The 60,948-nt window shown below is 40.1% G+C and overlaps 2 protein-coding genes and 1 long non-coding RNA gene across 4 annotated transcripts in view; 2 read left to right on the forward strand and 1 right to left on the reverse strand.

Annotated features, from left to right (window-relative positions):
* The window catches only part of LOC125788844 (H-2 class I histocompatibility antigen, alpha chain-like), a 181,791-nt gene extending 177,764 nt beyond the window's left edge, over positions 1 to 4,027 (forward strand). The window contains exons 3-5 of the mRNA XM_049472721.1: positions 1,287 to 1,658; positions 3,302 to 3,586; positions 3,900 to 4,027. Of these exons, the coding sequence (XP_049328678.1) occupies positions 1,287 to 1,658; positions 3,302 to 3,586; positions 3,900 to 4,027 (785 nt within the window). The remainder of the gene's footprint in view (positions 1 to 1,286; positions 1,659 to 3,301; positions 3,587 to 3,899) is intronic.
* A 16,097-nt stretch (positions 4,028 to 20,124) lies between these two features.
* On the forward strand, positions 20,125 to 43,541 carry LOC111197025 (zinc-alpha-2-glycoprotein-like). Of its 2 annotated transcripts, XM_049472813.1 has the most exons (10): positions 20,126 to 20,267; positions 24,643 to 24,915; positions 25,004 to 25,291; positions 27,185 to 27,469; positions 38,232 to 38,351; positions 40,763 to 40,819; positions 42,010 to 42,096; positions 42,385 to 42,417; positions 42,532 to 42,588; positions 43,235 to 43,539. In XM_049472813.1, the coding sequence occupies exons 1-10, from the start codon at positions 20,204 to 20,206 to the stop codon at positions 43,255 to 43,257; spliced, it is 1,287 nt and encodes a 428-aa protein (XP_049328770.1). In that variant the 5' UTR covers positions 20,126 to 20,203; the 3' UTR covers positions 43,258 to 43,539. The 2 variants fall into 2 exon arrangements, with proteins under 2 accessions (XP_049328771.1, XP_049328770.1); XM_049472814.1 differs by lacking the exon at positions 27,185 to 27,469 and having other exon boundaries at positions 20,125 to 20,267; positions 43,235 to 43,541.
* Positions 43,542 to 56,781: 13,240 nt separating this feature from the next.
* LOC103043180 (uncharacterized) lies at positions 56,782 to 58,927 on the reverse strand. The gene is made up of 3 exons (XR_007429858.1): positions 58,865 to 58,927; positions 57,931 to 57,984; positions 56,782 to 57,183 (listed from the first exon to the last, which is right to left on the reverse strand). It is a non-coding gene; the product is annotated as an uncharacterized LOC103043180 (long non-coding RNA).
* Positions 58,928 to 60,948: the final 2,021 nt, after the last annotated feature.

Here is a 60,948-nt window from a genome sequence, read left to right on the forward strand (position 1 = left end):
ATATTTTGCCCACAAACAGTTTTGTAATACTAGATAATCTTAGAAATACAACGATGGATGATACTCTGTCAGAAAGAGATCAAGAGTCATGTTATTATTTAAACCCAATTAAATCACTTAAAAGATAATACCTGGTTAAACCACTGATAACCAAATAAAGCTAAATTATCACATGCTAGTTAAACCTTGTTGATTCAGACTTGAATGTGTAGAAAAATTGAATCAGGACACCTCCAAACACATATACCATATACCAGACACATATACCATTATCTAGTAAACATTCTATAAAACACATTTTTTATATAGTCAATATAGATGTATTTTAAGCAAAATCTTCTGAGTGAGAAATTCCTCCCCTCTGCTGAGTTTAGATAAGCGGCTGGCATCGGAATTTACGATGGTGGGGGAAGGAGTTCTTTCTGCACCCCACAGAATTTGAGCCTGCACTGTTGAAAATGGAATCCCAAGCTTAGAACATTTCTCTTAATTTCATTAATCTTATTTCTAAGTGATTGCAGAAATAACTAGGCACAACCCCTAAATTGGTACAACATTTGGTGAATTAACAATTTCCAAGGCATTAATTAAGTTTTGACACTCTCTTAAGTCCGCAGTCCCGTCCTAGTGATGGTGTTGCAAATGTTCCAAATGTTTACATTAACTCTGAGGTTTACGACTTGGAGGAATGTCAACAGAAATGTAAACTCGCATTTAGGGCTCTTGAGCGAGGCTGAGTGAAGAAATAGTCAGGAAATGTCATTTTGAAATTTAAGGATGTTTGAAAAAGATTACTCCAAGGTTTTTTTAGAGTGTTCTGGGTTCGAAGTTTCCTTATAGGCCGTAAAGTGGGGTAGTGTGTGTGTGTGTGCAAGCAATGAAGAAATCCTCTGGTTAATCCACTACATATGTTAAGTTACGCATGTGACATCACTACGAAGCCTTATTAGATTAGCAAAAGTATTTCTACCCTTTAAACTATTTCACTTTTTGTCACCTTACAACGATAGACCAACACAAAGTAGCACATAATTCAAGTGAAATGAAACTGAAAAGCACTGTTCCATCAATCCATCATCCAAAAATGAAGTAAGGAAAAAGTATTCTACACCTGTTTCTTCTAACCTACCAAACATGGCCATGATCCCCCCAAACTAAAAGATCCAGCAAGAAGAGCACTGATCAGAGAAGCAGCCATGTAGCCATGTGTCATTTTCATTCCACTTAACAGCTATGTGCTACTTTGTGTTGGTTGTAATTTTCTAATGTGTTCTTCTGTTCTTCAGACGGTCATGTTCTTCAGTGGAGGCACGGCTGTGAGGGTGAACAGAGTTCTGATGGATCTCTGACTGTATTAAACAGTATTAATGAATTCGGTTATGATGGAGAAGATCTGATTCAGTTTAACTGCACCTCTAAAACCTGGATAACCCCGGAGGAGAAGAAGAACAGAGAGAGGGAGGAGAAGAAGAACAGAGAGAGGGAGGAGGAGAAGAACAGAGAGAGGGAGGAGGAGAAGAACAGAGAGAGGGAGGAGAAGTGGAGTAAAATCTTTAATGCTGTTTGGAAATGTGAGCAGTGTGTGGAGATGCTGAAGATTTATTTACGGAACAATATTACTGAACAGTACATAACTACTGACATCACACCAAGTCAAAGTGAGTATCTGGATGCTTTTTATAATTATAGTTTTATCACCATTACTCCATTACCATTACTTTATCAATATTTGAACACCATTACTGTTCAAAGAAGAATCTGATTCAGATTTCTTCTTTATCTTTTTCTTCTTCTTCTCATTGTTATTGTTCATATTATTATCATTACTATTACTGCAAAAATAAGATGAGATAAGATTAGATAATCCTTTATTAATCCTACAGTGTGGAAATTTGCAAAGTTACTGAATCATAAAGGAAAAAAGTGTCAGGAAATATAAAACAATATAAATTATAACAATAATAATAACAATACAAATTTATATATACAAAACATATGAGAGAAAAACAGCAATACTCTAAAATATAGATCTAAAAACATTAAGATTAGTGGAAGTGTCAGGATTTACCCAGGCAGGGAGATGAGGAAACGACGATATAAGTGCTAAGACCTGCAAAATCAACCAAAAACTGCACTTACGGACGATCTTTGAGCGGAGCTACGCGCGCTAGGCCTGCTAAGATCCACGGCGTTTCCTGAGCCTGCTAGCCAGAGGAGGGCTCACAGCAAGCGGTGCGTGAGAAGCGGGAAGCACGGTAAGAGAGCCGGAGTCTTTGAGAAGCTGGTCATGAGGCACATCAAAAACCAAACAAATCAACAGACGATGCCATCTCAACTGCGCTCCACCTGGCTCTCACCCACCTGGACAACAAAGACTGCTGCAAGACTATGCAAACTGCAGTAGGTCCAGTGAGGACGGGAGCTGGCTTTTGATGTGCCTCATGACCAGCTTCTCAAAGCACTTCATGATGATGGGAGTAAGTGCAATGGGACGGTAGTCACTAAGGCAGGACACTCGAGACTTCTTTGGCACAGGGACGATGGTGGTCATCTGCAGTCTGTGGCATGACCGCAGTGCTCAGAGAGATGTTGAAAATGTTCGTGAGAACATCCGTGAGTTGGTCTGCACATCCTCTGAGCACTTACAGACCATCCGTAAGTACAGTTTTTGGTTGATTTTGCAGGTCTAGGAGGGCCTGTCGGTCGTAAATGTGGGTGCCAGTTGTCCTCATAGCAAACTCTTGCATGGTTGCGAGTTCAGATCAGATTATTAACAACAAAACAAACCAAAAAAAGCAAAGTGTTTTGCTTCCGGAGTAGCCGTTGCGACTGCTCGCGCCGCCGACAGGAAGTGTCGCAGTGTTGCAGTGAACTAGTCAGTCTCCTGACCATAACCCAATTGAAGACTAATGGAAAGTGCTCAAGATTAAAGTCCACATGAGACACCCAAATAACCTAGACAACTTGGAGAAGATCTGCATGGAGGAGTGGGCCAAGATTACTCCAGAGACCTGTGCCAGCCTGATCAGGTCTTATAAAAACTGATTAATAGCTGTAATTGCAAACAAGGATTTTTCTACAAAATATTAAACCTAGGGGTTGAATAATAATTGACCCAAATGTTTATGTTTAAAATGTATTATAATTTAACTGAGCAACTTATATTTTTTCTTTGTAATATTTAGGCATCTGTTAATAAGTTCTGCTCTTGTTCAAAGTTTGAAGGCTCTAACTTATTTGCAACTTGTTAAATTTCATATATTTTTAACTGAAATATTGCTCCATTTCTTTCTCTCTTTAGCTACACCTGCTGTTCATATTTTTGCAAAGAAATCTATAAGAGACTTGAGTACACTAAACCTGACCTGCATGGCCACGGGATTCTACCCCAAAGACGTGAAGATGAGTGTGAGGAAGTTCGGTACTTCATTTCCTGATCATCTGATCACATCTTCTGCAGTCAGACCCAATGATGATGAAACCTACCAGCTGAGGAAGAGTGTGGAGATACAGGAAGATGATTCAGCAGATTACAACTGTTACGTTTCCCACAGCTCCCTCACAGAACCAGTGATTAAAAAATGGGGTAAATATAATCATACATTACTGATAATATTATGCTTTTATATGATAAATATACTGAGATTCTGTACATTACAGTGGAGTAAATAATCAGTGATAGATGTCTTATGTTGATGACGCTGTCACTATGACCTGAGGATTAGTGGTTCAAATCACTGGTCATTCTGCTTCTCCATCAGCAGCCGGAGTCCGAGAGAGAGAGTACAGTAGATCATGCTGTTTAAAGTTAGTCTAAAGTCTCTAGTGTGTATGCGTATAATATCAGTATATTGTCAGTCCGTTTTACTGGTGCTTTGTTTTTGTTTGTGTTCTTTTAGCTGGAAACTCTGAGGCCCCTGTTACTAAAGCTTTGGTCGCAGTGCTTGTAGTGGTCACAGTGGTTATAATGGTCCTGTGTTCTGTGATCTTCTGTGTTCTGATAAAGAAAAGAAGAAAATGTGAGTAGTTCTGCTTTATTTCAAATTTTAGTCTCATAATCTGTTGTTTCTTTAAGCAAAATATAAGGTGTGTTTTACACTGTTCCTTTAAAGAGGCACTAAACCCTAAATCATATATTTTTTATAGCTAAAATATTTTCCTCTGAAGTTAGAAAACATACCCATTCTGCTTACATTTTTATAAACATTTCTTAATCTTTAAATATGTATTTGTTGTGGTAATTTCTGCCTCTACAGCACCTTCTAAGATTTAGCTGTGCTATAGGTGAGGATGATGTTTCCATGTATTTTGTATGCTGACAAATCACAATATGCAAATCAGTAAATAAATAATGTCGCCCCTCCTGATGTCTAATCATCTTGTGTTTCACATCTTGCTATCAGAGGCGCACTGCTGCTGCTGCAGCTCAGCCAATCATGCCCCACCCTTAAACCCATACATCACCCAGTGCCCCTCCCAAACTATCCCTCCCATTTTTAAGCCTTTTTCAAATTTAAGCTAAGGGTGTAGTCAGTTAAAATCAGGGGGTTTAGTTACCCTGTAAACACTACTATAAGCCTCCTACACTACCTTCCTGTGATGTCAGTTGATGTTTACAACAGGATACATGACTGTAATTATGAGATGGTGTATTAATACTTGAATATTGTCTGGTTTAACAGGTAAGGGGAGTGATAGTGCATCACATTCAGCCAGCAGGGACAGTGACAGTGTGCTTAATGGTAGGTGGGTTTGTATTTCTGGATTCTGTGAAATGAGTGATTATTGTTTGGGAACATTTTTTCTGACACTTGAGAAACCAATGTACAATATCTCACAAAAGTACAACAGAAATTAAACGTTGTTATATCTTAGAGTCTTCAGTGTACAGCTTGTATATACAGCTTGTAAATACCTGACAGTGACATGATCAATTTGTTCCCAAAGTGTTAATATCTTTTGTTGGCTTAATCCTCTTGGGCATGGAGTTCACCAAAGCTGCAAAGGTTTCTACTAGATTCTTCTACTCTGTCTCTGTGTATTGAAGAGTCTGACTGCCTGGTGTCATGCAGGAGGGAGGGATGGACGTAAGTGCAAATATATATATATATATATATATATATATATATATATATATATATATATATATACTTTATTAAACAAACAAGATAAAATAAAACAGTAAACAAAACTCGGGTAACGCACAGAACTACAAAAAAAAACAAGGCAAGGATAAACTAGAACTAGGAACATAAAACCAGAGTGCACGGAAGACAAGGATTCAAACGAACGGCAAGGATACAATCGAACGGCAAGGATACAATCGAACGGCAAGGATACAACGAACGGCAAGGATACAATCGAACGGCAAGGATACAACGAACGGCAAGGATACAAAGATACAAAAGATACAAAAGACTCGACACTGAACATTCTAACAGAGGGGCTTAAATACAAGAGGAGAGTGAGAAACACCTGGGCTTGGATGACGAGGGGGCGGGGTTACAGACAGGACACAGGTGAGAACACTAATTGCTATAGGGCAGGGCTGGGGCGGAGCTAGGGTGGAGACAGGTACAAAACACAACAATAGCACATGGCTGGGAAACATGACAGGTAAACAGAGGGGCAGGAGCACAAGAGACAAAATAAGGGAGAAACAGAAGACAGACATGGGCTAAGGTGTTACACCTGGTGGAAGAAGCTGTTGCAGAGTCTGGTAGTGGAGGCTCTGTGTATTGAAGAGTCTGACTGCCTGGTGGAAGAAGCTGTTGCAGAGTCTGGTAGTGGAGGCTCTGTTTATTGAAGAGTCTGACTGCCTGGTGGAAGAAGCTGTTGCAGAGTCTGGTAGTGGAGGCTCTGTGTGTTGAGGAGTCTGACTGCCTGGTGGAAGAAGCTGTTGCAGAGTCTGGTAGTGGAGGCTCTGTGTATTGAAGAGTCTGACTGCCTGGTGGACGAAGCTGTTGCAGAGTCTGGTAGTGGAGGCTCTGTGTATTGAAGAGTCTGACTGCCTGGTGGAAGAAGCTGTTGCAGAGTCTGGTAGTGGAGGCTCTGTTTATTGAAGAGTCTGACTGCCTGGTGGAAGAAGCTGTTGCAGAGTCTGGTAGTGGAGGCTCTGTGTGTTGAAGAGTCTGACTGCCTGGTGGAAGAAGCTGTTGCAGAGTCTGGTAGTGGAGGCTCTGTGTATTGAAGAGTCTGACTGCCTGGTGGAAGAAGCTGTTGCAGAGTCTGGTAGTGAAGGCTCTGTGTGTTGAGGAGTCTGACTGCCTGGTGGAAGAAGCTGTTGCAGAGTCTGGTAGTGGAGGCTCTGTGTTGAGGAGTCTGACTGCCTGGTGGATGAAGCTGTTGCAGAGTCTGGTAGTGGAGGCTCTGTGTGTTGAGGAGTCTGACTGCCTGGTGGAAGAAGCTGTTGCAGAGTCTGGTAGTGGAGGCTCTGTTTATTGAAGAGTCTGACTGCCTGGTGGAAGAAGCTGTTGCAGAGTCTGGTAGTGGAGGCTCTGTGTGTTGAGGAGTCTGACTGCCTGGTGGAAGAAGCTGTTGCAGAGTCTGGTAGTGGAGGCTCTGTGTGTTGAAGAGTCTGACTGCCTGGTGGAAGAAGCTGTTGCAGAGTCTGGTAGTGGAGGCTCTGTGTGTTGAAGAGTCTGACTGCCTGGTGGAAGAAGCTGTTGCAGAGTCTGGTAGTGAAGGCTCTGTGTGTTGAGGAGTCTGACTGCCTGGTGGAAGAAGCTGTTGCAGAGTCTGGTAGTGGAGGCTCTGTGTGTTGAAGAGTCTGACTGCCTGGTGGAAGAAGCTGTTGCAGAGTCTGGTAGTGGAGGCTCTGTGTGTTGAAGAGTCTGACTGCCTGGTGGAAGAAGCTGTTGCAGAGTCTGGCAGTGGAGGCCCTGTATGTTGAGGAGTCTGAATGCCTGCTGAATGAAGCTGTTGCAGAGTCTGGTAGGGAAGGCTCTGTGTTTTAAGGAGTCTGACTGACTGGTGGATGAAGATGTTGCAGAGTCTGGTAGTGGAGGCTTTGTGAGTTAAGGAGTCTGACTGACTGGTGGATGAAGATGTTGCAGAGTCTGGTAGTGGAGGCTCTGTGTGTTAAGGAGTCTGACTGACTGCTGAATGAAGCTGTTGCAGAGTCTGGTAGTGGAGGCTCTGTGTGTTAAGGAGTCTGACTGACTGGTGGATGAAGATGTTGCAGAGTCTGGTAGTGGAGGCTCTGTGAGTTGAGGAGTCTGACTGACTGGTGGATGAAGCTGTTGCAGAGTCTGGTAGTGGAGGCTCTGTGTGTTAAGGAGTCTGACTGCCTCGTGGAAGAAGCTGTTGGCCACAATTTGTTAACTTTTACTGTGTGGTGTACTCACTTGTGTTGCCAGATATTTCAATATTAATGTCTGTGTGTTGAGTTATTTGCAGAGGACAGAAAATTTATACTCCAAACAAGCTGTACACTGACTGCTGTTAGGTATATCAAAGTTTAATTTCTATAGTGTTTCCTATAAAAATTATATGATACAATACATTTTTACTTTAGTTGGATATTGTAGTAAAGCCAACAATATAATAATTTATAATTTATGCTATGCCCGGAACATGCTATGTAATGTCTGGCATCTTGAAAGCCAAAATTTCTGAAATGAAAGAGTGTCCTGAGACTGTGAGACTGTCTCACTGTGTATATTGTAAATGTAAAATCCTAAACTATATTTCTGTCTGGTTTAACAGGTGAGGGCAGTGGTAAAGTATTACAGGTAGGTGGGATTGTATATGATGATTCTTTATGCCATTTAAATGAGATTTGAAGTGAAACACATATTTCATATACAGTATAACAAATAGTTATATCTTTTTTCCTGACAACTAAAAACTGATGTGTAAGAGATACTGAGAAGTAAGAACTTGCCACATATGATACAGATCATAATAATGCAATACACTGTACTGTTATATGTTCTTTCCATATGCTAAAGCTTTTCAGGTTGGTTATCAACTAATTAACCCATTACCTATCCAAACACAGATTTGTCTTTATTTAATTCTGCACCAGAGACTTTCTTATACAAACTAAAATTTCCAAAAATGGCTGTTGCAAAGGGTCTGAATACTTATGACCAAGTGATATTTCAGTTTTTCTTTTTTTAATAAATTTGCAAAAAAATCAACATTTCTGTTTTTTTGTGCACATTTATGATAAATAAAATTAACTTTTTTATTTTATTAAATGGCTGCAATAAATAAGTAATGAGTAATGTGTCACGTGGTCCCTGTCTGTTCTCGTGTTTCTGTGCTTTATTAGCCTGTTATGGTTGCGTCTCTGTTCCCCGTGTTTCTTGTTTTCAGTTTCGTTCCAGTGTGTTTGTTTATTTTTGTTTATTGTTTAATAAATTTACTTGCGTTTATAGTCCGTGCTCCCTTTCCCTCGTGTCGGTTCTTCTGTCAGGATGCGGGAAGGAAGGACGAGGAGAGCGGACGCAAACGCAAGTAAATTTATTAAACAATAAACAAAAATAAACAAACACACTGGAACGAAACTAAAAACAAGAAACACGGGGAACAGAGACGCAACCATAACAGGCTAATAAAGCACAGAAACACGAGAACAGACAGGGACCACGTGACATAATGAGTTTAGTACAGAAAATTTAGTTTGTGTGTGTTTAAAACAGGATGAATGAGTGTAAATGTAATTTAGTGTATTTATACTGTAATATTATGCAGATTCAGCAGTTTCTCTGTGTTTATTTGCCCTCTGCATGTGCCCTGTATGTATCCTGTGTCTCCTCCCCTACATCTGTTTGGTTTTTGGTTTTCCGAGTATTCCTTGTTTCTATGTTTTTGTTTATTTCTGGTTCTTAGTTTGTTTTCTTGTTTATCTTGTTTATTAATACATTTTCGCATTTCGCTCTCCACATCCTCTTTATGCTCCTGCTACACAATCCTGACACGGTGAGTTTTTAGTGAAGTTTATAAGTTTACTTTTACAACAGGTTTGACTGTCCTGCTCCTGCTGCCCCCTCCTTCTACCCCCCTGCAGCTTTACCATCATCTCCATCTCCACCGCCACCACCATCATCATCTCCATCTCCACCATCTTCATCATCATTATCATCACCACCATTACCCTCACCTCCATCTTCACCACCACCACCACCACCACCCTCATCACCTCCATCATCATCTTCATCACCCTCACCTCCACCATCTTCATCACCACCATCACCCTCACCCCAACCATCTTCTTCATCATCATCATCACCACCATCAACACTATCAGCTAGCAGACAAATCAGCTCCTCCAGTCCACCAACCTTTACTGCTGACCAGGTCAGGAGACAGCTGAGGAGACTTCACCCCAGGAAGGCAGCTGGCCCGGACAGAGTGTGCCCCAGAATGCTCAAGGCATGTGCTGTTCAACTGGGTGAGCCCCTCCAACATGTTTTTAACCTGAGTCTGCGTATAGGGAGAGTTCCTGCCACGTGGAAGACAACCTGTCTCATTCCTGTTCCCAAGAAGGCACACCCGAAGGAGCTGAATGACTACAGGCCGGTTGCTTTGACATCTCACGTGATGAAGACCATGGAGCGACTGCTGCTGGACCACCTCAGACCTCAGGTCCACCATGCTGAGGACCCACTGCAGTTTGCTTACCGTGAAAAGGTGGGAGTGGAAGATGCCATCCTCTATCTTCTGCACAGAGCTCACTCTCATCTGGACAAGGGGGGAAGGTGCTGTGAGGGTCATGTTCTTCGACTTCTCCAGTGCCTTCAACACCATCCAGCCCCTACTACTGAGAGACAAGCTGATGGAGATGGAGGTGGATATGCACCTGGTCACCTGGATCACTGACTACCTTACTGGGAGACCACAACATGTCAGGATCAGGGACTGCTCCTCTGACACAGTGATCAGCAGCACAGGAGCACCACAGGGGACTGTTCTCTCTCCAGTCCTGTTCACACTGTACACATCAGACTTCAAATACCACTCGGAGTCATGCCACATGCAGAAGTTCTCTGACGACACTGCAATCGTGGGGTGGTTGAGGAGTTTGTGGTGTGGTGCAAAATGAACCATCTACAGCTGAACATCTCCAAAACCAAGGAGATGTGCATAGACTTCAGAAGGTCCAGGCCCTCTGCTCAGCAGCCAATATCCATCGAGGGGGTCAATGTGGAAGTGGTCAAATCCTACAAATACCTTGGTGTGCACCTGGACGATAGGCTGGACTGGTCAGTGAACACTGACTCCCTCTACAGGAAGGCCCAGAGCAGACTGTACTTCCTCAGAAGGCTTGGGTCCTTTAACATCTGCCAGAAACTCCTCCTGATGTTCTACCAGTCTGTGGTAGCCAGCGTCCTCTTTTACACTGTTGTGTGTTGGGGAGGCAGCATCAGCAAGAGGGATGCTGGACGACTGGACAGGCTGGTGAGGAAAGCTGGTTCTGTGCTGGGATTAGAGCTGGAGTCCTTAACACCACTGGCAGAGAGGAGAGCCCTCAGCAAGCTGCTGAACATCATGGACAATGTTCACCACCCTCTGCACAGCACCATCACCAGGCAGAGGAGCTCATTCAGCGGCAGACTGCTGTCCCAGTCCTGCTCCACAGACAGACTTCGAAAGTCTTTTGTCCCTCAGGCCATAAGACTTTTCAACTCATCTCAGCACAGCAAACTGAAGACTCTGTGACACCTTTTCTTTCCAGAAATTCTGGCCACACCATGGACATACCCCCATCTATGGTCACACTATCTTGCTGATGCCCATAACACTATTCTTATAGTTCTACCCTATTTTGCACTAGTAGTTCATTCACTAGTTCATTCATCTACTGTTTACGTATCATTTGCACTGCTAAATTTAATGATTATATAACTGTGTTTGCACTTTCTGTATGGCGGACATTAGTTATCCTTATCCTACTTTATGCACATCAACTGGAGTTCGCTGTCTATTGTGTTCAACTGCACACACTAAAGACTGTACTTTTATAATTTCATTTTATTTTTTATTTTGTTGTATTTATATGTATCATTTATATATATAAATATATTTTTTTATCTTTTTGTAACTTTGTGTACTATACACACCTGCTGCTGGATGTCAAGAATTTCCCCTCGGGGATCAATAAAGTATCTATCTATCTATCTAATCATACATATTTGCAGTCAGTCAGCTTGTCTGTTTAAGGAATTGTAGAAATGTAATTCACAAGTTAATGGTGATGCTAACACTTTTAGGTTTGTGTTATTCTAAACAAATTAAACTTCTTCTCTTTGAACAAATGAGTGAATAAGTGCGTCATTTTATATTTTCTGCTGTTTTTCAGATGCCGGAGAAAGTGTAATGTGGCAGATCTCAAACCAGTTAAGAAACTTGTTGTGCCCTACATAGTGATGATCACTCTTAAGGACTCTCAGAATCGGGTAAGATCATTCTGTTGCGCAGTCCTGATCTACAGACCTCACCATATAACTCACTCTAAAACCTTCAGTTCTGGGTGAAATGAATATGGACTTGTTCTCGTTGTGGTCTTTTTTAAGCACACGCATCTGTGTATTGTATTAACGTTGTACTGAATTATTCACAATACTTGAGTGTATGAGCTTATGTTATTAGAAGTTTTGACTTCAGTTTATTTTATTACTAAGCTTCTTTAGATCGCATTGAAGGCTGATGTGTATATTTTATATGTTTTAGTGCTAATGCATTGAATGCAGATAAAAGGGAAATTAAGGCCCTATCGTACACCCTCCATAAGGGGCGTTAGGATGCTCATTGCTATCTTACACCCCACAAACAATCGATTTCATGTCTTGCGCCCACGCTGTTAAATAAGCGTCCGAGTTTAGGAATAAAATATATATGATATACTGTAGTACAAAAAAAATTTGGGCCCCCCTGAAAATTTTTTTATGACTGAGATCAGCAATTTTAGTTAAATAAATCATATGGCATATACATATCAAAAAAATGGATTATCTTTGAAAAGTTACTTTATTTCAGTAATTCAGTTTAAAATGTTTTAACCACAGAGTGATCTATTTTAACTGTTTATTTATTTTATAATTGATAATTATAAAGCTTCCAGCCAATGAAAACCCAAAAAAATCAGTGTATCAGAAAATTTAAATATTATATAAGATCAATTGGTACTTTTGGCAGTGTGGGCAGTGTGCCAAATCCTGCTGGAAAATGAAATCCGCATCTCCATAAAAGTTGTTCTCAGCAGAGGGAAGCTGTAAGATATGAAGTGCTGTAAGATTTTGTGGGAAAACAAAACTGCACTGACTTTAGACTTGATAATAAAACACAGTGGATCAACACCAGCAGATGACAGACATGACTCTCCAAACCATCACTGATCATCAGTACATTTTACATTTCATTTAAAGTAAATCAAGGGATCAGAGTGTGGAGGAAGAGTGGAGAGACACACAGTCCAAACTGCTCGAGGTCTAGTGTGAAGTTTCCACCAATCAGTGATGGTTTGGAGAGTCATGTCTGTCATCTGCTGGTGTTGATCCACTGTGTTTTATTATCAAGTCTAAAGTCAGTGCAGTTTTGTTTTCCCACCAAATCTTACAGCACTTCATGCTGAACCTCTGCTTCCTCTGCTTTCCCCATGATTAATTAAGAGAATAAGTACATGACTTTTGGGTTTCGAGCTGTGCAAGGTGTACTTTTCCTGTCATTACAATAGCAAAGACACACCCTAAATCAAGCTGCACGATGCATGATTAACATCTTGCCTATAGATAAGTGCTAAATGTCGCTAAGTGTTTTATTACAACATTTCTTTTTTATTATCTGCACAGTATTATTTTATTTGAAATTTCACATATGCTGGATGACCAGAATATAGCTAGTTTACGAAAGTCTTTTGCACTTTTTTGACAGATTTTGTTTTTATTTTTGTTTTACACTGTATTTCGTGTTTAAAATGCATTGTGGACTTAACGTTCCAAAAATGTGTCACGCCTGGCCCTGTTTCCTGTCTGTCCTCGTGCCTGTGTTGTCCCACGTGACCCGTGCCCCTGTGTTCTGCCTGTGATTTTCCATTACCTCATGTCTCATTTGTAGCTCCACCCCTTCCCCAGGTGTTTCCACTCCCAGTGTGTTTCCTGTTTAGTTAAATAGACTTCCTCTGTCACGTGTCCTGGTCGGTCTTTGCACTGTCTCCTGTTGTTTGTCTCTTTCTCTGCGTTTCGTAGTTTCTCAGTGTTTCCTTGTTCCTCGTAGCCTTTAACTCTCTTCCCTTGTTATTTTGTTCCTAGTTTAGTAGTTATTCCCTGTTTAAGTTCTTAGCTCTGTTTAGTTTCTTGTCTACTCCCTTGCCCTGTCTAGCTTTAGTTATTAGTTTATTTCTGTGTTCAATAGTCCCCTAGTGTTTAGTCTTTTAGTAGTTTATTCCCTATATTTATACAGCTCTGCCTTGTTTAGTTTTGTATTTATTCAGTTCCTCGTTTATTTCTTTGTTTATCTACTCCCGCTTTGTTTGTTAGTTATTATCTATCTAGTTTAGTTCCTTATTGTTTTCCTCGTTTGTTTTTGTCAGCCTCCCTATTTGTTTGTAGTTTATATTTATCTTCCTGTTTATTCTGTTATTTTCTAGTTCCCTGTGTTTTCCCTAGTTTATTCCCTTGCCCTGTTTTAGTTTATCCTGCCTAGTTTTATAGTCTCCCCGTTTGTTTATCTTTAGTACCTCTTATTTGTTTGTTAGTTTTAGCTCGCCTCTGTTTCTTGTTTATTTATTTGTTTCTTGTTTACTTGTTTATTTGTTTATATTTATTTAATAAATTCGCCCAACCTGTGAATACGTCCGCCTCCTCGTCTCTCTGCCTGGGTCAATCCTGACAAAATGTTAATTTTATGCAGGATTTATGTGGTTTTCAACCGTTTTATATGCTGTTATTGCGTATTTTGTATTTCAGTTTTAATAAGCTAGCATTTTTAATAAGCTGTGGCATTACTCTTCTTTTTCCAGAGACTGTAAGAACAGTACAGTGGAAAAATACATCCAAACCAACCTGCAACTGTGTAAAAAAGTGTGTTACCCTTAAACTTAATAACTTGGTTGTTCCACTCTTGGTGTTTTACTGATAACGAGTGTTTCTCATCTCTGTGGAGGAATTTAGTTTCACTCTTGTTTACAAAATTATTTTAATTCAGACACATTGAAGGATTTTCCAGCATAAACGTCCTGTTTAAGATCATCCACAGCATCTCAATCAATCAGGCTTGAACTGATTAATCCTATCCGCACGGGATTAGTTTCTCAGGGGGATGTCTGTAAAAATATATTTCACACTTCTACTCAGTAATAAAACTCCTGCATCTGGACTGCAATTAAAAAAAACAGAAGGACCAGTGAGTTTTTAGGATTTTTTTCTCAGTCACATGACACCATCACGTTCAGTAGCTCCTCCATTTCCATTCGCTGTTGTGTTTTTACGTGGATCTCTGTGGAAACGCTCAAGCGCCCAAAGTGTACAGTAATTATTATTTTATTAAAGGCGAGGAGACGAAACTCAAGAGCTGTGCGTCCGGACGGGACTAAAATTAGCGGAGGAGCACGGAGTTCAGAGAAAAACAGTAGATAATTCAGCCTGTAATTTTCTGAGAGGACGTCTGAGAAAAACACCTACATGATCGTTCTATATCGTGATATATCCAAACAGGTATATAAAAAGTTTTTTGACGTTTGGTAAGGTTGGTAACTTTTGAAATGATGATGTTATCTTACCTGATGCATGCGTTTCATCTGTCACATATAAATAAAAGCCTTTATATTTCCTTTTTCATGTGTCCTTAAATTAATATGATTTGGGGTTATAAATGGGGCTGCATAGAAAATGGCTTCTACTGGTACGATTGTTGATATTGTTCACTGACTGTATAAAACCAAGGACACCATGTCTCAAATGTGATAAGAGAAAGCCACCACCTACAATACCCATCCCCTCGCTCCCCAGCCTCATTCTCTGCATGCTTCCCCCCGTGCCATGCAAGACGGGAATGATGATGGTGAGATACTGTAACATGGACTATATCTGGTTTGTATTAAGAGTTGCAATCACTTCAGGGATCGGGTCAGGATATCAATTATAATGTTCAGGTGAGGTGAGATGAAAGAACATTCAGATCCAGCTCCAGAATACAACTTGACTTTAATAATGCATGAGCATTATCCTGGCTGTACATGTGTGTATGTGTGTGGTTTATCTATAAAAAGAAATATAAGAAAAGCTTGAAATAGTAGAGAATACATTTAATAAACAGCTTGCACAATGCTTAACCTAGCAATTCACAGATAAAATGTACAACATAAATACATAGAAACTAAACATTAATACTTCCAGTATTTTACTCAACAAAGTATACATAACTAATAAGAAGGCATTTTAGTGAGAAGTATTAGCCACAGACTATATTTTATGTCACGTACAGGCCTACAGGCCTCGATTAGCTAATGCTAATTGGCTAGTAGCTCAATCTTCCAAAATAACTCAAATAAGCATTAAACTTGAGAAAGAATCATTGTACTTAACAATATTAATAATAATATAGCTTTAGATCTTAGATAAAACAAAGAAAACAGGCAAAAACAATCTTACTCACTTTCAACGGACGCACACAGTAAGAGGCACACGGTGAGACTGATTAGATGAAAGGCTGTGTCATACTAATACCTCTCTGAACCACGTTGTGTAGGATTGCACTAGTGCAACAGGGTCCACCTACTGGCGAAAATAAGAACTACATGCAAAACACTAAACACTAAACTACAGACCTACTGAACTAGAGGGATGCAACCTGGTCAAATAACAATCTTTTGTACAGATACCTCACTCGTATTATCAGAGTACCGAGGTTACAAAAGTAACCGGACGTTCTCTTTCAACACTCGCTCGGTATCTCACTATAGGAGTGATAGAGCCAACTCCCGTATTGCATGCCTCCCGAATCCGTGCTGCCGGCCTAGATATGGTTAAATAATGTAATTCTGGCTCATACAGAATGCATGATCTTTAATCTACCTCGTTACATTGAGCACAGAGTGTGACACTGGTGCTGCAGTGACGAAAATCGGTAGAATCTGACAAAAGTGTGCGGCGAAGCCCAGCTGGCAGCTGCACAAATGTCCACATATTAGCCTGTGTCTGTCTTGTGTTTTTCATCTTTTGGTTCTATGTGTTTCTGCTCTCTGTTGTCCTGTCTGTGCTTTTTTAAGCACATGGCATTGTTTTGTTACTGTTCTGTCTCCACCCTAGCCTGGCCCTAACCATTGGTGATCTCACCTGGTGTCTTGTTTGTAACCCCGCCCCCTCATTATCCTGGCCCAGGTGTTCCTCACTCTCCTTGTGTATTTAAGCCCCTCTGTTTCAGTGTTCCTCGTGGAGTCCTTTGTGTGCTGCCTTGCTGTTTATATGTCAGGTTGGTTTTTGATTCTAAAATTACTGTTTTTTTGTTTTGATTATACTTTTATCTCTTCTTTGTTATTTTAGTTATTTCAGTCTTGTATTCTTGTTTTGCATTTTCTTGTGTTTGCTTTCTGTTTTATTTGCTATAGTTTACTGTTTTTATTATTAAAGTTAGAATCTGCAGTTAGCGTCCATTCTCTCCACCCTCATTCGTGACAGACACCTTTAAAAAGGGCCCAAAAAGCAGCCATGCCCCTGGTGGAGTGGGCACTCAGGCCTGATGGGGCCTGCTGGCCTAAGGCTAAAACTATGAACACTTTTGACCAGCTCTGACAGGAAACAGACAACGAAGTTGCTGATGGCTGAAGGCTTTGAACTCCAGGGTGGTGCAAAAGCTGGATTGGGTCGCAACACCACCTTAGAGCCACCTGTACTGAAATTTACGCAGACTGGATGGACTGACAGCGCTTGGAGCTCACACACTCGTTTATCTGAAACTAAAGCGAGTAATAAAACATCTTAAATGTCTTAAATGAGAGGAGTTTCATATTAATCTTCTTGAAAGGTTCAAAGAGTGAAATGGAAAGAGCCTCTAGAACCAAGGACAGATCCCAAGATGGAACCAAGGGTTTAGAGGTCGTACGTAGGCAACATGCACGCTTCATTAAACGGCTTATTATTACCAATAGACACTTTGTCAAACCCCATATGACAGGCTGAAATAGCAGCCAAATAAACCTTCATACTAGAAAAGAACTTGCCCTTGCCCAGCATGTACTGTAAAAAACACAGTATATCTGGAACAGAGCACTGAAAGGAAGAAAGGAAATAATCCTTAATACAATAAGCGTGTGGTTGGGGCTCTGTAAATAATAGGCGTGTATCGGTACATGTATTCTTTATGAACCATCACGGTACGGGGTCACAGTTCAGTTCGTGCAAACGCACCCAGAATGCATGGTACACAGGCTGTCTGACTGGAGAAGGTGCACGCCGGAGCACACAAGCAGAGAACGCACGCACAAACGCAGATAATTCACTTGTACTCTCGCTTGCTTTCTCTCTCTCTCACTCATGCCATCTCTCTCTCTCTCTCTCTCTCTCTGTCTCACTCACGCCATCTGTCTCTCGCTCTCACTCACGCCGTATGTCTCTCTCTCACTCACGCCATCAGTCTCTCTCTCTCTCTCTCTCACTCACGCCATCTGTCTCTCGCTCTCACTCACACCGTATGTCTCTCTCTCTCTCACTCACGCCGTATGTGTCTCTCTCTCACTCACGCCATCTGTCTCTCGCTCGCTCTCTCTCTCTCTCACTCACGCCATATGTCTCTCTCTCTCTCTCTCGCTCACGCCGTATGTCTCTCTCTCTCTCTCTCTCTCTCTCTCTCTCACTCACGCCATCTGTCTGTCTCTCATTCTCACTCTCTCTTTCTCACTCACGCCTCCTTCTCTTGCTCTTTCTCACTCACTCACACCATCTTTCTCTCTCTCTCATGCTGTCTCTCACTCACACCATCTGTCTCTCTCTCACTCACGTCATCAAAAAATGAATTGTGATTTTAATTCGTTTTTAAGTCACTGACACCACTAATATAATTTAATTTTAGCAATCTAATGCTGATATTTCTTAAAAAACTCAAACACTGAAATGCATCCAGTAATATGTTTAGGAAAAGATATTTGTAGTTTAATCAGTTAAAGTAGTGCTGTTGTTTTTGTTGCTCATCGTTTCTTTGTTCCAACAAGATCTAAAATATGGATCCTCTCATGATGACAGCTTGAGCCCCGTTACAACATTCAATCCCAAAAAACTAAACATGATTATAATGAAGATTCATTCTTATTATGAAGTTAATAAAGGTGAGACTATACAGAATAACCAGCATCTTTATTTTTTACATCAACCAACCGTACCAAAAACGTACCGAAAATGTACCGAACCGTGGGGTTTATACTGACTTACCAAAAAAATACAGACAATTACTGTACCTTAATTAACAATTACTACCTGTAAAATTACAGCCTTTTCTTGTATATGTTCTCTGTAATTTTACAGTAAAATTATTGTAAATTACATTTGAAGTCTGTTATCTGAAAGTTGACATAATTTAAATAACGGTGTAATTATGTTACTTGATAGAATTATTCAAGCAATGTTCAGCATGAAAATGTAAATAAAAGTTATTTTACTGTCATTTAAATCATGCAATCTGCCAATAGGTGTCTTTATTCTTTAAATTTACATATACATTATAAAGTATAGGTTTTTGCTATCTTATATCTCTTGAGCTTTACAAGCCACACATTTAAAGTGTATCTTACTCAACATACACAGTGCTAGTCAACAAGAAGATGCCATGGTATCCTGCATGATCATTGTCATAAACTCTTTATTAACAGTGGTACTACTTATTTACAGCACTGAGAAGTGCTCAGAGAGTGAAACCAGTTATATTCCCACAGCCTAAAACCCAGCCAGGTGAATAAAACTGTTTTGTAACTAAAAGAAGGGGAAATTTTACGCCCCCACCTGTCCCACATTGCCCTTGTCTCATCCAGCATAACTGACACTGTCAACGGCAGCGGGGAGAATAAGTTGCTCAGCTGATAGGCTTATCGTTAGCGTGAGTTTGGATGTGGGATCTCCAAGTGTCTGTGCAGTTTATTAGGTCCCATACTGTCTGCTGCCATTTGTCTAAAACACAGAACACACATCCCACCTCAGCTACAGTAAATCCAAAAGCAAGAAATACTTCATTGTACTTTCTTTTTGGCAAAACAGAGCGGACTAAACAGACATGTTCATTTCTTCTGATTCCTTGCACCCCACCTGCCATACCCACGATGCAATATCCAATAGAAACTCTGCTCTAAACTGAACATCTAATTAATATAGCCACTCCCCATAGACAGCTGCAGTACATCCCATTCATTTCAGTGGAGAGCCGCGGTGCATACTGGGTTGTGTTGAATGCGAAAAAGTTCAGCAGAGCTCAACTTTATTCAAATGAATCCGGCGGCCGTGCTGCGTCCAACCAATCAGGGAACAGCAGACTGCGACTTCATACACAGACGAGCCTCACACACACACACAACACAGCAGCTCCCTTTTAACCACAAAAGAGAAGCTGAAAATAGCGAAATAAGGATTTACAGAACTATAGATTACAGCGAGATTTATTGAAATTTTAAAATCTTAAACCTATAATTGTTTAACTTCTGTTTCTTCATTTGAATTACAAAACCTGATGGACACGCCCACACAGGAATGCCCACACTTCAGCGAGCCAAAAGATCCGGCATGGTGACAGAAGTTAAAGAATAGTACCAGTGGACTAGAGCTTAGATCGGGCCCAAATAATCCGACCCGGCACGAGCCCGTGCACGCTCTGCCCGACCCAACCCGACCCAATTTTACTATTAAAAGTTGTCATTGCATCATAGGAATTACATTCAACACCAACAGAAATAAAACCTACAGCTTGAGTCTGAGTGTTGTAATGTAACTCTGTGAAGGTAGATTAGACGATATATATTTAGAATGTTAGTAAACAGCTGTAGAGCTTTACTTCACTATATCTCCTTCAGTATTAATATAGTATGTGATCTCCTCTCCAGATTCTATTTTTATTCTGAAATGGGCTGGTTGCCTGTATATATAAATAGCCCTCGACCATCCCGGGTCCACATTCCTGTGTCCTCCGATTACAGAAACACTGCAGATCTGCTCTGCTGGATTTTAGTTACTGAAATCTGATTTTAATGAATTTAAACTGAATTAAAGATCAGAAGGAGGAGATGGGGGTCTCTACAGCAGTGTGTGTTCTTCTACTGAACACAGTATTCATCTCTACACTCGCAGGTAAGAGTGTATAAATACTGTGTGTGTGTGTCTCTGAATCTGCGTCATTAGAGAAATTGAAAGTAAATGTTTTAGTAGGTTATATAATATTAGTACAGTAATAAATCACTCTGAACTATAGAGCAGACTGTAATATATTATTACATAGTAATAACAGCAGTAATCTGCTATTCCAGCATCAGAACTGCTTTATAAACTGTGTAAACTAATGGTAAAGTAAATAATCCACAGGTGGCCATTTTAAAAACAAGTCCCTGACCTTCAGATCACAGCCCATCTGAAAAATCTTTATTAACTGCACCAGTAAGAGCGTGAAGAGTGTGAAGGTTTATTTAGCAGGGTAAGAGCACAGTTCTGCTCTAAATATTGCAATGCACACAACATTATGGGAGACATACCAGAGTTCAATAGAGGACAAATTGTTGGTGCACGTCTTGCTGGAGCATCTGTGACCAAGACAAGTCTTTGTGATGCATCAAGAGCCACGGTATCCAGGGTAATGTCAGCATACCACCAAGAAGCACCAACCACATCCAACAGGATTAACTGTGGACGCTGTAAGAGGAATCTGTCTGAAAGGGATGTTCGGGTGCTAACCCGGATTGTATCCAAAAAACATAAAACCACGGCTGATCAAATCACGCAGAATTCAATGTGCACCTCAACTCTCCTGTTTCCACCAGAACTGTCCGTCACCACAATCAATTATTGTGGCCTATATACATACAATAAACAGGACATGCAGATATTGTCAGAGTAAGAAATATTGATTTAATGAAAATGATGACTGAGTACTTCGAATTTCGCCTTCATCAAAGAAGCAATTGCAATTTGCAGCAATTACAGCCAGGCAGACTCTAGGTATTCTAGCTGTCAACTTTTGGAGGTAATCTCCCACAACCTGGATGATGCAATCTTCCTCTGTACCGTACGGTCAAGCTGCTCCACAACATGTCAATAGGTTCAGATCTGGAGACTGTGCTGCCTCTCCATTACAGTCAATCAGGTGTTGCAAAATCTTGTGGTAGCCTTCTTTCTTTAAGATCCCTTTCACACTGTATAAATCTTCTATTTTACCACCTCCAAAGCATCCCAGACCATCATGCTGCCTCCACCATGCTTCACAGATGGCATTTCGCATTGGTCATGTGCCTCATAAATGTTCTGAAACTTGGATGTAACGCTGTGTGAAGGACTGGACGAGGAGAGCGGACGCTAACGCAAGTATCATTTATTAAAGAACAGAAAACAAAACATAAAACAAACAGAAACAGGAGAAACAGGAGACCAACTGACAGACGGGATTTAACACAGCCGTGACAGACGTATAAACGCACAAGAACCGACAAAAACACTAATGACAGAGACGCTTAAATATACACACAAGGCGGGAAGGAGAACAGGTAACACCTGGGGACTGACTAATGAGGGGCGGAGCTACAAATGGACACAGGTGAGTGGAAAAACACTGACAGAACACAGGGGCACGGGTCACGTGGGACAACACAGGCACGAGGACAGACAGGAAACAGGACCAGGCGTGACAGAAGCCTCCCCCTAAACGCGCAGCTCCCGAGGCGCGTAAAAACGAACCCCGGGGGCTGGCGGCGGGGAGAGGCCGGGGAAAACACGAGACGAAACCGGGGACTGAAACGGAGACAGGACAGAGGACAGAGACTGGACGAAAGACTGAGACTGGACGGGGAACTGGACGGGTGACAGAGACTGGACGGGGAACTGGACAGGAGACTGAGACTGGACGGGGAACTGGACAGGAGACTGAGACTGGACAGGGTTCTGGACACTAGACAGGGATGCAGACAGGACAGGACTGGACAGGGGAACAGGGACAAAAACATTAACTGGGACAGAAACTAGCACAGTGACGGGGACAGGAACTGAGACACTACTGGAAACGAGTACTGGGACGCAGACAGAAACTGGAACTAAAACAGGAACAGACACAGGTACAAACACAAACATAGACGGAAGCCCAGGGCTGGGAAAAGTCAATGTCTGAGGGGCCAGCCTGGGCAGAGTTCGAGGGGCTGGAGCAGGAGACCTCGCTGGCTTAGGGACACAGGGCCTAGGGCCAAACTTTGGTCTTGAAGCAGGTACAGAGTCAGAGGCGGACGGAGCCACGGGTACAGGGTCAGGGACAGTGGGTACCACATTGGTGGCAGGCACTGCTGGTGCTGAAGCAGACACGGAGGCTTGAACAGCTGGAGCAGACACGGAGACTGGAGCAGCTTCAGCAGACACGGAGACTGGAGCAGCTTCAGCAGACACGGAGACTGGAGCAGCTTGAGCAGACACGGAGACTGGAGCAGCTTCAGCAGACACGGAGGCTGGTGCAGCTTGAGCAGGCGCGGCGGCTGGTGCAGCTTGAGCAGGCGCGGCGGCTGGTGCAGCTTGAGCAGGCGCGGCGGCTGGTGCAGCTTGAGCAGGCGCGGCGGCTGGTGCAGCTTGAGCAGGCGCGGCGGGTGCAGCTTGAGCAGGCGCGGCGGGTGCAGCTTGAGCAGGCGCGGTGGCCGCTAACACCAGGACTGGAGCAGTAGGCGAGGCTGTAAAGACCGGACCGGAGCTTGCTTCTGGATCAGGAGTCGCAGAGCTGGAATCCGGCCGGGCTGGAGAGCTGGAAGTAGGTGGGGCTTGAGAGCGCGGTGGAGCTAGCAGGCTAGCTAGCTTAGCCGGAGCTTCAGAGAGCGGCTTCTCGGAGCGCGGATGAGCCACGGGAATCACACAGCGTAGCGTCCCATCCGCTGGCTTCACGGAGTACGCCGTCTCAGCCGGGAGAGTCGAGGAGCGCGGATGAGCCACGGGAGTCACGGAGCGTGGCGTCCCATCCACGGGCCTCACGGAGCGCGGCGTGGAAACAGGAGGCGGCCAGTAAACAGGTGCGGGATCAGGCAGCGGAAGGCGGGTTGGTGCGGGGAAAGGCTCCTCGTCCTCGGAGCTGCTGGGAGCACAGCCAAGAAAGTCCCACGGCTCCCGGGTAGCCTGGCCTCCTCTGTAAAGAGTACCGAGGCTAACCGCACCAACCCGTATCGCCCCCCCAAAATTTTCTCCGCTCCGGAAATCTTCCACCGGAGAAAGGGAGCGCTGAGAGCGCCGCCGCCCACCTCTTCTCCTCCGGCGCCGGGAAGTGGAGGAGTTTTCAGCCGCATACTCCTCCTGAACGCCGCGAGAGAAGGGAGTGGGTCGGATAGCCAGCCTGGATCCAAAAAAAGGATTACTTGCAGCGTCCATATTTTTGGTCGGTTCTTCTGTAACGCTGTGTGAAGGACTGGACGAGGAGAGCGGACGCTAACGCAAGTATCATTTATTAAAGAACAGAAAACAAAACATAAAACAAACAGAAACAGGAGAAACAGGAGACCAACTGACAGACGGGATTTAACACAGCCGTGACAGACGTATAAACGCACAAGAACCGACAAAAACACTAATGACAGAGACGCTTAAATATACACACAAGGCGGGAAGGAGAACAGGTAACACCTGGGGACTGACTAATGAGGGGCGGAGCTACAAATGGACACAGGTGAGTGGAAAAACACTGACAGAACACAGGGGCACGGGTCACGTGGGACAACACAGGCACGAGGACAGACAGGAAACAGGACCAGGCGTGACATTGGACTGGTTGGTCTGTCTACAACACCTTCTTCCAATCTTACAGTGTCCAATGTGTTTTCTCTTTGGTCCATCAAAGTCTTTTCTTTTTATTGGCCAGTGAGAGGTATGGCTTTTTCTTGGCAATTCTGCCATGAAGTTCAGCATCCTGAAGTCTCCTCTTGACCATTGATGTGGAAACTGGTGTTTTTACGGGTTCTCGTTAGTGCAGCTTCCAGTTGACAGCCTGTGAGGCGTCTTTCTTACAAACTGTACACTCTAAGATTTTTTTTATCATATTGCACAGTTGTGCATCGGTGCCTCCCACTCCTTTTTCTGTCCTTGTTAGAGGCAGATTTTGTGTCTCTCTTTGAAGGGAGTAGTGAACAGCATGGTGAGATATTTTCAGTTTCTTGGCAATATCTCTCATTGAGTAGCCTTCCTTAACACAACACTGGACTGATGGGTCTCTAAAGAAAGTTGTTACTTTCTGGCCATTTTGAGCCTGTAAGCAAGCCAACAACTAACTGCTGATGCTTCAGATACTAAACTAATATATAGTCTCTAACATCCACCAGCTCCATGATGTCCTCATGAAGGAGTGGAAGAGGATTCCAGTGGCAACCTGTAAATGTGACACAGTTCAAAATATCTTAGATTTATTTGAAATCGTGAACATTTTTATGAGAGTTGGATACATTGCATGGTACTATGTTTAAGAAAACCATTGTTAATTTATTTGGCTTTTTATCTCCTCCAGAGAAACACTCCCTGTTCTACATTTACAGCGCCCTCAACAAAGATGTGTCTCTACCAGGAATCTACGAGTTCACAGCTCTGGGTCTGCTGGATGACCGAGAGATCGACTACTACAACAGTAAGGAACAGAAGAAGATTCCTAAACAGAGCTGGATGATGGAGAAGATGCAGGAAGATTACTGGGAAAAAGGAACCCAGTCTCGCAAGAGTAAAGAACAGTGGTTCAAGGTTAATGTGGAGATTCTGATGCAGAGGATGAACCACAGTTACCAGGGTTAGTGATTCATCAGATCTTCATTGTTTCCTTCTCTCGTGATCTGTGTCAGTGATTGTGATGGTCTTAATTTTCTTCCTCTTTTCAGATCTTCATGTTCTTCAGTGGAGACACGGCTGTGAGATCGATGAGTCTAATGGAGAGGTGACGTTTCTGAATGGGATTGATCAGTACAGCTATGATGGATCAGATTTTCTCTCCTTTGATAATTCACACAGGGTCTGGGTCGCTCCGGTTCAAGCTGCAGAACCAACCAAGAGAAAATGGGATGGTGTTTCCATTCTGAACCAGTACACCCAGGGCTACCTGGAGAAAGAGTGTGTGGACTGGCTCACCAAATTCATGGAGTACGGAAAAGAAACACTGAGAAAACACTGTGAGTTTCTTTAAATCACTGACTCAGAACATCCATAGCTAATGTTGAACATAATGGTACTTTGGAGCTCAAATACTACCAGAAACAAGCCTCACAATAAACTTATTGATAGCTCTACACAGTTCCTAGAATCCAAATATCACAAATGCCAGAAACAGGTGAGACACACGCGGATTAGAATCAGCTAATTTATTAAAGATGGTAACAGAACTACAGGTAAAACCAACCACAGGTGTAGCTAGAAACAGTAAGGCAGCATAAACAAACAACAGAAGGTTAACAACACAAACCATGGGCAAGACAAAGAGCAAGGTCCAAAGAAAGGCAAGGATCCAAACCAGAAAACAATCTTAAACAGAAGGGTTAAGCTAAAGCAGTAGTCAGTAAAGAAACAGACAGAGGTCATACATGAAAAGCAGAGAAGATAGAAAGAACGCGAGGTAGAAGAGCTAGAGACTAGATTTAACACCAGGCACAGAGAACAGGGAATAAGGGGTATTTATACAGGGCTGAACAGGTGAGAATAATCATAATCGTTAGTAGGATGGAGAATTCGTGAGAGGCAGTGGCACGTGACTGGGTGGAGTCCCAAAGAAATTATGACTATGTTTTGGGGTCTTAAATTATATTTAGCAAGGTCTTACAAATGTTTTGTTCCGAACCAAGGTTCATGTGTTGCCACATTGTATATATTTGGTCCGCTTATTTTTGTTTTCACACTGCAGTTTAGGGAGCACACCAAAGAGCTTTGTGTGATACTCCTACATCCTTTCATCATCACTTACGTATCGATGCATTTTCCTTAACCTGGCGCTGATTGGTTTTAGAAGGACATGCGTCTGACGTTGGCGTGTTGATGATAATTCAGCGGGTGGTTCATTCGGCGGGAAGCCTTTCCAGGATCAGGATAAAATTTGCCAATCGAACGAGCTCGTCCTGAAGCAGCTGAACCACGCCTCATTTTTACTGCTTTTCCAGTTATTTTGAGAGGGTACTGACTGCAGCCTGCAGGAAGGCGGAGTTGGATGTCCAGTGCTTCCAGCTCCGCCCACTTTGTTAGCGTCATGCCTTCCACTCCCGCCCACTTTGTCAGCATCATGTCTTAGCTCCGCCTCTAAACGGAAGTAAACAATGTACAGGGCAGTTAGCGGACTTTAAATATAATGCGTCGCGTCGTCCGGTTTAAATACTGTGTTACACTACAAGCTTGCGAGACTGAGAAGGTGTGGTGTGGACAAAGTGGGCGGGACTGGACTCGCTGGATGTCTAACTCCGCCTTCCCGCAGGCTGCAGTCAGTAGTAGTTGGTTATTTTTCTTCTTCTGCTGCCGTTGTTGAGGAACGTCTGCTCAGCTTCCTGTAATCGGTCCGAAAGTTCGACCCATCTAGAACAGCGCTTTCACACTGCAGGAGAACCGGACCATGGTTCAGAAGATCCGGACCGAGACCACCTCCCTTGGTCGGACCAAAATCTGGTTCTTTGATCCAGACTGTGGTTCGCGGCCCCTTTCACGCCTGCTACTTTGGTTCGGATCAAACTGAAAAGTCAGAAAGTCCGGACCAATTGAGGCAGGTGTGAAAGCACCCTTAAAAAGCATTAAATTTGACTTTTATAATGGTGCAAGAACCCTGTTTTTGCACAATGCTTGCTGTTGTGTTGGTCAACTAGTGCAAAGACTAATGATTGTGGGTAAAAAGGAAGACGCAGCCAGAGACTAGATTTAAAACCGGACAAAGAGAACAGGAAATGAGGGGTATTTATACAGCGAAGCACAGGTGAGAACAATCAGTGGCAAGTGACTGGTAGAGTCCAGGGGAGAGAGCACAGGGGAATTCTGGGAAGTGTAGTCCTGAGTCCATGGCAGGCACACAGGAAGTGTTGTTCTTTTTTCAGCTCCTCCTGATGTTCATGCGTTTGCAAAGAAATCTATTCAAGACCCAAAAAAGGTGAGCCTGACCTGCCTGGCCACGGGATTCTACCCTAAAGACGTGGATCTGAGTGTGAGGAAGTTCGGCACGTCGATACCTGAACATCTGATCACAACTTCTGGAATCAGACCCAATGATGATGGAACCTACCAGCTGAGGAAGAGTGTGGAGATCAATGGTGATGATCCAGCAGATTACGACTGTTGCTTGACTCACAGCTCCCTCACAGAACCAGTGATGAAGAAATGGGGTAAATATAACTGTGATTGGTGAAACTTATTGTAGATTGTAACTGTGGCAGAGAGGAGTAATCTTGATAATGCACGACTACGCCACCCAGAGGTGATTTCACCTCTAGGAAAAGAGGGCTGGCACTTAAGGCCTAAGAGAGAATAAGACACCCAGGTTCGACACACTCGGAGGCCAGAGACGGGGTACCATCAGTTAAGGAAAATTTATTGGCAATTATTTTAAAACATATTTCCACACACACACACAGGGCAGACCAGAAACTCCCTTCTTGGACAACAGTATAAAAACTAGAAATAGTAGAATTTACTTTACTAAAAACAAATTTAGGGAGGAACTGGGCTGAGGGCTTACCACGGCAGAAGAAAGTACAGGAAGAGGAAATAGTCAACACTACAAACCACACATCTCAACACCCAGCGTGCTCTACACTACAGGAAAGGTGAACAGCATTCCACATCCCCGAACCCGCCGCTTTGGCCCACAGCTCCGGTCCAACTAAGAGACACAAAGAAAAAAAACAATTATTAAAAGCTACCAGCGGTGAAGGGAGAGAGACCAATTACAATTGCTCGAAATGTACTTATCTTTTTATGGGCCCTGGTCTCTTACAACCTCACCTTATACCACTCCAACACTAAAAAGACAAACACACAGCCAAGAAGGGAATTCCACAACCACTGTTCTTGTTTTTGTTAATTCAAAAAAACACAGAAACAAACTTAAACTTTGTTAAAGTAAATGGACAAATGAAAGTTCAATCTGGCAAAATAAATTAAATCAGAAGCAAACTCAGCAAAAAAATTAAATAAACAGAGGTTAGGTCAAAAGCAACTCCACACAATAAATCAGAAATAGACCAAAAAGAAATCAAAAGCAAACCCAAATTAGTAAATCATGAATAAACCCGAAATTAAGTCAAAGCAAATCCCAAATTAATAAGCCAGAATAAACCTCAAAGGTCCAAAACAGCAAATCAGAAATAAAGCAAAAATATTAATTTAATCCAATAAAAAAACTCCACAAAATAAATCAGAAATAAATCAAAAAGGAATCAATCAAAAGCAAACCCAAATTAATAAATCAGGAATAAACCTGAAATTAAGTCAAAGCAAATCCCAAATTAATAAGCCAGAATAAACCTCAAAGGTCCAAACCAGCAAATCAAAAATAAAGCAGAAATATAATTTTAATCCAATAAAGAAAAAAAATACACAAAAATAAACTCCAGCAAATCTTAACTCAAAATAAAGACAAAAGAAAATCAATACAACAAAATATCAAAATAACTAAAGGCAAATCAAAGCTGATTTAACAAATGAACTGAAGAAAAGCAAGACAAAAACTCAAAATAACTAGGAGCAAATGAAAATTAATGAAACAAAACTAAATAAACTCAGGCAAAACAGCAGCACTGTGGGGAGGCTGGAATCAGTCAGCACAATCTGGACACTAAAACCTATAAAAAAAAATGCACCAAGCTACAATTAATTTAACTAATACTCAATATAAAATAAATGCAGCTTGTATACATACCAGTATAGAGCATCAGTTTCTCCCAGCAGCTATAGCAGACAATGACCACAGCACACAGCAGCAGGTAATGGCTAGGGCAAACAGCAGCTCCAGCAGACAATGGCTACAGCAAAGCAGCTCCAGCAGAACAATGGCTACAGCAAAGCAGCACAGTCACCATCACTAACCCACAACCCAAGAAATAAAAGTTAGCTAAACGCCATATACACAGCCAAAACATACACAAAGAGGAGCAGGCATACCTTAGTGAAAGTGAAACTGCACTGACACAGTCAGAGACACACAGCCGCGCTGGACTGGCAATAACACCACGAGCCCGCAACTACAAGCGAATAAGGAGAGTTAATAATTAAGCCAAACTGTCATATTATGCCATAATACTGTAACCAGATACCTGAAACTCTTGAGAAGTAACGCAAACAATCGCGCTAAACTCCACGCTGAACGCTGCCGGCACAGAAGTCAGAGCCCGGAGCAATGAGGAGGGGGAACAGGAAGTGCACCATGAATAGTCATCCCCTACCCATATATAGAGTACAAAGGGGCCGCCCAGTAATTTAAAGCAGCCACACAGCTTCACCAGCAGTATAGGTGGGGTAACAAACCCAACCTGCTACAATCTACCCCCCCATTTTGCATCGTCGCCCCGACGATGAACCAAACTAAGGGGGCCAACACCAAGGCCTAAAAAGAGCCGACTGCGTATTGACTAACCCTGATGGTTCATCTACCCCGTTATCTACACTACCAGCGGAACGCGGAAGGCGGTGAATATTAGAATGCTGGCCAGCTGTAGCACGTGCCGTGCGACGCACAGAGGACAGACCAGAGCAGGGTTGCCCTGTTAAAAACAAGGACGAATCCGAGGGCTGACGCCCTCCTTGTACGGTAGTGGCATCTAAAATCCCCTCCTGTGCTGGTTGCACTGTAGGAGGCACAGTGGTACCAGAACCGCTTGGTACAGCTACCTCCGGGGAAATAGTCTCTGATACCAACAGCCATAGATCACAATCGCTGGAGGTGTCCACAGGTGCTACTGGAACTGGTGGAGGGGAATCCCTAGGAGGAAGAAGAGGGCCTTGAGCCTGTACTTGAGCCTTCAACATATTACGATGCACATGCTTGATCTTACCTAGGTCACTTACCGGGGCAACTGTATAAACAGCTCCTTCCCCAGGAGGGGTTCTCAGCACCTGATGGACTACCGAGCTCCAAACATCTTGGATCTTGTGGCGTCCCCGGGCACTATGGTCCCGGAGATAAACCAACTGACCCTCCTGTAGGGGGACCTCCCTAACTCGCTGATCATGCCGTTCCTTCCGGCGACCAGCAGCTACAAGCAACCGGTCACGAGCCCCTTCAAATGCCAATCTAAGCCTGGCCTGATGCTCAATCACCCAGTCTTGGACCTCCCCTGGTACCGGTTCCTGTACCTGACCTAGCAGGAAATCTACAGGGAGTCTAGGTTCCTGGCCAAACATTAGATAATAAGGAGACTCTCCAGTGCCCTGATGAGGAGTGGTGTTATAACAAAAAATGACCTGTGGCAAGTTGGATGCCCAGTCCTGCTTCCGGGAAGTTGGCAAAGTACGTAGAAGGTTGTGAAGTGTTCTATTGAAGCGCTCACACTGCCCATTACCAGCAGGGTGATATGGGGTGGTCCGAGATCTTTCCACCCCATATAAATGGCAAAACTGCTGTATGAGAGCGCTCTCAAAGCTTCTACCCTGATCAGAGTGGATACGACCAGGGACGCCAAATTTATAAAACCATTCCCTCAGCAGAACCTGGGCCACTGTTGAAGCTCGCTGATCCCGAGTGGGGACTGCTATGGTGTATTTACTGAACACATCAGTCATTACAAGAACGTTTTCTAACCCATTACGGGATGGCTCCAACACAGTGAAGTCAATAGCCACAATCTCATTTGGCCTAGATGCCAGCAAATGGCCCATAAAACTATGGGGTACCGGTCCTGCGTCTTTGGCAACCTGACAACGCTCACACTCTCGGCACCACTGTTTGATGTCGGCAAACATCCCTGGCCAATAGCAACGCTGCCTTACCAGTTCAGAAGTTCGCTCAATACCCTGGTGGCCATGATCCTGGTGCAATTGTTTCAGTACCTCTGGCTTAAGAACTGCGGGTAGGAGGAGCTGGAAACTCTCCTCACCCCCGTCTGGCCGAAACACCCGGCGGTATAACACCCCGTCTCTTTCCACCAACCGGTCCCATTGGCGCAGCAGTGCCATGGCCGGTCTCGAGACCTGACGTTTTTCTGCAGAAGTGGGCTGAACCTGCTTCCGCCAAAACACCAAAACCTCTCTAAGGAGAGGATCTGCATCCTGCAAAGAATGGATGTCAACGGGTGAACTGCCTGGAAGCACAGAAACTAAAGCCTGGGTTGCGGAGACCACTGGGGAGGCCTGTTGGACTAGCTCCGGAACTGGGGTACCTGGTACATACTCTGTCACACTGGGACCTAACTGATACTGGCGAGACAGCGCATCTGCGTTTTTATTACTACGGCCAGAACGATACTTTATTTCAAAGTCAAAAGCCGCCAGCTGTGCAGCCCATCGATGCTCCATTGCCCCCAGTTTTGCTGACTGGAGATAGCTCAGTGGATTGTTATCCGTATATACCACACACTTGTGTCCCAAGAGGTATTCACGGAACTTTTCTGTCATGGCCCATTTAAGGGCCAGAAATTCCAACTTCATGGAACTATAATTATCCATGTTGCGCTCAGGAGGCCGAAGACCTCGACTGGCATAGGCTACAGGCCGAACAGCACCGTCATGCTCTTGAGAGAGGACAGCCCCGAGACCACTGTAACTAGCATCAATCTCCAAAATAAAAGGGAGCGAAAAATCTGCATAGGCCAAGACTGGCGCGGAAACCAACCTTGCCTTCAAAGCCTCAAAACTCTGCTCACACTGAGCAGTCCAGGCCATCCCCAGAGCCTGTCCTGAACCCTTCTTGGTCTTGCTGCCCACAAGTGCAGCCACCAACTTATGCAGAGGCCCTGCTAGTTGAGCAAAACCCTCTACAAAACGCCTGTAGTAACTGGCAAATCCAAGAAAGGATCGCAGCTCTGATACCGTACGAGGACGCTGCCACTGTGCTACCGCCTCGATCTTAGCTGGATCAGTGGAGACACCCTTATTGGAGATCACATGCCCCAAATAGCCAACTTCCTGTTTGAAGAACACACATTTACTCAACTTGGCTTTCAGACCCTCCTTTTGAAGGCGTCCAAGTACCACTTCCAGTCGTTGAAGGTGCTGTGAAACAGAAGATGAGAAAACAATAATATCATCAAGGTAAAGGAGAAGTGACTGATACTGTTGATCCCCGAACATGCGCTGCATCAACCGCTGGAACGTACTTGGAGCATTGCAAAGTCCAAATGGCATCCTATTCCATTCGAAGAGGCCAAATGGTGTACAAAAAGCAGTTTTTGGCTTGTCTTGTTCAGCCACTGGAACCTGGTTATACCCACTGGCCAGATCTAAAGTAGAGAACCAGCGGGCTCCAGAAAGTGCATCCAGGCTTTCCTCAATGCGAGGCAGAGGGAAGGCATCTTTGCGTGTCTTGCTATTAAGCAACCGGTAATCCACACACATGCGCAGACTTCCATCTTTTTTTTTTACAAGAACGATTGGAGAGGCATAAGGACTACTACTCTCCCTTACTACCTGGGCCTCTAGAAGCTGGTCAATGTGAGCTTTCACCAGTTCATAGTCCGATGGAGGAATGCGTCTATGCCTCTGCCGTACTGGAATATTATCCAACAAAGGAATCTCATGTTCTATGAGGTTTGTACAGCCCAAGTCACCATCATGGGCTGAGAAGACTGAATTATACTTCTGTAGGAGAGACCTAACCACTCCCTGTTCTTGATCTGTCAAAGCTGACAAATCTACAGCCTCTACTCCGTTTGGTGCAGAGCTAGCAACTACCTGGGAGGATACAGTGGCAGTGGTGGACCTGACCTCAGTAATGCCTGTAGGTAAACTTATGACCTGTACCATGCTTAGAGAGCCAAGATGAGTATGTGGATGAAGAAAGACTTCTGCAATTCCGACATTAACTATCGGGACATAGACTGTGCCTCTATTGACCTGAACAAGACAGGGAGAAGCCAAGAGGCCTGCTGGCAGACCCACCTCCAATGGCTCAAAGAAAGCAGAACGCCCCAATGGTAATTCGGCACAAGTGCTGGCAACTAATTTCATCACGCCACCAGGTATACGCACTGCCCGAGTTCCTCTAACCTTAACGGTACCCATTGGGTCTCTAGGCACTTGGGCTGCAGACTGGTGGCACTGCTGCAAAGCTGCAACAACCGGGCTGGGAGCATGCGCCACTGAGGGCAACTGAAAAAAAGAAGAGCCATGTAACCCAAACAGTTCATGGTAACATCGGCTAATAATATTCATCCCCAAAACACCAGGGACTGTAGAAGAAGCACCAGGGGGATCCTTCACAACCAGAATCCCACAACGAGGCATCACCTTATTGCACAGCAAAACCTCCAGCTCCAAATAACCTATATAAGGGATGTCAAGCCCGTTTGCTGCACGCAGCTGTAACCAGTGACAGGACTGAAGACGGTCATGGCCCCAAGGTTCAAACTGCTGCAAAAAGAAGCTCTCAGTCACGGTAGATACCATAGAACCAGTATCTAATAAGCAGGAAACAATAACACCACCAATTGAAACATCAATGACTGGACAGGATGATATTAATCTAGACACATTACCTGCCCTGGAGCCTAAAAACGCCCCCTCTGAACTGTGGCTCTGCAGCTCAGTGGGCTTCAGTTTTCCGGCTGAGACGGGCGAGATGGTTGGGCTGCATTCTGAGGCAGAGCCCTAGGAGGAGGACAAACACGTTCCCCGTCACACTCCCTCGCAAAGTGACCTGGCTGTTGGCATCGTCGACAAACTATGCGCCCCTGATAAGGACGACTAGGTCCAGAGGAAGTCTGCAGAGAAGCAACAGTTCGTGTTAACTGGTTAAGCTGCTCTTGCTGACGCTTCAGCATATCCTTCAACTCCCCTAATTCTGCTGGCTGAGAGCCCACTGAAGGGACTGGACAGGAACTTCCCTGTACCCCATACTGCAACCCATAAGCTGACGGTAGGGAAAAACTACGTCCCCGAGCACCTCCTGGTAACCCCTCCCTCTCCCAGCGAAGCGCTTCCCCACGTACCTCCAACAGTGTAGCGGTAGGCTGCCGACGGACAAGCTGCTTTAACTCTCTTCGAAGAGCACCATCTATCACATGCTCTATGAACTGGTCCCTAAGTAAAACCTCCCCATTAAGCATTCCCTCAGGGGCATGCTGCTTAACTGACTCCATTATAGCCATTAAAGCCAAAGAAAACTCCTGCAATGTTTCTCCTTCCTGTTGCTTTCTGGAAAAAAATGCCTGCTGCAAGGTCACATAAGATTGGGAGCAACCATAAAGGTCTCTTAAAATGGCAAAAATTCTATCTGGGTCTCCTCTCTCTGCACTAGGGCGGTACTTTATCTCTTCCCTGGCTTCCCCTTCTAAATGATCAAAGATAAAGAAAGCTTGATCAACTGCAGAAAGGTGACGGACCCGCATACAAACCTGTACCTCCTCAATCCATTCCACTATACCTATTCCTGTTCTGCCATTAAATAAGGGACACTTACGGTCTCGTGGAATTACCACAAGACGTTCTGTAACAGCACTAGCAGCAGCAGATGGGACATTACTTACCACAACAGGAACAGCTGGAACAGTGCCTATACCAGAGCTAGTTGAAGCAGCAGCCCTTTCCTGAAGCAGCCGCTCATTGTCAGCCTTAAGCTGCAACACTAGATCTCTAAGCTGCTGCATCTCCTCCTCCATCCCAACAAAGGGCAAGCTGCACAAAACTCAATGAAACAAGCACTTCAATTAAACAAACCTCTTAAACAAATGCTGCTGTTTTGCCTATTATTTAATCTAAAAATATCTAGTCACTAAAGGACCACACGTCTCTGGCTCTCAAAAGTGATCCTGCCGACTACGCCAAAATGTGGCAGAGAGGAGTAATCTTGATAATGCACGACTACGCCACCCAGAGGTGATTTCACCTCTAGGAAAAGAGGGCTGGCACTTAAGGCCTAAGAGAGAATAAGACACCCAGGTTCGACACACTCGGAGGCCAGAGACGGGGTACCATCAGTTAAGGAAAATTTATTGGCAATTATTTTAAAACATATTTCCACACACACACACAGGGCAGACCAGAAACTCCCTTCTTGGACAACAGTATAAAAACTAGAAATAGTAGAATTTACTTTACTAAAAACAAATTTAGGGAGGAACTGGGCTGAGGGCTTACCACGGCAGAAGAAAGTACAGGAAGAGGAAATAGTCAACACTACAAACCACACATCTCAACACCCAGCGTGCTCTACACTACAGGAAAGGTGAACAGCATTCCACATCCCCGAACCCGCCGCTTTGGCCCACAGCTCCGGTCCAACTAAGAGACACAAAGAAAAAAAACAATTATTAAAAGCTACCAGCGGTGAAGGGAGAGAGACCAATTACAATTGCTCGAAATGTACTTATCTTTTTATGGGCCCTGGTCTCTTACAACCTCACCTTATACCACTCCAACACTAAAAAGACAAACACACAGCCAAGAAGGGAATTCCACAACCACTGTTCTTGTTTTTGTTAATTCAAAAAAACACAGAAACAAACTTAAACTTTGTTAAAGTAAATGGACAAATGAAAGTTCAATCTGGCAAAATAAATTAAATCAGAAGCAAACTCAGCAAAAAAATTAAATAAACAGAGGTTAGGTCAAAAGCAACTCCACACAATAAATCAGAAATAGACCAAAAAGAAATCAAAAGCAAACCCAAATTAGTAAATCATGAATAAACCCGAAATTAAGTCAAAGCAAATCCCAAATTAATAAGCCAGAATAAACCTCAAAGGTCCAAAACAGCAAATCAGAAATAAAGCAAAAATATTAATTTAATCCAATAAAAAAACTCCACAAAATAAATCAGAAATAAATCAAAAAGGAATCAATCAAAAGCAAACCCAAATTAATAAATCAGGAATAAACCTGAAATTAAGTCAAAGCAAATCCCAAATTAATAAGCCAGAATAAACCTCAAAGGTCCAAACCAGCAAATCAAAAATAAAGCAGAAATATAATTTTAATCCAATAAAGAAAAAAAATACACAAAAATAAACTCCAGCAAATCTTAACTCAAAATAAAGACAAAAGAAAATCAATACAACAAAATATCAAAATAACTAAAGGCAAATCAAAGCTGATTTAACAAATGAACTGAAGAAAAGCAAGACAAAAACTCAAAATAACTAGGAGCAAATGAAAATTAATGAAACAAAACTAAATAAACTCAGGCAAAACAGCAGCACTGTGGGGAGGCTGGAATCAGTCAGCACAATCTGGACACTAAAACCTATAAAAAAAAATGCACCAAGCTACAATTAATTTAACTAATACTCAATATAAAATAAATGCAGCTTGTATACATACCAGTATAGAGCATCAGTTTCTCCCAGCAGCTATAGCAGACAATGACCACAGCACACAGCAGCAGGTAATGGCTAGGGCAAACAGCAGCTCCAGCAGACAATGGCTACAGCAAAGCAGCTCCAGCAGAACAATGGCTACAGCAAAGCAGCACAGTCACCATCACTAACCCACAACCCAAGAAATAAAAGTTAGCTAAACGCCATATACACAGCCAAAACATACACAAAGAGGAGCAGGCATACCTTAGTGAAAGTGAAACTGCACTGACACAGTCAGAGACACACAGCCGCGCTGGACTGGCAATAACACCACGAGCCCGCAACTACAAGCGAATAAGGAGAGTTAATAATTAAGCCAAACTGTCATATTATGCCATAATACTGTAACCAGATACCTGAAACTCTTGAGAAGTAACGCAAACAATCGCGCTAAACTCCACGCTGAACGCTGCCGGCACAGAAGTCAGAGCCCGGAGCAATGAGGAGGGGGAACAGGAAGTGCACCATGAATAGTCATCCCCTACCCATATATAGAGTACAAAGGGGCCGCCCAGTAATTTAAAGCAGCCACACAGCTTCACCAGCAGTATAGGTGGGGTAACAAACCCAACCTGCTACATAACCATTAATTCTATGTATGTGATTGGTCCAAAAGATTTGTTTGGCCAATGATTGTAGAATGATGCTTCGATGCATCATAATTAATTTGTGTAAAGTTAAGAAAACCTAAATTCGCTGCCGCTTGACGCCTCCATAGGAAATGAATGGTTGCCTGTCGCTTTATCACCTGCCAGTGTGAATGCAGGGTAAGAAGTGTTACAAATTCACTTTCACACCTGTACAAAGGTGTGAAAAATATTTCCATTCTTTCCTCAGGTATAAGTTTAGATACTAGAGTTTAAAATACTACAACTCAAGCTTTTCACTCTTTAAGTAAAAGTGTAATAGTACTGGTTTCAAAACTACTTAAAGTATAAAAGTAAAAGTAACAAAAGGGGAAAAAATTAAAGCCATTAATACCAAAAGCTTAGGCCACGCCCACAGAGTCCTATAGTGCACTATTAACCCCCCCCCCCTCCCTCCCTCCCCAAAACACATTTTACTAAAAGCTATAATGACTATAATAATGTTTGAATATTAAAACGTTAATGTTGATAATATAATTTGGGATTTTGCTCTAGGCTGTTCTCTAGTGTTTCAGCTGCATATATGCTGATTATAAATGAATGTATTTTAGTAGAATAAAGTAAATATATTAAAGAAGCTTAGTTGGATCACAGTATAAACCAATAGGGATGGAGAGATTTATCTGGATAGGGGTTTTATTAAACAGGTAATTGAAGAGATAATTAACATTTATACTTAAGTAACGTAATTAAGTATTTGTACTTTTGTACTTAATTACTTTACACCACTGCTATTTTTATTAGGTCATCATTTTCAAAAGACCCATAATAAGTAAATCAGTGAATGTGTTTCTTTCATTGATTATTTATTAGTGTTGTATGGGTACCTATCTGAGGTTATGAAAGGATATTTACGTGTGTATAGCGCCACCTACTGCATGTGTTGGGTTATGCATGTTCATTTACATTAGTAACTGTGGGCGGCTGGTTTACTGTGTGTTTCTGCAGAAATATATCCCTGTGATTGATGTTCAAATCTGTTCTCTTTACAGTAAAAAACATTAACTACGTTGAACTGGCTCTGATTGGAGGAGCAGCTGGAGGGGTGATTGTGATCTTTCTGATTTTGCTGGGCGTGGTCCTCACAGTTCTTATAAAGAAGAGGATGAATGGTGAGGAGAAATATAAGAGTTAATATTAAAAAATGATCACCACTCACTACACCGTCAGTCTCTTTACAGATACAGAAAAGCAGTAAATATATGATGAAACATGAGTAAAAACATGATTAGTGAATACACTATTCTGCATTGGAACACTCATATTTGTAAATGTTAAAGGAGAACTCATTTAATGTGTAAAAAGGACTTTTATTGTAGTAAAACATGATAAAAAGTAATTTCCTTTGTTGAATAGCTCACCTCCGCTCTCCTGCAGCTTTCTGAGATCCAGTAATTTTGTTCTTTTTGCATAGCACTCTCTTAAATAGTCGCATCAGGGCATATTTGGCCTTGATAAATCACTTTTTACACCGTTATTAAGGCTTAAAGTAGCTCCACACCTCCTTACTAGAATCTGGAGAGCCCTGACATTTAAAACGAGGCATTATAACTTAAAAAGTGCACAAGAAGCTTATTAAACAAAAAAAACAGTTTACATCCTGTAACTCTATTAGCTTCAGCTCTGAGCGCCGCCATCACTGTACTGATAGTGACATAGACATATATATACATAGACCCAACAAAGCCTGCCTCCTGGTGCTGGCTGCTACACCAGTAAAGTAAATTTAATTTCAGATAAATTTAAGTAACTTCAACTCAGTTTCAAGACTTAAATGTTACACAGAGTAAATAAGTGAACTGAACTTCAGTCAATCCTTTCTTTTAGTAAACTTTACTTCATTTATTTTTACTGAATCAATCCTTTCTTTTAGTAAACTTTACTTTATTTATTTTTACTGAATCAATCCTTTCTTTTAGTAAACTTTACTTCATTTATTTTTACTGAATCAATCCTTTCTTTTAGTATACTTTACTTTATTTATTTTTACTGAATCAATCCTTTCTTTTAGTAAACTTTACTTCATTTATTTTTACTGAATCAATCCTTTCTTTTAGTAAACTTTACTTCATTTACTTTTACTGAATCAATCCTTTCTTTTAGTAAACTTTACTTCATTTATTTTTACTGAATCAATCCTTTCTTTTAGTAAACTTTACTTCATTTATTTTTACTGAATCAATCCTTTCTTTTAGTAAACTTTACTTCATTTATTTTTACTGAATCAATCCTTTCTTTTAGTAAACTTTACTTCATTTATTTTTACTGAATCAATCCTTTCTTTTAGTAAACTTTACTTAAATTCTGCATACAATATTACTCAAAAAATGATACAAAATATAGTATAATACAGTATACTAATATAGTATACTAAAAAGAATGTATTACATGCCACCCATGTGTTGAGACAGTGAGACTTGGTCTGTGTACAAAATATATCTTTGAGATTATGTAAATATTTGTATGTGTGTTTTAACTAAAAATATTAATATTGCAGAAATTATAATATATTATGTATCATAAATTATTTGAGTAATATTGTATAAATTGAGTATTTTTTTATAATTAGGTAATATTGTATGCAGAAATTAAATAAAGTTTACTAAAAGAAAGGATTGATTCAGTAAAAATAAATGAGTAAAGTTTACTAAAAGAAAGGATTGATTCAGTAAAAATAAATAAAGTAAAGTTTACTAAAAGAAAGGATTGACTGAAGTTCAGTTCACTTATTTACTCTATGTAATATTTAAGTCTTGAAACCGAGTTAAAGTTACTAAAATTCACATTAAATTAAATTTACTTAAAAAAAGCAAATGCAGAAAGTTGCGAAACTTTTTAAAAGTAAATTTTACTCTTTTTTCTGTTTATATCTGTTTTTAATAAGCTTCTTCTGCACTTTTTAAGTTATTAATGCCTCGTTTTAAATTTCAGGGCTCTCCAGATTCTAGTAAGAAGGTGTGGAGCTACTTTGAGCTGAATAACGGTCTAAAAAGTGATTTAATGGGCAAAATATTCCCTGATACGGTCGTTGTAAAGTGTTGGGAAAAAAGTACAAAATTACTGGATCTCAGAAAGCTGCAGGAGAGCGGAGGTGAGCTATTAAACAAAGATAAGAACTTTTTATCATGTTTTACTACAGTAAAAGTCCATTTTACACCAGAGTTCTTCTTTAAATAAACCAAGAGATATTTTTTATATATCCCACTCCTTTCCTGGTTAAGGATCCTTTTGGCTTTTTATTTATTTTACGATGAAGATGATCATGTTTGTTACTTTATTTAGCATCAGGGTTCAGAAACACGTTCATCATCTCCTCAAACTCTGTTTCAATACCAGGACTTTTGTATTTTTTGTACGATTTCTACTAATTTTATATAATTTAGACATTTCAGAACTTATTTATTGGTTATATATCCTTTTTTTTACTGAATACATTTAGTTTAAAGTAATTATTTCATTAAGAGCATATAATTTATTTATTTATTTAAGTATATATATTTATTATTTATTATTTGTATTTCAGGTGGTGCAGAACATATGCAGAACGTCTCTACTATTTCTCAGGGATATAGAGCACAGGGTGAGGGTAATTGTGGTTTAATTATTCTAATCTTAACTATTAAATGTCAGAATACAGTTTAAATACAGTTTTCTATGGTTAATGATTGCATTATATATTGTATTATACATGGTGTCTTTTAATGTTAGGAAACGCACTGCTTGTAGCTCATCTAGTGAGAAAATCAGGCTTGTGAAAAATTATAATAATAAAAGTAATTATATTAACAACATATTTATAATAATATGTAATGAAATATGTGAGCAAGATATAAGCAATATAAAAGTAATATATTTGCTGGAGAAAATGAGAGATGAATCTGCTGGAATCTGTAAAGTTGGAGTGCGTTTCTGAAGCGCCTGCACAGCGGAGCTGGGGGTGAAGCTGCTCATGCTTCTCCTGTAGAAAAACATGAGAAAATAAACCAGTTTTAAAGCTCAATAAACATTGTTTTATACGCTCTGATCAACACATTCACACCAGAAACACGACAGATGCTATCTGTACACTGTAAAATGGGATAAGCTGATCTTACTTTAAAAAAATGAGGAAACCGGTTGCCTTGAAAAAGCTAAACAATTATAACTGTTATTTTTAGGTTAAGTTCACTTTATGCTCGCTATTTAAGTGTACTCAAATCAAGTACTGAGAGCACAGTGAGAACACAGAGTTACTGCAGCTCAGTAAATGATGCTTGTTCTTACAGCCTACAACACAGAGACCAAGCATTTAATCATAACATGTGATCTACAAGTTTACCTAAGGTAGCCCCGGGGGAATCACTACACACTGATGGTGAGTGTTAGTCAGAAAATGTTGGACACGCCCAGTATGCAAATCGATTGTGACAGAAACCAATAGAAAAGAAGCTGTTAATGACAAAACAGACTAATCTCAGTTATTATTATAAGTTGGTTCAACTCAAAGATCTCAGTTTGAATAGTACAGTTTATGTGCCCACAAATTCAGTTACACTAACTCAAAATAGTTGAGTATTGTTTAGAAATCTCCAATTTTATATAAAACAGACTTCGTTTATTTAAGTTCAAACAACGTATGGGTTTACAGTGTAGAACAGTGTGAGTTGTTAACAGGGTCTGCAGCAGGGAGAGGACGCAGAGAGCAGACGCTGCGGGTTTTAAATACACCTGATCTGTATTTTAGCTTCTGAATAAATAAACTGTTCTGTATATGATAATGATTTTCTTCAGGTGACTCCAGCAGTGATGGATCCTCACGCACCAGTGAGGACAGGATGGATTCCACCATTCTGCTGCTGCACACTGCACATCCGAATGGTGAGGATAAATAATCTAATGCAAACATTTGACTGCTGGTAAAATGTAGATGTTTCTAATAAAATTATATTTTATTGTTACATATTTTATTATTAGTTTAAGCAGACTGTGTTTGTCTATTGTTGTGACTTAGATGAAGATCAGAACACATTTAATCACCAATTTATGCAGAAATCCAAGTATAATCCCAAAGAGTTCACATACTTTTTTCCCGCAACTGTAATTCTGAACTCTAAACTGCAGTTTTGTTTAACAACTGAATTAACTTTGTACTGAATTCTGATCCAGGGCCTGAGACCGGGGTTTCTGACTCTGACTCTGGTAATAAAATTTCTTAATTAAAACACTTGGATTTTATATTGGTACTTTAAGAATATATGTTTACTGTAATTTACCTTTAATGTTGGTTTACTGATTTGTGATTTATTTTTTCAGGAAGAGGAAGTAATTCACCCCAGGGCAGTGATGAGAACATCCTGAAGAAACCTGAGGGTAATTATTCTACTGGGTCTCTGCATATATATATATATTATATATTATATATTATATGTTTCTAATAAAGTGGCCAGTGAGTGGAAGTACGAGGTAGGTGTTTCTCAGAGGTGGAAAGTAACGAATGACATTTACTCAAATTACTGTAATTGAGTAGATTTTATGAGTAATTAATTTTACTTTTACTCAAGTTCATTTTGACACAAGTAATTTATTTCGCCACATTGGTAACGAATGAAATGCAGGGGGAAAAAAACTAATTGTCTGAATTTTTTAAAATATTAGTTTTGTTCTCCATGGCAGCGCAGCTGAACTTCTCCATACAGTGTTTATTACGGTTAACGGGAGAGACAAATTATATGTGAAATAATAATTCATTAAAAATGATTGTTGTACTTTTTTACAGCAAATGAATAAAAGTAACTATTTAAATTTTACTTAAAGTAAATTTTAAATTGAGTACTTTTTACTTTTACTCGAGTAGATTTTTAGATGGGTACTTTTACTTTTACTTGAGTAGGTAATTTTACTTAATTACAATTTTTCAGTGCTTTTTCCACCTCTGGTGTTTCTAATAAAGTGGCCACAGTGAGTTGAATAAAGTGAGCAGTAAATGTTAATAACAGATTTAATGTGTGTTTTTCAGAGAAAGCGGCTGAAGAAGTGTGATTCGTCTGATTGGTGGAAAATGAGACAGTAAGGTGTGGAGATGTTGCTGATTGGTCCACTGGAACTCCGAATCCTCCAGAAATCTGAAGAGGAGTCCTTCTTCAAAACTCTGATTCATTATAAGTGTTGATACACTTCCACAGGTTTATTTTCGATAGTTTAAAATTCATTTCATATATTTTATAATTTTTCAACACTAATACATTTTCATCAGGATTTCAAGAAAAAAGAAGGTTTCAGTACATTTCAAAATCGTGCACTTTATTTATTAAACACAAATATATTTCCATTTAAATTTTAAACTAATCCTTTATTTCACTAATCCCCTTCAATCCCCTTAATTTTAATCTCTGTATAATAACATGTTTATAGATTAGAGTTCTCACTGTTCAGTTTTCTTCTGATACATTTTTTAAGGAAAAGCTTAAGAAAGATGGAATTATTTGATTGATTAATAGAAAGGGAATGGATTTTTTTCAGATGAATATAATAATATGCTTTTTGAACTTGTTTTTTCAGTCTTCCTACTTTAAAGTAGCTTAAAAAGTTTGATGTATTTATGACTTGTGTTGCACTACATGTTTTCTAAAAAACATTTTTTTTCTAGAAATCAGTAAGTGTTGGAAAGAGTTGTGAAATACCATTGTTTATATAATTCAGTACAGTTTCATATATATATATATGTGTGTATATATATATATATATATATATATATATATATATATATATATGGGTGAACTTTTTGTTTGTGTGTTTTGGGTCGTTGTCCTGCTGCAGAACCCAAGTACAGTACTCCTGAGCTTGAGGTCAGTAAGGAACAGATTCTGTTAAAAACAGCAAAATTCCTGCTTCCATTTATTACAGCAGTTTTCTATTCCAGCAGCTCCAGATCATCACACACAAATACTACCACCACCATGTTTTATATCGTTTAGTATGATGATCTTTTTCTATAATCATGTGTTACTTTATAGTTTTACTTCAGATTTAACGAACAGGACACATACATGTTGAGTTTCTTCAGATGGGGGTATAATAATAATAATAATAATAATAATAATAATAATAATAATAATAATAATAATAATAATAATGTGCTGCTTTTTAAAATCTTTTATCTGCTTCATGTTTTCAGACAGATTCTATTTAAGTGATTTATTGATTCTACAGGTCTGGCAGCATTCAGTAGGATAGTAGTGAATTTAAACTCAGCTTTACAGTGATTAATCACAGTTAATTTATGGGGGGCAAACACTAATTTATACAGGACAAGATTGGTTTGGATATATATTTTTTCACTTAATAAATGAAATCATCATTTAAAACATGCTTTTTTTATATTTACTCAGTTGATATTTGTATGATATAAGAAGAGGAGATCAGGGGTGGGTTTCCCGAAAGCTTCGTAACGCTAAGAACGTCGTTAACTCGTACTTAAGATTGATAGTTAATTAAAGAGTGTTTCCCAAACCCGTGCGTAACTAAAGTACTACGTAAACTTGCTCGCAGATTAACGAGTGCCCTCACCCAATCGTTATTCTTAAAGAGCTTCTTTAGGGGATCTCGACTTGCAGTTCAGCACCTTAAACACCAGGGACCGCCAATTTTGAGGAAGAAAAATTATAATTTCCGTGTTTGAAGCAATTATATTATATTACTATTAATTATATAATCAATTATATTACTATATAATTATTAATATTATTATATTATATTATATTACTATTAATTATAATAAATTATATTACTATATTATATTATATTATATTATATTATATTATATTATATTATATTATATTATATTATATTATTTTATTTCCTGTGTCTGCGGGTGCTCCGGTTTCCTCCCACAGTCCAAAGAAATTAGTTCAGGCTAATTAGATGTCGGATAAAAATTGCCCCTTAGGTGTGAGTGAATGTGTCTGTGTGTCTGTCTGTGTCTATCTGCCTTGTGATGGATTGGCATCCTGTCCAGGGTGTACACTGCCTTCAGCCCGATGCCAGCTGGTATAGACTCCAGCCACCAAGCACCCCCGCGACCCTGAACGGATAAAGCGGTTGACGAGTGAGTAAGTGAGTGAATAAGTTATATTATATTATATTATATTATAATGCCAACTGTGGCTTGTAGTCTAACTGGGCAATCAAACCCACGAGTAAATTATTAAAATCCAGATTAGCGATGATAGAAGTCTTGACATTAATTACTCTGGGGTGTGTCAGCTCACAAATATCAGTCAAAAGTTGGACACGTCTCATTCCATGTTTTTTTTTTTTTTACATTGTCGATTAATATTAAAACCATGAAAACTAATTGACGCAAATGGAATTAATAGACAAAAAGGTGCATGGCTTTGACAATCCCCTGACATTAACCCAACTGAGATGGTGATTTAGGATGAGCTGGAGCTTCACAGTATAAAGTACAAAACATATTTCTGTTGGTTTAAAATGTAATATATATATATATATATATATATATACACACCCACACACACACACACACACACAAACACACACAGGAACATACGTATATGTATTATTATATTATTTTTATAATATTAATAATTAGAATAATAATAAATTAATATTCCTATCAATATTACTATTAATAATGTTAGTATAGTATCTATTAATATAATATATATTAACAATAATAGTTTTAAAAATGTAAAAAATAAGTTTAATGTTTTTAAATAGATTCGATTTTCGGTTTTTTATTTAGTCATATGTATCTGTAGGAGTATAATGTTGTTAATTACAACACATTTCTACGTTTTTAGGGTGTAATAGTGAATAAATACTGCATATTGGCAGTGTTGAATCGATATTTGTGGATCGATTGAGTGCGCTGTTTTGGGGGAGGAGTCAACAAAGACGTTCTTTAACCTCCTTTGTTAATTTTCGCGTTGCGAAGCTCTTTGGGAAACACTCGCAGAACTGGCTCGTTCTTTACACACGTCATTCGTTAGTTTGTTCGTTATTCGCTAAGATTGATCGTTTTCGGGAAACCCACCCCAGTATAGTACACTGAAAAAAATAGTTTGCTTGATCTACTTAAAAAATTCTAAATTTCAACTTTTTGCATCAGATAATTAAGTAGATCAAGCAAGAGTAGTGATTGTATTTACTACTTAATTTTCTCCAGTAGTGCTAACATACTTTTTCAGGAAGTGTCAACTTAAAAGAGTCCATTTATGCTACATGGGAAATTTAAGTATTGTCAACTTAATTTTCTCTTGTACACTGCTGACTTAAAAAGCTGAGTTAACTCTTATCTGTTTAGTCAAATAAACTAACAATTCATCTTTATTTTAACACACACTTTAATAAACAAGTTAATAAAACTTTAGTAATATTTAAAATAACTTATCATTTTAAGTTAACCATGAGTATTCTCAACATATTTAGTTTATTGTTATTTAACAGTATAATAATGGAGTAATACAGGAGCAAACTGGGTAAAGAGTGAACTCTGTAGCTCAGAGTCAGCATACTGTGATCACTAGAAACTTACTCTTACAGCTCTACAACACTGAGACCTGCCAATCAACATGTATATTATAATTACTGCACGCCCAGGATAAGGTAGCTTTGGGCATCAGACAACACAAAGATGGTAATTAAGGAAAAGGCCACACCCAATATGCAAATATATGGTACCAGGAGCCTATAGGAAAGCTGCATGAACCAACACTGTAGAAAGAGCATTGATACAAGTAGTGACTAAAACTCTAAAGTAAATATAACAAGACTTTAGTTTGTTGTGCAGATTTGTTGTGTACCTTAAAAGATTTGTTGGGATTACATAAATAAATTATATTAAGGAAAAAATACACAATGTCTTGTATTCTGAACAAATGTGGAGTAATTAAAAACTAGATATATTCATATTCATTCATATAACATGTTTTTCTGTTGTTAATATCACAGATTTAATTACGTTACATTTACTAACACTCAGATTTATTTTTTTCAGTGTATAGTAGTCCATCCCGGGCTGGACTATAAAGTGTACCTGAATTTTCTATGCATGATTAACATGCTTTACTTTAAATGTTTTGTTTATAAAGGCAAATCAAATGATCCAACTGTTTTGCACTTTATACCCAGCCATGTTTTTGAGATTTGTCTTATAAAACACTTTTAAAGACATCTTAAGACATTTAAGTATGTCTTCAAACATTATTTTTATTATTATTATTATTAAAGACCAGAACTCTTTACAACGGCTGTATTGGGGCATATTTTGCCCAGATAAATAGATTTTTCCACCGTTATCCAGCTCAAAGTAGCTCCACACCTCATTGCTAGAATCCAGAAACCCTGACATTTAAAACGAGGCATTAATAAGTAAAAAGTGCACTAGAAGCGTATTAAATTATTAAAAACATCCTATAACTCTAGCTTCAGCTCCGAGCGCCACCATCACTGTACTGATAATAACATACAGTACAGGCCAAAAGTTTGGACACACCTTTTTGTTTTAAATGCGTTTTCTTTATTTTTATGACTATTAACATTGTAGATTCTCACTGAAGCATCAAAACTATGAATGAACACATTTTTTATAAACAGTGTTTATAAAAGTTGTTTTTATTCAAAATAGTTAAAGTGTACATACATTTGGTTTAAACCAAGACCGAAAAAAAAAAAAAAAACAGCATTAAAAGATGACACAGTGTATATGACTGATTGTGTGCTTTAATTATGGGTATCAGTGACACGGGGTCACAAATTCCATTACCACAGACTGACCTCACAGCTCTCCAGAAACACGTTTCAGATCACAGTTTATAAATAAATGTCTGATCAGTTTTATACTGACATGCATTTAATGTATGTATTTAATATGTATTTATTAACACAGAACTATATCAAATGTTTCAGTACTGCAGAAATCAGCTCGTCTGCAAATCAGCTCGCAGCAGCAGTAATGCTAGAGCTTTACGTGCTTTACAGTGTAAAAGCTGTTTTCTGTAGATAAACTGAAATATACAGATATGATTTCTTCATCATCATTCATTCATCATTATTAGTTCATTACGAACGAGTGAACACAACAGACAGACAACAAAGCTTCTTTCACGTGCTACCAGGAGAACAAGGCAGCAGAACTACAGTAGAGACTGCTACGCCTTACGCTGAAACTGCCATTATCCTTTGTTTAAAGCTTTCTTTAACTTAGCACTCTTAGCTTAATGTAAAATCAGAGTTTATAAATGATCAGTCTGATCAGTTTTATACTGAAATATGTACTTATGTCTTAAATACAGAACTTTATCAAATGTTTCAGCACTGCAGACATCATTTTTTATCATTATAAACTTTAGTTATAAACCTTTTAAACATGCTCTACCTAGTGTAGAGCGCTAATGTTGCAAATATACTGATTGTTGATTTTACTGTTTAATTGATGTGTTTTTTAGTGTGTTTAGTTTGTGTTGATACTGTTTGCTGCCAATATCTGTATACACATTGTGTCAGGCTGTCCTTAAACAAACCAAAGTACAGAGAATACATTTAATTATTCTATTTCTCTCTCTCTTTCTCTTGTTTTCTCTCTATTTCTTCTTGTTTTCTTTCTCTACTTCTTAGCCAAAATACAGCCAAGCTCGGCTCTGAGGTCGAAAGCCTCCGTCACAACCATAAGCTAAAAACAGTATACCTCATTAATGTTGGGTGTTTTTCCAAATGCATTAGATACAAACCTATTAAGCAATTACGGACCACTCTTTAATCTACCATTCATTGGAAAAATAATTGAAAATTTGTCTTCAAGCTAATTCTGCACTTTATGTCCATAAATAACTGTCTAGACCAATTTCAGTCAGGTTTCTGGTCTAATCATAGTACTGAGACTGCGCTTATTAAGATCATCAGTGACACTTGCTTAAATACAGACTCAGGAAAAATGTCTATTCTACTACTGCTTGATCTCAGTGCTGCCTTTGACACCATTGACCACAACATTCTCATAGATAGACTTGAGAACCGGGTTGGAATTTCTGGAACTGTCCTAAAATGGTTCAGTTCATACCTTCAAGGAAGGAAATACTTTGTGGAAATGGAAAATAATATTTCTGAGACTGTGCCAGTGACCTGTGGTGTACCCCAGGGTTCAATTCTTGGGCCCCTCTTATTTAATTTATATATGATTCCTCTGGGGGAAATCATGCGTGACTATGGGATATCTTACCACAGCTATGCAGATGACACTCAGATCTACATGGCCCTCTGCCCAAACAATTTCGGTCCCATTGACTTTGGATGGTAGTCATGTCAAAGCAGTCACCAAATCAGCGTTTTATCACCTCAAGAACTTAAATAAGATCAGAGATTTTCTGTCTACAGCAGACCTGGAGAAACTCATCCACGCCTTTATTTCTAGTAGGATTGATTACTGTAATGGACTCCTAACTGGACTCCCAAAAAAGACCATCAAACAGCTTCAGCTCATTCAGAATTCAGCAGCCAGAGTTCATCACCCCATCCTTAAATCCCTACACTGGATACCAGTCTGTTACAGAATAGACTTTAAGGTTCTGTTACTGGTCTATAAATGTGTTAATGGTGCAGGACCAGCTTATTTATCATATATATATTCATCAGGAACTGGTCAGTTGGTCAGTTAGAGCTGCCTAAAGTAAAAACTAAACATGGAGACGAGCGTTTAGCTACTGCGCTGCTCTTAAATGGAACCAGTTAACAGTATATATTATTATTGTTATTATTTATTATATATAGTATATAACAGTATAATATATATATATATATATATATATATATATATATATATATATATATATATATATATATATATATTTTTTTCCCATCATGTTTTATTTATGCTTTATTCTTATTTTATTTTTACTTCCAATTCATTGCAGTTCTTTTACGTTTTTTTTTTTATTTGACTGCTCTTTGTTTTAATCATGTTTGAATCATGTTTCATTCATGCTTTATTCTTATTTTTTTACATGGTTTTTATTTGACTGCTCTTTGTATTTTCTAATTTGTAAAGCACTTTGCATCACCGTTGTGTATAAAGGTGATATATAAATAAACTCGCCTTGCCTTACAGTTTTTCTCGATTGTTTTTAACAATGACCACAACATGTAACTCATGTACCTCATCTACAAGCAAAATTCCTGCTTCACACTCTTTCACACTCAAATTTTAGTTCTAAAACACACCGCTCAGAACACTACACACAATTTTCATGAAGAAAATATCTTTTTTTCCACAAGAAACGAACTGTTATTCAAAACTCTACAGTTATTGACCTTACTATGCACACTGACTCGTCACATGATCAAACACCTGTCACACAGATTCACATTCAGCAATCAGAGCTTTAGCATTAAAAGAGAAACAGGTGAGCTCAGCCTGAAATGAGAACAGGTAATAAATCTACTCTCACTGTAAAACTGCAGCACTGCATATAAACACAGCATCAGTGAGTACAGTAGTACTGTATTTTCCTGTGGACTGTTCTGTAGGACTGTAAAAATAAAGTGATGACTGGAGAAGTGTGTAGAGTTCTGAGGGTGTAAACATTCCAGAAAAACTGTAACAGCTTAGACTCTCCTTCCTCTCTCCAACACAAAGAAAAATGTCAAACTCATCTTCTCTTGACATTTAGCTCTAATCAGGTGCAAGATGTCCAAAACAAGGACATTTCACGAGTTGAGCAGCATTTCCTCAAGCAGAAATATAAACGTTTCTCATTTTGAGATACACAATAGCACACTTTTACCTCCCCTAGACACAGAACAGTTTTATCACACAAGCAGTGAGAACTTAGCTCTTAACAGTGAACAGTTTACAGAACCTGCTCCACGCTTGAAACAGTTAAAAACATTTTCAAGTCATAACAAATTACTTCCACAACGGACCCTGGCGTAACCTTCCAAATTTTCTTTCCTTTTTACCTTTTTTCAATTTGTAACTTTTATCGTGTTGTTTCCAGCACAGCATTTACTAGCTACTGGTAGAATACTATAAAAGTAAAACAAACTTGACCTGTTCTGCCTAAATGAAACCTGGCAAAAACCACAGGACTATTTCTCACTAAATCAAACCACCCCTACAGGATACTCTTATCTTGACAACCCACGTACTGAGGGCAGGGGGGGTGGCATTGCTGCTATTTTTAATCAAAACCTTAAACCCCGTGCGCTGTCCCTCCCCTTAGCCCCATCATTCGAACATCTGGCTTTTAAACTTCCTGGACCTAAACCTCTCATTTGTGCTATTATTTACCGCCCCCCCAAACCCAACCCATCTTTCATATCTGACCTCTCTGAGTTCATCACCGCACTTTTTTCAATTTCATCATCTATTCTGCTTCTTGGTGATTTTAACCTGCACATTGACTCCCCGGACTGTAAACATGCTATGGACTTCATGGACTTCCTAAATTGCTCCAGTTTCACTCAACACATAAATTTTCCCACCCATACTCGCGGACACATCTTAGACCTGGTCTGCTCTACTGGCGTCCATATCCATAACATTTCCAGCTCTGACCTTACCATATCCGACCACCTAGCCATTATATTTGACATTGACATTCCCACCCCCGAACCAAAACAAAATCGCACAATCAATTTTCGTAATTTCAAGTCCATCTGCCCAGTCGCTCTTTCTACCTGTATATCAAACTCTCTTTCCTGCTCCACCCTTCCTGAAAATCCAACCCTCACGGACCTTGTCAACACGTACAACAACATTCTGTCTACCTCCCTCAACACACTAGCTCCTTGGAAAACCAAAACAGTCACTTTTACCCACTCAGCACCATGGTTCACCCCAGAACTTCATAAACTCAAGAAACAACTCCGACAGCTAGAACGATTATGCAAGAAAACTGGTCTCACTGTCCATACCCTCGCTTACAAAGATCACATGCAACATTACAAATTAGTCCTAAACAAAGCCCGCTCAACTCACTACTCTAACATTATTCACTCTGGTTCCTCAAATCCACGCTCCCTGTTCTCTACCATAAACAAGCTCTTTAAACCCCATGACAACACCTCATCATCAATCACCTCAGAGAAATGTGATACGCTTTTGACATTTTTCAATTCAAAAGTAGAAACCATCCACCACCTGCTTGCATCCTCCACCTCCACTACCCCACACCACGAGCCCACGCTTTTTTCTTCTCCATCTGATACTCGGCTATCAACTTTTTCACCCATAACCTCTGTCGACCTTTCCAAAATAATTTCCACTATGAAATCCTCTACTTCTCCCCTGGACCCCATGCCATCTCTGCTTATCAAAGACTGCCTCACCCCCCTTGCTCCACTCATTATTGACATTATAAACTCCTCCCTCACCTCTGGGATAGTCCCGTTACCTCTCAAACTTGCAGCCATCACTCCTCTCCTCAAAAAACCTGGTCTTGAACCCGAGGATCCGAACAACTACCGACCTATCTCAAACCTCACTTTTCTGTCAAAACTACTGGAAAGAGCCGTTGCAAATCAACTTAAGATCCACCTTCTCTCAAATAACCTGTATGAAACTTTCCAATCTGGTTTTCGCACCCACCACAGCACTGAAACGGCCCTACTCAAAGTTACGAATGATCTCCTGCTTTCCTCTGATTCTGGTTCTCTCACCATCCTCCTCCTCCTTGACCTCAGTGCTGCCTTCGATACGGTAAATCACTCCATTCTTCTAAACCGTCTAGAATCCATCGGCATCACCAACACCGCCCTCTCCTGGTTCAAATCCTATCTGTCTGACAGATTCCATTACATCACCATCAATCAACACAAATCCCACACTACCCCTGTTCTACACGGTGTTCCTCAAGGTTCAGTTTTGGGCCCCATTCTCTTCATTCTGTACATGCTTCCTCTTGGACATATCATCCGTCGCCATGGGCTAAAATTCCACTGTTACGCTGATGATATCCAGCTTTACATCACCACTAAAACCATCTCCCCTGCCATCCTCTCCACCCTCACTTGCTGCCTCATGGATATCAAAGACTGGATGAACCATAACTTTCTCAAACTAAACAGTAATAAAACGGAGATTATTATCTTTGGTCCAAAATCCAGCCTCTCCACCTGCCAAAATTTCACTCTCTGTATTGACGGTCACTCTGTCACTCCTTCCCCACTTGTCAGAAACCTTGGAATCTATTTGGACCCTACACTTTCCTTCAAATCACACATCAACCACATAGTTAAAACATCCTTCTTTCACTTACGTACTATTGCACGCCTGCGACCCACTCTTCCCACTCCTGCTGCAGAGACATTAATTCATGCCTTTATCACCTCCAGACTCGACTACTGCAATAGCATCCTGTATGGTCTCCCCTCTACTGCTCTTCAAAAACTCCAATATGTCCAGAACTCTGCTGCTCGATTGCTCACCCGCTCCCCCATTAGACAGCACATTACCCCTGTCCTCCGTCAACTCCATTGGCTTCCCATAAAACAACGCATACATTTCAAGATCCTCCTTATCACCTATAAAGCCCTTAACAACCTCGCCCCCCCATACCTGTCTGACCTCCTTCACCGCCACTCCCCCGCCCGTCAACTCCACTCTGCTGACGCTAACCTCCTCACCCAAACTACCTCCACCAAATACCGGACCCGTGGGGACAGGGCCTTTGCCGTCGCTGCCCCCACCCTATGGAACTCCCTCCCCCTCACCATACGTAACTCTGAATCCCTGCACTCCTTCAAACGTCATCTCAAAACCCACCTTTTTCAAGTTTGCATATGAACATTGACACATGTGCATATTGTACGTGTGTATGTGAAATTTTCTGTAAAGCGGCTTTGAGTACCAATAAAAGCGCTATATAAAATTGATTTATTATTATTATTATTATTATTATAAAGCAAGTTTGTTAACAGTCTTCCAACACTGTTTAAAAGTCCTCACTTTTGTATAACACTGACTATTACACTATTACAAATAGTTATTTATCAGGCAACTACCTGATTCTCAGGACACCACCAATAGTTCACATACTAAAAATATGAGTACCACCCTGACACATCAGTTGTATCTAGGGCTGCAAGATATTGGAAAAACATTACATTGCAAATGTTCTTTTTTCGGCTATATATATCGTGATATTAAACAATGCAGGGCCCATGACATCATCAGCCCTGCCCTCCGCATCCGCTGTCTCGCGTCATGTGGAGGCCATGCGGTTTCCCACCCCCTCACACTTCTCAGGCAGCAGCAGCCTGTCACTCACACAGACACAGAGACAGCGCTGTGTATCTACTTTTTGTGTCAAACATTAAAACATTCCAACATGACGTGTTTGATTTAATTGCCTTAAGTGACTTCACACTTTCTGCAATGTGACTATCGCTTAAACAATATATTGTGCAGACCTACTTGTACAAAAGAACAGTCCCTAGTGCATCCCTTCCTCTCTGAGTTTGCCATACGCCTGTAAACATCTTAACAGGGGAACATTGAACACAACAGAGAGACAACAAAGCAACATCTAGACAACAACCCAATTGTTCGACCAAGAAAACAACGCAAACCACATCTAGCATCCAGATCTCTTTTCATAACTATGCAAACCCTTTCCTGGATCTAGTAGGACAAACCCATTCACAGAAGAGCAACCTGGACGTCAAGAAGAAATCCAGGGAAGATGACAAACTGTAAATATTTTCTAAAGTATATCCATCACATAAGACAGAACTTTAAAACTATAAAAAAAAAATATTTTACCTTCAAGCCTAATGCGTTGTAAATGTATTTTTCTTTAGCAGTTAACACTATAAACTTAAATTTGTGAGTATAGACAACGAAAGGTCCAGCGGGCTGCCACCATGACCAGGAGATCACTGGTTCGAATCCCGGTAATGCAGCTTGCCATTAGCTGCCTTGAGCCCTGAGAGAGCACAGTTGTCCTTGCTCTCTCTGGGTGGGTACAGTAGATGGCGCTCTCTCTTTCCCCTCATCACTCCTAGGGTGATGTCTGCAGCACAGGGCGTCTGTGAGCTGATGTATCAGAACCGAGTCGCTGCGCTTTCCTCCGAGCGTTAGCGCTGTGATGCTACTCGGTAATGCTACAGCAGCAGCAGCTCAAAAAGAGGCGGAGTCTGACTTCACATGTACCAGAGGAGGCATGTGCTAGTCTTCTTAACCCTCCTGCTGTGTTGGGGCATAACAGTGGGATATGTGGGATAAACAGCTGAGTAGCAGCTGAATGAGCAGGAAAATTCGTCACATGAATTGGGGAGAAAAAAATGGAAGGAAGTTAGAAAAAAAAAGAAAATAGATAAAATAAATCTGTGAGCAAAGCAAAATCAAAGATTCTTTTTCTGTACGCTCCTGAAGGCTAACGCCACCTCACGGCAGCTGCGCTTTAGAAGAACAGTGGTGTGACTTACTGCAATCACACTAATAAAGTATATTGTAGCTTATTGAAGCTGAATGCATCATAAATGTATTTTTCTTTAGGAACTGTTTACACTAAACTTAAATCTGTGAGCAAATCACTAATCGTTAATTTTAGTTGCTCGTAGTGCTGGGCGATTTTCACGATTAATTTGGTTAATTTGAATTACAGTTTTAATGTGATTTTTAAAGTGGAGTAAATTGCGATTTTACATACTGTGATGTGCGGGGGGAGGCGGGGGAGCTGTGGACCGCCCCACGCCGTGACATGCAGCCCCTACCGGTCCTAGCTGATCTGAATCAGGACTGATTACAGATACCGGCGTGAAGCCCTCAGCCTCAGCCTTTACTCACAGAGAGAGACGCTACAGGAAGGAGGAAGGCTGAGGCAGAACGGACCCTTAAAGGACTGGAAGTCACAAATTAATCGACTAGAGCCCCACTGGGACAGCGTGGTTATGTTTCGAGTTGTTTTTGGGAGTTGGTGGAGCACATTTGAACATAAATAAAGTCAGAGGACTGAGCTCGTACTGGAAAAAAGTTCCAGTACTTTCGACACAAACACCCATGTTTTGAACCATTTCTTTGTTAACTTTAGTTTCATTTTTAAAAGTGGGGGAATTAATTATAATCAAAAATCAGATTTTCTTTAAAATAATCAAAGATTATGTTTTTAATCCATAATCGTCCAGCACTAGTTGCTCGCTTGTGTTTTTTGTTGGTTGGACTACAGTTCTTCCTAGTTGCACAAGTTCTCATCATGTGATTTCTGGTAAAATTTGAAACAGGTTGAACTTTGGTGGAGGCTTGGTTATGGGCGTGGAAACGCATCACTTTCCGCAATGCTCCAAAACAACTGAATCCAATGGGGGTCAGCATACAGCGGTGCAGCTATCGCATGCAAAGTGTAAAAGCACCTTTACAGTAGAGATGGCCACGCCCCATGTTTTAAAGCTAAGCACCACCTAAATAAACTCCCTGAAATGTTCCCATTGTTTTAGCTTCTAAAAAAAACTTGAATTAAAAATGACTGGTTCTCTCTTGTTAACTACTTTATGTGCCCACATTGTTGAAAAAGTGCCAGTTTTAATATCCAGTGTGCGAGTCTGGATATTAAACTTCAGCACCCCCGCCAGGAGAGTGTGCCCTATGTTGCTTGAATCGAAAGCAGAGACAATCCGCCGACATTAGTTAGACCAGCTTTCCACATCACCAACATTGTGATAAGCTAAGGAGTAATTAATATAGTTTTCCATAATTTAGGTAAAAATTTAAACAGACACCAACGTACAAAAATATTTAAAAACAGTGTCAGTTTTGTACAAACTCCTCACTGAGGGTAATACAGAATTAGCCTGTACTCCTTGCAAACCCCTCAGGTGGTGGGTAATAAAGATGGCTCAAAGTGCAAAATAAAGTTCCACACTGTAGAGGCAGCTCAGGAACAGGAAATACCATTTTTTATATAATGCTGCTTTAGCTGACACCAGTATCTCCATTCTCAATTCCATCATCTGTAAAACAGCAGAAGAGCAGAACATGATCAGAACACACCACAAAAACTGACGAAAGAATCTGCCCAAGATAATACCCACACATATTAGATCTGTATCTGTAAAGTTCTGCAATCAATTACTGATCAGAGTGATTTAATTGTGATATTAAACAGCAGTGGGAAATAATATAAGAGTAAAGTGGCGTACTGAACTGACGGAAGTTACGAGGGAAAAATGCAGCTTCTTTTCTATGAAGTAAAAAATGTAGTATATACAGCTCTGGAAATAATAACCAATTAAAAATGATGAGTTTCTTTGATTTTACCTAATTGAAAACCTCTGGAATATAATCAAGAGGAAGATGGATGATCACAAACCATCAAACCACCAAACTGAACTGCTTGAAGTTATCCAAAAGCAGTGTGTAAGACTGGTGGAGGAGAACATGATGCCAAGATGCCTTATAAAAAAACTGTGATTAAAAACCAGGGTTATTCCACAAAATATTGATTTCTGAACTCTTAAAACTTTATGAATATGAACTTGTTTTCTTTGCATTATTTGAGGTTTGAAAGCTCTGCATATTTTTTTGTCATTTCAGCCATTTCTTTTTTCTTAATGTTCATTTTACTCAAACATATACTGAGAAACTGATTCAGAAAGTGGTATCTTATTTTTTTTTCCAGAGCTATATATAAGACTGTAGTTGTGTCTCTGGCACCACATTAATTCTATATAGTTCATAATGAATACAGTAACACTTACCGTCAGGAGGATGACCACTGTGGGACGATGGTGATCCGTTTGGAATTTCTGTATCTGTAAAAAACACACCTTATTACAGACATGCTCCAACTTACATTAATACTCATTTATCCTGTTCTAAAAAAACAAACACACTTCTACACATCAGCACTGCAATCATCTTTTAGTAAAACTGCTTCAGTAAAACTGACTGAAAATATCCTATACTGTTCCTATACTGATAAACACTAGTGATGATGTAATAACTTTACATAGTACGGAGACTACAATACTGTTTTTTGTATTATTATAAAATGTATCATCACTATATAGTGATTTGCTTTTTTACCTAAGGGTAGTGAGTCAGATATCATATACATCGAAATCCCCAAACAGTCATAGGTGAACTCCTCATAAAGCGCATCAGATTATAAGGCGCATTATGCGACACTAGTAAGGAACAGGGGTGTCTCCATGTTTCCATTCAAATAAACGAGTGCTGGATGTTAATCTACACAGATTTCTCTCCTGAAAGCTGTTTATTTGTGTGAGTAAAGCGCTTCTGTTTATTTACAACTTAGAATTACAGATACAGATCTACTAAGGCTGGGTGCAGCAGCATTAGCGCTAGCCGCAGTAAACATGCAGACTACAGTCTGATATACTCACAGACTACTCACCTCTGAAAGGTGAAAGAGCTAGGGCTCTAGTGGTTAGCGGCTAATGCTAATACTGCTCCAGTCTTACTGCTGGAGAAATTTCACTGTAACTTGTGTATAACTCTGTACTTCAGTGGAGTGGCTTTACTGCTCCTTAATACCTGACTGATAGAATTCATACATAAGAAGCACCGGATTATAAGGAGATCTGATGATTTTTGGGAAAATTAAAGAAAATTTTGTTCACCTTATAGTGTGAGTTTAACTCTGTTTTCCCACAGTACATTAACACTTACTGTTAGCAATGGAATGATTGCTGGTGGGAGATGATCTACAGGGATGTCCTATACCTCCTGCACCTGTAAATACACACAATGTTACATTAATGCATTCTTACAATTACACTAATTTATACTGTTCTAATGTCTCACACACACACACACACACTTCTACACATAGGTACTGTTAGTGCACTTTAGTCTTTAAAAACAGAGGATATGAACAAAAGTGTGTGTAGTAATAAAGTACAAGTAATTTGTTACATTACTTAAGTATAAATGTAGGTTATCTATACTTTACTGAAAGTAATTATTTTACATTTTCACACAATTATCTGAACTTTCTCCTCCTTACATTTTAATAAAAACAGTCTCGTTACTCCTGTTTCATTTCAGCTGGTTTTTATTCCGGCTTCTCATCCTTCAATAAAACCCCTATCCAGATAAATCTCTCCATCCAGATAGAGTGAATCTGATTGTGATTGGATGTAGAGAAGTATAAACATATACCATTCCGACTCCCTATTGGTTTATGTTGATACTTCAACTTCTACAGAAGTATTTTATTAAACACTAATATCTATACTCCTACCTACAGAGTAATGAATAGAGATACTTTTCACACTATTGTTAATCTACATTTGTTATCTTGTACTGTTCATAGAAGTTATATCATATAACAATTGTGTGAAAGAGAACTGTGCTCAGTAAACAGTAAATTAGCTAATATACCTGGATGTGTTAAAACCAGAATACACTGTACAAAATGGAGTCTGATGATACTACAGCATGGTTCCACTATTATAGAACCTGTTCTAGGTATTATTATTATTATTATTATTTTATAACATATATTGGAGTTGTTATTTGGTTTGTATATATTAATATAATAAACTAGGAAATTAACTCATTCTTTCCTAAAGTAACAGCAGATAACAACAACTGGAGCTAATCTACTGAAGAAGAGATTAGAGGATGTATAATAAAGCAGCTGTACTCACAGATCAGAACACAGATGATCAACACAACCACTGAGATCAGAACAACGATCAATCCAGTCCGTGATCTCCCATCTGCGCAGTTAATGCATTTTCCATCTAAAAGAACACAAAACAAAACTGAATATATCCTATACTGATCTACTACTAATAAACACTGGTGATTATATAATAAAACAACAGTGATTCTGTGGGATCTAACAGTACAAAGTACTCAAGGCTCAAGACTAACTTTTTGCACCGGTTGTACCAGTTTATTCTTAGACCGCACCCATATTTTTGACTGCATTTCAACCTTTTTTTTTAGCACTGTTCATCTAGGCAATATTGACTTGTAAACAATTAACTAACAATCTGGTCAGCAAAAAGATTCTAGAAGAAAGGTAATATGCAGAAAATGTGTTGGTGTTTAAAGTGCTTTACTGATCTTAAATTTAAGCTTAAATCTCTCAAGATAAATTAAATAAAAAGAAAGTGTAAGAGTGTTTTAAGGCTTCAAACTGAACATTATTAGATCAATATCTTATGGATTGTGCTCCATGACCCAATACCAATTTTATATAGTTTGCTGAACCTTTATTTACTTGAAATTCACACATGCCAGCGGATACTTTAATACGTCCTAAAGAGTAACTACACTCTAAGACATTTTTACATTAATCGTTAAAATGTATTGCACTGCAGTAATCATCTATACCAGCCATGCTTAAAACACTTAAAATTAGATGCAATTATTAAGAGAATTTATATAATTGACCATATTTTGATCAAAAGTGTACTTACTAAATTCAAAATAAATTAAAATAGATTTTCTTTATAGTTCTTGGTTAACAAGTGTAAGTCTACAAGCTGATCTAATGACTTTTATTATGACACGTAGCGAATAGTGGATTAGCTGCAATGGCTAACGGCTAACTGTGTTTCCTAGCTGCATTAATCACTGTTTTTTATAACAGATTGATTTCTTAGTGCTGGTTAGAGTGAGTAGGATCTGTGGTTTGATAGTCCATGTGGATTTTGGATATAGTTTACTTTAGTCTACCTTCACAACACCAGAATTCAGCTGTCGGCCCTTGGTTAGCTAGGCTAACAGACTGCAGATTT

This window comes from Astyanax mexicanus, unplaced genomic scaffold, assembly GCF_023375975.1.
Source record: "Astyanax mexicanus isolate ESR-SI-001 unplaced genomic scaffold, AstMex3_surface scaffold_31, whole genome shotgun sequence".
In the NCBI taxonomy this organism is placed as follows: domain Eukaryota; kingdom Metazoa; phylum Chordata; class Actinopteri; order Characiformes; family Acestrorhamphidae; genus Astyanax; species Astyanax mexicanus.

Excerpts from the sequence above, each read along its gene's own strand:
- LOC111197025 (XM_049472813.1), top strand. The coding sequence starts at position 20,204 with ATGGGGGTCTCTACAGCAGTGTGTGTTCTTCTACTGAACACAGTATTC. Across the intron at positions 27,470-38,231 it reads ACCAGTGATGAAGAAATGGG|TAAAAAACATTAACTACGTT; the intron begins GTAAATATAACT and ends TTCTCTTTACAG. Across the intron at positions 42,097-42,384 it reads GCACACTGCACATCCGAATG|GGCCTGAGACCGGGGTTTCT; the intron begins GTGAGGATAAAT and ends ATTCTGATCCAG.